The following is a 71200-nucleotide window of genomic DNA, read 5'->3' on the forward strand; positions in this document are numbered from 1 at the left end:
TCGATCAGCTCCAACTCCATTAAGATGCGATCAGCTTCCATTGTCGTTTTGCAAACACTAGCATACACACACACAAAACATCGGCGAAGAAGAGCAAACCCATGAAAACACAAAGAGCCAACTAGCGTTTCGGCGGTGTAATTGCAGTATGACGCATACTCTCAACGAAGAACCATAAATGTTCACGACGGCGTCGTCTACGTACGTAGGCTACGCCGTATGTTACGGCGTAGGTCCTACGCAGAACCATAAACTGACCTTTACCCGTAACCCGCGAATTACGTCTTTGGGGGCGGGGGCACTGATAGATAAGCGAATGGTTGAAGGAGGGGAGACGAAAATGAGTGACTGAATGCGCAGCTTGCGCAATATAACATTTCTGCACATTAAATTTATAATACGCAAAACTTATATTGATCAGTTTGACAGTCGCACCGGTGCAACCATTAAGAAAAACTTTTCGCACTGGCAGGAAGATTTGTAGCAAAATGAGACCATTTAGTCGCAGTCTAGCGTGTCAGAGAATTGGTTATGATTTTCGGATGGATCAGGCCTTATCTTAACATTCTTAACGAAAAAGTTGTCAATCGTTCTTTTCATCTTCTCTCATCAACCGCGGCTACATCCACTCTGTTCATATTAGGGTTGCACGGTGTACCGGTGCTACGGTAGCATCACGATGCTAAAGCTTCAAAATACCCGCGATGCCTCTCTATTTTTGAAACGGTAGTACCGTAGTTAATGTTGCATATGCGCATTAATATTTATTTGCCTTTTTACATCTATATCTGCCTTTTTGCGGTGTTTATCTCCAAAATGAATGTGTGTTTTGAAAGTCTCTGACGAGTTAATGATTCAAATTGGCGATTTGAACGAGTTGGTTAATTGATTCACTAACTCAGTGGAAAATTGACGCCACCTACTGGCCGTTTTAGTTCTGCATTTAAAGTAAGCCTAATATTTCCCTTTATAAAGACTGTTGTATCAATTACATTTGTCCAACATTTGAATTAGTTCCTACGTGAAAAATGATCTAGTGTACTTTAGTATTTACTACAGTAAACTACTAAAACTCATAGATACTAGTGTTTTTGAGTCTTACCATAGTAAATATTTAAGTATACTACAGTATTTCTAGTATTTACAAATGACTAAATGTAAATGTATTTGCTACAATTTATCCAATTACTACAGTTAATACAACAACATATTCTAGTGCAAAGTATAATACAGTTTACTATAGTAAATACAAAATGTTTAATATAAATATGTGTTTTTTGTATAGATTTGAATTATATGGCACAGCATCGTGATACTACTTGGTATCGAGATACTTCAGCTGGTATAGTATCGTAAGACATGTTTATGGTACCGTGACAACCCTAGTTCATATGTCTATAGGCGACTCACCTCTCTGTCCGACTGCAGCACAGCATTTTCAAACGTACACACACGTACAGGAATATCTGGACCACGGCCAATCACTATCCGCCCTTCACTATCTCTGATTGGTTTAGACCACGATATGGGCCTAATGTGTCTGTTGTTGAACCACAGGGAGACTTTCGCAGAGACTTTTTTCCCTCGAACGGCTGGTCACACCGGTGCGACCTCAGATTTTTTTTAGTCGCACCATTGAGAAATTAGGTCGCATGTGCGACCAAATTGGTCGCACTCTAGAGCCCTGGTCTGCCAAATGAATAAATGTAAATGTATGTTTTGCAAGTTCCCTTTCCCTTTAATTATAATAAAGTGCAAACCTTTAGTTAAAGGTTCACACCCCTTTCGAAAATGAACCATGGTAAATTTTGGTAAGGGACTGTTCATTAACAAGGTTTAAAGTGATAAACTCAGTTTACTGTTTGAAACATGACTCCCCATAAAACCACACGGTAACACTTTACAATAAGGTGCTATTTGTTAACAATTAGTTAAGGCATTAGCTAACATGAACTAACAATGAACAATACTTCTACAGCATTTATTAATATTAATTCATGTTAATTTCAGCATTTACTTATACATTATTAAAAACAAACGTTGTCATTGTTTACATTAGTTAATGCACCATGAACTAACATGAATAACTGTATTGACGTGAACTAACATTGACAAGGATTAATAAATGCTGAAAAACGAAATTGTTCATTGTTGGCTAATGTTCGCTAATGCATTTACTAATGTTAACTAGCACCTTATTGTAAAGTGTTACCAACCACACAAATGAAAGTAACCAGAGTTCACAGAACTTAGTTGGCAAATAATAAATAGCTCATTGTCTCCCAGTTTAATTATTTTTCATGAAACATATCTCAAAAGCCACTGTGGCTTATGCAAACACTGAAGGTGTGCCAGGTTGGGGGGGCTTTACGTATATAAGTACATGTGCAACTAGTGTTGTCACGGTACCAAAATTTCAGTAGTCGGTACCAATACCAGTAAAATTCCACGGTTCTCGGTACCAATTTCGGTACCAAAGCAAAACACAAGTAAATGCTAATTGAAACACAATTTTATTAATAAAGCTCATTGTTAATATAAATGTATAGAAAGCAATGCCATTTTGTATACATGAAGTATAAGTTAATTGTTGCTGAAACTGTTGTGTGCTCTCTGGGGTCTTTCATGCTGATGCACATCCTCCTCAGTCTGCTGCTGTATAAGACAAGAATAAACTTCAGTAAGTCAACTGACTGAACAAACATGCATATGCAATATTAGAACAAACCTCAGTTTTTATACTGCATTTACACAAGATTACTTGCATTAAGGTAACTGTATATTAAAATAATAAATGCAACAGATATATTTTTCTTTTGGCTTTTTAAACCTAATAGAGTTATCTATCCAAGACATACACATTGCTAGTCATGCAGTTAGTATGATAGTTTTCTAGCACATAGATTGCAGATAGGCCTAAATAAAATACTAGGTACTGTAAACCCCACCCTGTCCTCCCATTAATTTTACTCCATTACAGTAATAAAAGCATTAAATGGTTAATAAAGACACTTGACTGGATTAGCATTGGCGCTAACAAATTAACACGCAAACAGGGATGTTTATTTTGACGTAACCTTTAACTTAACATATGCTACAACATTCATAATGCAAACGCGAACAGAATTTGAAATTTACCGCTTGAACTTGTTAACTTAAATCCGGATGCTTCCTCGTTTCACCACAAAACTCTGTTCGTTTTCTTCGTGATATGACTTTAATCTGAAGTATTTCTGTGCGCATCTCTTGTGGATCGGAGCCACGCTTATCCGCTCATCACGTCTTATTGCGTCTATAAAAAGTTTCTGACTAACAACCTGTCAGACAGAGCATCAGTACCCGGTTGACCCGGTACGTCGGTACTACCGGGTCTTGTGAAAATTAGGTACCGACAACGTTTTCATTTTTAGGTACCGACTTGGACCCGAAGTACCGGTACTTTTGACAACACTATGTGCAACAACATAGAACATCAGACTACAAGCTCCAGCTAGAAGTGAAGAAGACTCATCATTTTGCTTAAGTTGGTCTGTTTAATGTTAAGTTAATTGTTAGTAGCACACAGAAACTAGAGCGCAACTCCAACATGTGATTAGAGAGGAAAATGTGGTGTTGGTTTGACATGTTGTTGGATGTTTTCCCTCAGGTTGAAGATATGGCATCAAATCAAATGACGGTGGCTGCACTGGGTCGACCTTTCACCCTTGGGATGCTGTATGATGCTCGCAAAGATGAACTGCACACAGGTAAAATGTGACAACAGCTATGGCACTTATGCATTTAGTCATTCATTAAAACTTGTTTTTAAACTTGGAGAGAATACTTAAACAAACAAGAAATCGTTTTTTATACTTTTGCCTAGATGACATCATGAAATAACTCAAACAAAATGTTATTAATAACAGATAACACAATATTACCTCTGTACAAGAAGTCCAAAATCATCACATTGAACCTTTAGTGATTCTTCATTTAACAAGCAGAATGCACATTTCACTTTACTGATATAAAACTGTGGATCCAAATGCTGCAGCGCAGTCAGGGGTAGATTAAGGCGGTCAGGGGCGCCTAGGCTGCTCTTTAGGTGAGGCCCCCCCTTAGGTGGCTTTCAGGTGCCTTTCACGCTTGCAGTTTAGTTCAGAATGGAGAACGGTTTGCATGAAAAATCGCTAATGTAAAAGCTGTCAAGCAAACTCAGGTGGGCACCAGGGTACCGAACCCTGTGCATGCGCTTTAGCCGATTACAACGTATTTACTTCAATAAAAGAGATGAAAGCGTTGGTGATTTGCCTTGGATTTGAGCAAGAGTGAGCCTGCATTTTTTACGCTTTGCGAGTGGAATCAGAGTGGCAATTTTTTTTGCAATTTCTGGCTCAGACTACAGGAGTTTTAAAATCCTGACAGATTTCAAATTCTGGCTGCAGCACACACATAAGGAGAATCTTAACAGATTCTCTTATTTAAAATCTTAAGCCTGGCTCAGACTACAGGAGTTTTAAAATCCGGAAAGATTAAAAATATTGGTTGCAGCACACACATAAGGAGAATCTTGACAGATTCTCTTATTTAAAATCTCAAACAAGCTCACACTCATCAGTGTACAACTAAATTACACATATTTTACATATCCATAGGATATGCAGTTTTGTAAAAGGAGCTAATAGTAACCGTTTTAATGGGTTTACTATTTTTAGATGTTGACATCACATCTACATTTGAATCTCTTTTTCAAGCACTACAAAAATAGGTTTGCCCGTTGTAAACTTGCATTTATGAATGTGAAATGTCCAGATAAGAAAACGTTGGGGCGTAAAGTTGTGTTTATAAATAAGCCTAAAGGTAGCAAGTGCAAAAATAAAAATTTTGAAAGTTTGATTGGAAGTTTTTTTATTTCATAATTGCACATCAAAAGACATCCTAAAACACCCAAACTACAGGATAATATTAAGATTATCATACCAGAGGACGCCTCTTACGTAATCTCACCGGGAAACAGAAGTAAACAAAGGGACATCGCAAAGTTAATTTCACGTGATCTCACCTGGCAACGGTTGTGTAACGTCTTTGTCTCTCTCTGAATGATTCTCTGTCTGTCTGTCCAAAGCTGCGGGAATGTATTTTGAGCAGGGGGTGCTATAATGCTTTTTGCTAGGGCTGAAGTTATGACTGTGCTTTGGGCGAGCCGCTTAAGTTTAATGTTAATAAATAACGGAAGAAAAAAAATAGTTGCTGCCGAGAATAAAGATGAATGCAATGTGATTATAAGATACAGCATAAAAACAAACACATAAACGCATGTTATCTGTATGCCTATAGCCAAATAACAATCTGTTGAACGAAACTACAAGCTGCGCGTTAGCAGTTAACTTATCCGGTACATTTAAAACCGACGCGACTTCTCCCCAGCTCTTTTCCTTATCTGTGCGGTTGTGGTTTGTTTTGGAGGATACATTATATAGACAATCATGCTGTTGCCACAAGTAGTTCTTCCATCTCCGCTGTCCAACGTACCCTTGCAGGAGCTTTCGCGGTCGACATTTTTAAAGGTCTGTCAGTCACCTTGCAGATGTGCCTCTCATTGGCTGTTGCGAAAGTACCAACGTCATCACCCCGATTTAAAATCCTTAAATCGGACAATAAGCGAACAGACAGTAAGACCAAGTGTTGCTTACTCTGGTTGCGCACTCTGGTTGCAGTGACGTTAATGAAAATTATTGACATGATTTCACCAGCAGCTGATTGGACAGATGTCACAGATGACCCAAATGTCACATCTGTCCAAATCACTGGCTCATTTTTTGTTTTATTTCTTATGGGCCAATGAGGGTCTATTTTTTGTTCACGCTGAAGTAAAATTAAAATAAAATAGATCTTGACAATCAGAGGCCTTAAACATGTGGGGCCCCTAGGCTGCAGCCTAGGCAAGCGTGTGCGTTAATCCGCGCCTGAGCGCAGTGTATTGTGTGTGTGTATTTTACTTTAGAACTATTACAGGACATAGAGAACAGACTCATGGCATGTAAAAGATCTTTGTCCCCTGCATATTAAAAAAAATCAATGTCCTCCTCAACATCTGTTGCATTACCAGACACGGTTGCATTTCCTACTCATTCATTTATCACATAATATAGTAACATATGGCTTTCTAAACTTTTGCTCGTACAATATCAGAATTGTCAGTCTATGCAGCCTCCCTAGTCTCGCCACATAACATCAAAAAGCAAAACATTAACAGATTCGAGCAATAGTTGTGAGTATTATCATGTTCCAGTGCTGGGTCTAACAATTTGTATTTTCTTGGTGGAACTTTGAAAGCCATAAATCACTGGTTGTGTCCGTCCTGTCCTCTTAAAGGCTGCATGGGTGTTGCTATTTTCATAAGAAATTTGCTTTCATTGTTATCCCAAATTGCTGGGTAATTCATCTGATTATTTACAAGTGGTATGGTTTGTGTTCAGGGGTGATTCAAGGATTTTTTTCACTGGGGGGAAAAAGTGGGGCCGCAATTAAAACAGAAGGGCCAATCATGTTGTGTATTTAAATGTACATATTTGAATCGTTAAGGCTCTGTAAAATAAGCAATAAACAGTGAAACCTTTTAACTTTTAAACTGTTTAACTTATTCACTGTTGTAAATAGGAACAGTCAAATACAATTTGTATTAACTTTAATGCTATAAGAAAATAATTTTGCATCCGGGCAATTCACAAAAAAAGGACACAGATCGTCAATTTATATAAACTTTACAGAAATCAAGTCTTCACAACTACTGCCAATGCCAAAACATAAGACCAGTCTTACGGAACTAAAAATCCTGATATGTATGTATGGCTGAGTTGTCCCATGCAGACGCGGAGTTGCGTTTCTCAGGCAGTGTGTGACCGATACACCACATCGCTGTTTGTAGCACAGTGATGGGAATGTTCAAGTCATGCCCAGATGCTGTGCCAATAATAATTTACATGTGTTGAGTATTTGCGCTAAATAAAATCTACGCAGATTACTTAAGCATAGACCTCATTTATAAAACATATTTGATCGTAGAGTGTGCATATTACCACAACGTTCAAAATTTAAAAAACTTAGTGCCACATCATAGTCTTAGCAGAAGTTTTGTTTACCTGAATGCAGCAGGTTTTAGAAAATATGTCTAACCACTCGTAGATGTCTAATGCTGCCTTCACGTGCTCTCGGAAATTGGATAATTTCCACTTCTGGAGTCTTTCAGAAGCAGTATATTAAATCGCCATCTGGTAATGGGTTTACGGAGCATACTTCTATTCCCTTTAAAAGGTACCAGAGCATGATCACCAGGGCCGGATTATCCAATGGGCATTATGGGCACAGGCCCAGGGGCCCATGCGCGCTTGGGGCCCAGGCAAGAGAAAACATTTTCACATAACAGCGTTTACGCTATATTCATTCTGCCGTGCGCTTCTCTCTCCCGCGCACATGGAGGTGCACACACAAAACAGTGTTTCTAAATTAGGAAGTCTGTCTTCTGATTTAATCACTTTTACGAGCCCTCCAGCGGCTTTTGTTTAGAAGAAGCGCATAGCGACAAATCTAGCGACTTCTTGGATAAACCTTAGCTTTCATTCAGTGGGAAAATATCGCCAGTGCTGCCCCGCGAGCGCGAGGTCTCTCTTTCCCGGCAGGAAGAAGCAGCACCATACGACAGGTAACTCGCGAATAAAATGAGTACAAAACAGCGTTTCCAACAACCTGTCACTAGCCGGGTTTCCATCCAAAGTTGCCAATTTAGCTTATGCGCAAAATTGGAATATCGCATAAAACATTTGCGAATAAGCACCGTTTCCATCCAACTAGTCAACCGTCACTTCCTAATAAACTGGCACTAAATATCAGTAAGAAAAGTAAGAGAAGCCACTGAATATAATAGTTTTCATATATAATAATACTTGCGCAAACAGACGATTATGAAACACAATAAATGCGGTGCTTTGTGGATGCCTGCTGTTCGGGAAACACAGTCGTGACAGTTCTAAGAGGCAATTACAGAAATACTTGACGACTTTGCTCAGGCGTTTAAGAATGACCATCACAACATTTCTGATGCTGTGTCACAAGATCATTACTCTGGTTAGTCAGCTTACACCGGCCGTCTCATAGTGCAGTTAGGTGAGTTTTTGGAGGAATTTATTCGGCAAATGTGTTTCCATCTCCTATTATTCGCATTAACCCTTTTTCGCAAAAATGAAAAACCACCTCAAGCGATCTTAAAAACTTTTTTGCGAATTAAGTTTTTAATTAGAAATTTGGCGTTTCCATCACTCGTGTCTGATGCGAAACTTCAAAATAAGAATAAAACCAGAGTGATGGAAACCCGCTTACTGTTATCGACTGTTTGGATATATAAATATGAACAAAGTTCGTCGGTAAATATGCACATGGTTACCATGAGGCTGTGTGAAAGAACAAATAGTCGAAATCACCGCTTTTTATTCTAAGTTGTTAGATGATGTCACGTCATGAACTGACAACAGAAACTGAAAATATGTCAATGAGAACGATTTTATTGTTGTAAATATAATGAGTTGATATACCCTCGTGGCTGTCTTAAATCTTAAAAGATTAGAGGTTTTTTTACATTTGGTGGTGTTTCCTTGCCAATTGTGAATTATTTTATATTGATATAATGTTGATCAGTAACTGCCTTTATCTAATAATGAAGGCTAAATATTGGTAATCCACAGTGCTTTTACATACATTGCAAAATGTTTTAAAAAAAAAGATGTCATAATATATATGCTAAATAATACTTATAATACTTGTTAATGTCGTTTACTGTAACACATTACAAGCTTACATAATAACGTGAGTCCAGAGGTGCTTGTTACACAAATAAAGTTTAACAAATGGACAAATTACTCTTGTAGTATAATCATTGACAAAGACTGCCCTGCCCTGCCCGTTTAGTCTTTGAAAAAATGAAGATGGAAATATTTTAGAATTGCATTTAAGAATATTTTTAAAAACTTTCTGTAATTTATCTGAAGAAAGTTCTTATATTTTCTCTTAAGAACAGTTTTGTGAATCTGGCATGTTTGTGTTGAATTATGGAAGAATCTGATAGAACTGAATTAAAAGGTTGAGGTGTGGTAGTGTGTGCTTGAATATGCCAGTGAGTTACAGTATGCAGGGAAAGGTCTTAATATTGTTGTTGCTGGTCCAGGAAGGCCTTGTTGCAATCTTGTTGTAAATCCTGTATGATGGAGGATGTGTACAGGTGTTGATATTGTCCTTCAGGTTGTGATCATAGTTTGTAACTTGTCAGTGTAATCCTGTAATCCTGAAACATAGAGGTGTTTCATACACATAGTACACTAGGCTAATTTAAAACTTTATTGTGCGCATGTGTGTGTATGGGGGGGTCCATAAGACACTTGTGCCCAGGGGCCTCTGAGTTCTTAATCCGGGCCTGATGATCACTAATAATTATTGGTTGTATCTCTGATTCTGAAATGTTTGATATAATGGAATTTCTAATGAGAAAAAAATCAATACGGAATATGAGTTTTCTTTAGCGTTGGGCTGCTGTACACGCCAACCATTGCCAGGAACAAAATCACTCATGAACTGTTTTATAGTTTCAGCAGCCTGCTAAGTGCAAGTCACCTGCAATTATGACTGGGCAAAGAGTCTACTATCTGCTTTCACAGATAGTGAAGGTCACAGAGAGCAGTCTACTATCATAAAACCCTTCTGCTCTCTGTGACCTGAAAATGATTTTGTTGATCATCTAGATATATTTCTGTTTATTTTGTCACACAATGGAGCAGTAAGCTAATACATATTACCTGCTAACCAGAGGTCATTGTAAACTGCTGAGTTTTAAATTAAATTAAATTAAAAGATAAGATAAAATTAAACATGGCAAACTTAAATTGGCCATTTTATGCTTAATTTAAAGTTAATATTTTATTCTGGACTCTGGATTTTCTAGTTAAAGAGCAAATACATGTTACAATTCCTCTTTATCAGGGGCGGCACCAGGACTTTTTCCTTGGGGTGCCAAGGGCGGGCTTAACAGCTTAGAGGGTGGGCTAATAAAATTATTAAATTAATAAATGCCTTCGCTAGAAAACATGCAATTTTGTGGTTTACAGTACAGAACAGCTTCTTACAAATATTGTTTTAGTGCATCAGCCTACACTTCTCCCATTGGGTGCACTTAGTTATAGTTATTGTTAATTATTTAAGATTTTGTGACCATTTTAGAACAAGCTTACATTATATCATGTGATTTTTTTGGTGAAAAAAAGTGATGTTTTATTAAATTCGCTGCTATCCAAGTCGCATTTTTTTACACTGAAGTACTGGATAAGTTTGACTGGGCAGCCAATCACAAACTCAGGCTGAGTCTTAATAACAGATGCCAATCAAACATTATCCAAAAATGCATTTTATTTCGGATGTTATCAGCTTTTTTGTAGTTATATTAAATTCAATAAAGTAATAATATTTTAAGAAATAAAATATTTATGTAAAATATAAGTGGGACTGTATTCATCATTGGTGGGAGGGACAATATTGGACTGTACAGATTATATATATATAAAACCTTGTGCTTGTGGATATGCTATTTGGACTAACAACACCGTAACACTGGCCAAGAAAGCAGAGCAGCGTCTTTACATCCTCCACAAACTGAGAAGAGCCAGAGCCCCAGCCCTCATCATGTTCCAATAGTTTTTCATTTTATTAAGAATAAATGGCTTTATGATCTGATATGTGATGGGGAAAAAGGTCGGTAGGAGGCAGATTCGAACCTGCGACGATATGAAGTAGTCAACGGGCTTTATTCTCTAGGCCATTGGAGATGCTAGTTGGCTTGCCCCAGATAGCTTAGCAACAGAGGAAACCCCAGGAAAAACATGCAAACACATAGTAAGGCCCCAGGCAGTGGGAAGGTTCAAACCCAGGACCTTCTTACTGTGAGGTGACAGTGTGAACACTTCACCACTATGCTAGCAAACTCTATATAATGTCGAATCTTTGATATTTCTTCATTTTACAGATCATAATGTGAAGAGTTTGGTTCCAAAATTAGATGTTTTTTTCGTGTTTTTTTTTACTTTTGTTATTTAGTTATGTTAGTTAGTTTATAATATTATCATGTTTTTCCTGTGTAAGTTAGCTGTATTTTTTTAGTTACTATGGCTCTCATTATGGAACCAAACTCTTCATGTTTTGTGTGTCTAAATCCTAAATCCCAAATCTTCCTGAGGTTCATCTAAAGTTATCATATTTGTGGTCTCAGACTTTTGGACTTAAAACTTTATGAAGTTAGCTACGTTGTTAGCTTTTTAACATGCTTTTGTTTGCGTTTCACTCAAATCAAAGTTAAGTATTTTATCAAAACTATGTTTTTTCTTGACTTACAGGTTGATATTACTTGTTTCTTCACAGGCTTCACTCTGTGGGATAAAAAAACACTCCAAGAAAGCAGGTCTGTGCACGCTCAGCGCAGCAGTGCATTTGAAATTACTACATCTGATTCCATTGAATCCAAGTCAACTTTGCTTGATGTTGATGCGTCTCTGAAGGCCAGTTTCCTCTCTGGATTGATTCAAGTGGAAGGTTCTGCCAAGTATCTGAATGATCAGAAAAAGTTCAAGAATCAGAGCAGAGTGACACTTCAGTACAAAGCTACCACCACCTTCGGACAGTTGTCAATGACTCATCAAGAGGCCAAGAACATGCTAAATACTGCCATTATGGATAAGGAATCTGCAACACATGTTGTCACTGGCATCCTTTATGGGGCCCATGCTTTCTTTGTGTTTGACAGTCAGAAATTAGATTCTAGCAGCGTTCAGGACTTCCATGGCAGCATGCAAGCTGTGATAAAGAAGATTCCTTCATTAGATGTCGAGGGAAAAGTTAGCATCAAGTTGACTGATGAGGAAAAAGCCCTGACTAACCAATTCTCCTGCAAATTCTATGGGGACTTCATTCTTCAAAGCAACCCTGCAACATTTGAAGATGCAGTAAAGACCTACACACAACTTCCAAACCTCCTGGAGCAAAAGCAAGATACTGCTGTTCCACTAAAAGTCTGGCTAACGCCACTCAAGAAATTTGATTCCACAGTTGTTGAGCTCAAGGGCGAGATCTGCATTGGACTAGTGAGGAAAGCTGAGAATGCTCTAGAAGATGTAAGGAAAGCAGAAATGAGATGCAATGATTCTCTGGAAGAAAAAGTGGTGGGGAATGTGCCTCAGATTAACAAAAAATTGAGGAATTTTCAAAAAATATGTCAAGATTACAAATCTAAACTCCAACTGACCATGGAGAAGAAATTTCCTTTGATTCGTGCAGGTGAAGAAGATGATGTTTCACTGGAAAAGCTCTTTGACGACAGGGAGCAGTCACCATTCAGTTATGACAACTTAAACAACTGGATGAATGACAGAGAAAGAGAAATCACTGCCATCAGATCCTGTGTAGAGATAATGGCAGGAACAAAGCTAAAAATGGTCCCAAATCAGTCTGAGTTGGACAGAGAGATTCTCGCTCCAGGTGTAGATCATGCTCTGTGCTTTGTTTTTACCTCTGTTGAACGTGATGACCCCTACCTCAACAATATGACCAAGTATTTATATTCACATGGATCACACAGTGATCAAAATGTCACTCTACCAAAAGAAGACCAATGGTACATCTCAGAGAGACTTTATATCAGAGAAAAAGCCAAAGCCTTCCGGGATTTCACCAGCACTCTGAGAAACAACAGCAGTTTCACCTTCCTTATAGCAGTTATACCAAATAAGAAATACAAAGGTGCCACTATCTACCATTACAAGGATGGCATTCTGATCACTGATGATTTCTCACAGCCTCACATCCCTGATGTGATAACAGACCGAAGACATTTGATCTTGTGTAAGTAATTACCTTCCACGGACAGCTGAACTAAATCAAACTTGTTTATCTATTAAATGTGTTTATACTGCATGTTCATGTAGATGCCTAGTAACCCTGTTTTGGTCTCCCCTTCAGATGCCACTGATCTCAACCTGGATCCCAGAACTGCAAGCAACTGGCTCACTCTATCTGAAGGTAACAAGAAGGCAACATGTGGACCGCTGCAGACATATCCTGATCTCCCAGAGAGGTTTGATCCAAGTCCACAGGTCCTGTGCCGAGAGGGCCTGACTGGGCGTCATTACTGGGAGGTAGAGTGGAGTAAAGGTTATCAGAATAATGTTGGTGTGGGAATTGCATACATAAGAATTGAGAGGAAAAACGATGGCATGGAGTGTCGGCTTGGACCCAGTGACGTATCCTGGTATTTTGAAGAAAATCACGAGTATCTCTATGCGTGGCATATTAGTGAGGTGTGGAGGGGACCAGTTCCTCCTGGATGCAACAAAGTTGGGGTGTACCTGGACTGGCCTGCTGGCACTTTGGCCTTCTACAGTGTCACCTCTAACAAACTAACACACCTCTACACCTTCACTAATGCCAACTTCACTGAGGCCGTTTACCCAGGTTTCAATATGCGTAACAATTCCTACGCTTCACTGTGTCAAATGTAGTAAAAGCATTTTGCAGAGTTTGTATTTGCATTGTTCTTAGATTTGGTCGCACAATTTACATTCTCTGCTTCAAATATTTGTTTTCCGTGGTTATGGCCTGCAAAAACTATCTATTGCTTTTTCAGGGTGGCATACGTACACACAATAGTTTTAACCCCGAACTGTGTGGAAGTAGATAACATGGACTTATTTTACTGGTGTGAATAATTGCCTTTAATAAAATGGGATGTAGATTAGATTAAGTAGTGCTTTAGTTAATATTAGATTTTTTTGTTTAGATGTTCATGACGTTTCATTTGTTCTTTAAAGTTAAGCCAAAAAACAGAAATGGGAGTGGGTCTTTATGTTTAAACACAGGACTTTGTGTATTGTTGATTGCATCATGTTGAGTTAAGAATAGGTTTTTATGTAGAGTTTCAGAATGCTTGTAAAATTTTAACATCGCTTCTTCATTAAAAGCATTAGCAGTACGCTAATAATGATGTGTTCAGTTCAGTTTGTTACTTTCCCATCTTTGAATTGATGTTAAATGGCTACAGCTGATCAGTGAAGCAGAAACAAACTCTGTAAGCCATCATGAAATTCTTGTGAAGGTGAATTTAGCCTTTTGTTGGTTTTAAACTTCAAAACCACGAGAAAGGTTTGTCATGTTCAAAAAATGTGTTATGCATTTAAAAGATTCATGTTACCAAAATGTCAACAATTATTGATAAAGTGATGATTGGTCCGAGCTCTGGTTGGTGATATTTTTTCTTTTTAAACAAATATAATATCCCACTCTGGCAACTGTGGCGTAATGAGGAGGGTATGAATATTGTAATTTTATGGAGCTGTACCACTGATTTGACATGTATGCTGTTTTGATTAAGAGAATATTTCATAAAGTGGAGTCCTGAGTTGATCCTGTGCAGCTTGGTTATTTTCTTTCCACAAGGAGTTTAACTTTATAACTAAGATTTATTTTGTAATAGCGTTAATTGTAACAACAGCAGAAATGAGAAAATTTGAGAATATTTTATATTTTAAATATGTAATTATAAAATTTCAGACATCGACAATATTTTCAATTAGAAGAAGATTTTAGATGAAGCTTCCATTTCCTAAAGTTTTGCCTGCTTCCAATTCACTAGCATCAATATTGGCCTGATTTACATAATATTAGAAACTCACTTTAGTATAGCTCCCACCTAGGTAACAGTAAAGTACTGAAAATAGGCTCCAGCGTAAAACCTAAACCAACCAGTAGATGCTCGTGGCTTTAAATTTAGGTGGGGCAGATTCTGGATCATATGGTAGGATAAATAAAATTAACTGCTAGTAGTCTAAATTTAACATTCAAACGACTGAAAACATACAGAACGCTTTTGTCAGAGGTCTAGTGTCTTTGCGTAATTCAGCCTGAAGGGGGAGCTCGAATGTTGATTGGCAGGCTCGAAAATCACATGTTGAATGAATCTTAAAATAGGCCTACACATAACAGTGTTTTATTATTGTGTTTGATAAAAAACACGTTTTTAAAAATTCTGGTAAACAAAGTTCTCTGAACAATTCACTGTACCTGACTGCATTGGGGACTGGGTTAATAAAACAAACGAGCCATTTACAGGTTTTTACAAAAATATTTAATACACTATTTTTGGTTTTGTAATATTTTTAATGACCTTTTATTGTTTGACCAATTTATTTATATAAGCATTTCTGCTTCATTGTGCTACAGAAAGCATAGTTTAAAAATGGTACATGTAGATAAATTGTGTATAAATGGCAATCAGTCTGCCAAATACAGGGTTAATGCACTTTTACAATAATAAAACCACGGTTAATTTCCTTAAGGGAGAAACTTGATTTATTATTACCTTCAAGAAGATTTGCATCAGTCGCTGTGTTGCTCTGATTAATTTGCTGAACTCCCATACAGACTGACGGTGCGTTCCAAAAGGGATATATCGCCCTCCGAAAGGGCCCTTCAGAGTGAAAACAATCATGGCCGCCATATTGAAGGGTCGTTCCAAACCGGAGTGCTCATAACTGGCCACATCAAAGGGCCCTTCGGAATGAAGGATTTCGGAGGGTACAACTGATGGACACTTCGGGCTCCCATGATTCTTTGTGCAGATTCTCTGTGTGGCGACAGCGCTTCCGTATGGGCGCGGGATGATGACGCAGAAGGGCATTTTAAGAAACAGTTGTTTGGTCACTTACACCCTTCAACCCTTTGGAGCTCTCACTCCGGATAGTAAACCCTTTGAAGCGCTTAGGGCATAGGGATGAGCACTTCGAAATGGAACGCAGGGTTTCCATACACTTCACTAACACGGATTGATATAGCTTTGTCTGGAACTACATTCACGTAACGTAAAAACCAGAGGGGCAGTCTCAGTTCTGCCCATATGGCTGTGTATCAGACCAGGCTGCATTTCTATTTCTCTCCATAGATTTACATTGGAAAAACATGCCGCGCTGTTGAGCTCGGGAGGGCTGAGGGTGTTTCTGCCCTGCCTACAGTTCATTACATTGCTGACCCATCTGCGGAAGCCAAAGCTAAATTTCTGCGTATATTCGTCTCATTTTACCACTTAAAATAACAAAGAATTTGTTGAATAATTCACATTTATGATTTAACAATTCAAATTATTCTGTGGATGAATATTTTGGAGGGGCACTTTCTCACCTGCCCATACAGATGAGCCGCGACTGCAACAAACTGATATTTTAACTATGGTAGGGGAGGCCCCTTTGACTGCCTTTATACACCCAAAGCGTTGCCTGGAAGTCTAGACTTAGGAGCGGACACTTGGGCTTGACTAGACTCAGGAACGTCTCTTGGGTTTGACTTGACTCGGGAACGGATTCTTGGGCTTGACTAGACACAGGAATGGACTTTTGGACTTGACTTGGCACAGGAATGAACTCCTGGACTTGACCAGCCTCAGGAATGAACTCGTGCACTGGACTCAGCTCAGGATCAGATTCGTGGACTGGACTTACCTCAGGAACGGGCTCTTGGATTTGAATAGACTCAGGAACGGACTCTTGGACTTCACTTGGCTCAGGAGCAGACTCTTGATCTTGACTTGGCTCAGGGACGGATTTGTGGACTGAACTTGGCTCAGGTTCGTGGGCTGCAACAACCTCCTGTGAGACTGAGGAACAGAGTGTAGACCACACACAACAAGGCTGTAGCCACTACAGGAAGGACAGGGGACATACCTCAGACACCTGTGGGACTACCGGGTTTGATATCTTTGGGACACCGGCCACCCGCACAGACACCAGTGGAGTATCTGCCAGATTTGAGACCAGGCATCTGTGCCTCGAATCCGTCATCTTGTCAGCTGAGTCTGGAGAGGTGGCCATCTTGGATGAGGCAGTGAACTCAGAGGCGGCCATCTTGAACACTGGCCATGGCATGGCGGCCATCGCTCTGTTGGTTGATCGTTCTGTTATGTGCACGCAAGGGAAAACAGAGAGCGGATCCAAATGCAGTATAGACGCCTTTTACTGTTAGTAAACATTGTGATGCGTTTTTGTGGGCGTAGGCAGAAAGATCCCCCTGATGACATTCCTAATGCTAGGTAGCACGTTTTGTTTGCTTGCTTTTTGACAATGACTAGAAAAAATCGGATTAAATTTTAACATGTTAGGTCACTCACTGCCAAGGGCCGCGATTGTTTTTGAAAACGTTAACTTTAATGCAAGGAATCTGGCCGACATGTACGTGCTCACTCAATGGATCCAGGGACAAACTGACAGGATTACCTCCAGTTAAGTGGCCTGACATCTACACCTACAGAGAAACCAAGCATGTATAGTAAAGATAAACTGAGAGCGTATTCATCTATAGATGCCTGCGTTTACTAACAGTGGCAAACGTTAGCAAATGCATTTACTTGAACACAAACCTGACACATAACATGAGCCTTCTCACTGTTCCTTCTCCCTTTATATCAATGCACTTGTGACAACTAAAGAAAAAGAGATGACAAACAGTTTCCTTTTATGGTTAGTTTCTGGCTGATAGTTAACTGTTATATAGATAGTTATATGTTTGCTTCCTGTTATAGAGATTGTCATGTCCATACATTTTGTGTTATGTATTGCACAATAATATTTTTTTTATTTGGCAGATTACTGTCTTTGTTCTGTCAAATATTATTTTCTGTCACAGAATAACCTGATCGTATAAGCTGCTGGTAAATGAGGGATAAGCCATGTGTAGCATATTACACTGCATGAGAGATTTGTTAAAAATAGCCTTTAGAAATTGCCCTGTTTTATGGAGCTCTTTGTTCTGCACTTTACATAATAATATCAGGCCATTACCTTTTGCTCTGTGCTGTTTCTCCAGGATCAGTACATGTAATAATGCTTTCGTACCAAGAAATCGATCACAAACACATCCATAGGCAGTGGCAAATATTCTTTGCTCTCCATGATTCAGGTGCAGTTTTTCTCATTTTGTAAATTTTGTAAATTTAAATGTTAATTCCTGGTGGTAGTTGTGAGATGTACAGTAGAGAAAAGGTTGCATACAGTGGATTCTGTGCTCACGTGCCGAGCTGGCGTGGCCCGGAGCCAAAGGTGCAGGTGACAGATGCATTGGATGGCCTCGTGGGTGCTGGAGAAATCGAGTTAGATGACAAGCTTACAACACACATGCAAACTGCGTTCAGTGTAAATAAAACTTAAGTCTCTGCTGCTTAAAGGAACATTGAACATTTTACGCAACATTGAGGGGAAATTGGGGGGAGTTGAAAAAAACATTCACAAAAAGGTCACAAAAGGTCAGTGCATGTTCAAGTGTATTCAGCAATATGTGGTACGTTTTTACAAAGGAACCACAGCTTCTACTATTCATCAGAATGTAAACAATAAAACAATCAAGAAACACAAGGAGGAAACAATAAAGGGCACTTCCTGTAATTCAGTCCATTAGCATCACCAAGGTCATGGGTTCAAATCTCAGGCTATGCAGATAATTCAGTATAATATCAATTTACTGTACTTATAAGTATACAAGTTTGTGTAATGTACCACAGAACAGATTTTACATTAATAATATCGGGATAACCTGAAGTTGGGAGGGTTTCTCCAAATATAATCACTGTGATATTGACACACAATCTGTCTTCATTGCTGAAGAAACCATTTATTTTCTTGCACCACAAATAGGCTAACCAAATAACAGATGACCGTCCAGTATGTGTACGGCCGGTGAGAAGGGTTACCATGGAAACCATGTTGTATAAGCAGCAGTGGGTGTTGGTGGGAGTGGGTGTGGCCAGAAACCTTCATCAAGGTCGAGTCTGAACAATAGAAGGAAATGGACACACACACACACACACACACACACACACCTTTAACCGAAGACACTGAAGTGAGAAAGAAAACAATAACAGGATGAAATTCCTCCAGCCACAATAACAGATTTAGCACTATAAATGACAGAATGCAATGCACAGAAATGTATAATAGTTATTATTATGACCCTTTAAATGTTCACCATTAAATCCATTTCAGTGTGTATGATGGTTTATATTGTTTTTTATGATGGAAATGTTATTCTTAGATTTGGATACGTGTGAACAAATAGATAACCTATTAAATAATATATATTTTATAAATACTATAAACGATTTGTATTTGGAAACTAAAATATTGTATAAATGCTTTGTTGAGGTCGGTGTAAAATCAACCACAAACGCAATCGAGCAGGCGCGTTCCCGCACGTGGCCGTGACGTCACACAATGGCAGGCTCAGGAGCAGCACTATCCGTGTGTCGCGCGGGAGCTGCTTCTGCTCTTGTGTCTCCGCCGCTTCAACATCATTAAAGAAGCGCGTCGATCGCGGAGGCGTAGCGTCGAGGCTCCTCTCACAGGTGAGATCTACACTGTCGTCAAATTTATCGAGGCAAATAAAGCCGATCGTTTTCGCTTATATTTCAATCGTTATCTGCGGGATTGTTACTGAGGTATTGTGTGGCTGTGTTGTGCAGCGTTGCCGGTTGTTATGCGCGGGAGACATGTTGCTATGGGCGCGTTTGTGCCGCGGGAGCGCGCGCTCTCTTTGTCCTGCAGCCGCAGACAATAGAAGGCAAATATCTGCATTCTGCACGAATGCATGTGTGCTTTACTGCGCGGGTCTGTTAAATGAGATTATATTGAGAATATATCTACGGGGCTCATTGCACAAATTGTGTTTGTTGAATAGAGACCACAATATAAATTCTAATGGTTATTTCTATATCTATTACAAATGCTAATATGACCCATCAGCTGTTTGCCATTGAAACCATTTCAAAATCCCTGTCTAGTGAGTTTTGGGTATTGTTACAGTGGGATGCAATGGTGTTTTCTTTGGTTCCCAGATAACATCCCACAAATAGAACGTAATACATTACCAATGCAATTTCAATTATAACCATTAAATCCATTTGAATTTATGTCATATTTTCTGTTGTTTTTTCCTGCAAGGACATAAATAAAGGGACAGACTGTTCAAATTTAGCATGAGTGATTTGAATGGCATAACTCAGATCTTTTGCTTATGGAAACATTTTTTGTAAGAGATACATTGAGATGAGCTGACATTTGATTCCGAGTACAATTTCATGTTAGACTTAAAACTCTGTTAGGGGTGTGTTGAGCATGTGTGTGTTGTCTGTGTATTTGACCTACCGCCCCACTGAATAGCGTGGGATGTAGCACATTTGTGGTACATAATGCTCATGTGGGCAGTACAGAGTTCTGAACATGATTACACAATCAGATTTGATTTCTACTCTTTTAAGAACACTTCAACAGAATGTCTTGTCCTGTACAGAAATGACAAGGCAATTGAAGATCGTTTCATTGCTCATCTAAAAATTGCTCATGTGTCTTAGTTTGTGCACATTCTAAGTACATAGAAATGATTGAAGCACAACGTATCAATTATTGAACGTACTTTGTATCTTGCAGGGAAACAAAATGTTCTTTATCGTTTGGTTTCTCTTGAGGAACAGCAAATGAAAACCTTTCATTTAATTTGTATTCAAAAAGTCTCAAACTGTGCCCAGATCTGCAAGGATAACAAAGTATGCGGCCAAATGTCAAATATCTCATTTCAAAGTCCAACGTCATTTCAAGACTAAATGATCTGACCACATTTGTTAGATTAAGAGCTCATTCTCCTAATGAAATCAGTTGCTGTATTGAATGTTGTGTTTATACTGTGAGAGTCCAGATGTCGTGGGATTAGCCAGTATTATCCCACCGGTTAAAACACAGCAACAGGTGTTGTTGCGTGTTTGTTTTGATGTTGTGAGCGAGTGATGTGCGTCAGTAAATCGTGCATGTGATGATCTACAGGACGAGACCAGCGATCATCTGCTGTGAACTCGGTGATAGAGACAAAAACAGATGAAGCTTCAGATGAAACAACAGACGTCCATTATGCTCAACATTTAGATATCAAAAATACTGTGTTTTCTAATCTTTAAGAATTCTGTAAAAAAACTCACTGTACTGCTGAAAATGAGGTTCACACAATTCAGAGAGTGTACGACACAAATAATCACACATTATGAGCTGAATCACTTCTGCTAATATTTCCCCAAAACATTTTTTTGTATTTTTGGGCTTATTTGATCATGTTTCCGGCAAATTCCTCCAATGCAGAAACAGAACGCAGGTACCATCGGGGTCTGTTTATGAGTCATTAACTAGCTCCATCAAAGTCATTTCGTCTGTTGTGTGCCATCTGTGAGCTGCTTGTTTGTTCTTTTCTTCATCACTGGCAAACAGACCAGGCATCAGTCCACAGTCTCTTCCACATGAGAGAGAGATCTGAACTTCAGCAGCTGTGATGAAACCTGCCAAACCATATCATCACCGTCTAAAAACCATGAGCAGGTGCTTTCACGCTCTTTCTCTCTTACGTGCGGGCCGGCGGTGACTATCGGTCGTATTTTCTCTTCTGGCAGATCCGATCTGTCTGTCGTGAGCCGTGAGGTGAATCGGATTGATGAGCTTTTCACACAAAGAAAACCAGAAGGGATAAAGTTCTGTGGAGTGAAATCTGTTATCCTGCTCACTTACACTTTTTACATGTCTCAGAGAGAGCAGATAAAGTCCTAATATATTAAAGACAAGAACTAAATGAACCAAAAAACTTTAAAAACTCCTTTCTATTGTCGTGACAGCAGCTGCTGATTTTGATGTCTTTGCAAATCTAAGCACAGTTTGAGACACCTATCAGATCACCCTAGATGAGATGTGAGAAATGACTAATTAATATACATTTATGCATTTGGGAGAGACTTATCCAAAGTCATTTCGTATTGAACCCACAAACTTTGAACCACTAATGCAATACTTTACAAACTGAGATACATTTACACTTTTTCTCTGTAGTAATATCTCCATTTAATCTCTCTGCTGTCTCGGAGAAGAAGTGTTGGGATGTCCTTTCATTGTTTTGTCTACACTCTTCAAAAAAAGGTGCTTCAAAAGGTTCTCCGATGCCATAGACGAACCTTTTGGTTCCATAAAGAACCTTTAACATCTGAAGAACTTTTCTGTTTCACAAAAGGTTCTTTGTGGCAAAAAAAAGGTTCTTCAGATTATAAAAAAGTAAGAAAGAGATGGTTCTTTAAAGAACTTTTGACCGAATGGTTCTTTGTGGAACCAAAAATGATTCTTCTATGGCGTTTCTGTGAAGAACCTTTCAAGCACTTTTATTTTTAAGAGTGTATCGGAGGAGAAAACTCCTGCGTGGTCCGTCTGATCAGGTGACATAAATGTGTGTCACAAGTTGATTAATCCTCAAACTATTCCAGGCTTTGAACAAATTTACAAAACGGGCAAATCCTGGCGATGAGGATTATGACACTGAGTGTTTCATTTACTGTATTTGAGCTGTTGTGAGTCTACAGAACAGCACCGTAGTCAAAGAAGGATTTGATTTTGAATTCTTAGTTATATATTTTAAACAGGAGGCTTCATAGTCAGTTTAAGATGTAGTTATACTGTAGTTCACTAGATGACGGTCATCTCAGGTGCCGGCGAATCTGGATATAATGGAGTATCCCCGCAGCGTTCGCCCCCCGCCGCTTCCTTTGTTGTTTGTCAGTGGTGGCAGCTGCCCAGCCGTGCTGCCCTCCTCCGGCCCATCTTCCTGCGGCAGGATGCTGGGCTGCGCTGACGTTCCTGTGCCGAGCGTTCTGGCTCTCATGTGTCTACATGCCGACGAGATTACAGGCACGCCGCTAGCTCGAAACGGCCAGCTGCCGCTTCCTGTCCTCTGCGCTCAGAGGAACCAGAGCAGGATGCCGTGGGGACGACCGCTCGGCTCGGGTAAAGCCGCTGGACGTGCCTTGGCCAGGTAGGACCTTTTGGGCCACTGGACTGCTATCTCATTTTAAGAGCTAAGGATTTGGGTAACATCCGGACAGCTTGAAGTAAGAGTTTTGGTGTATTTAACAGTTCAGTGAGGTCTGGAGAGCTTTAGAAACTAAAGTTTAAGTGGGATTGTTTTCTTGTACGGTAGTTGAACTTGGTTATCTGGTTGGCGGTTCACATCACTTAGTTGTTGAACTCTGCAAGAAGCTTTTAAAATGTAATCTGGATTAAGACTGAAATCACAACTCGGATTACACACTCTCGGTCTCAGCCTGAGATAACACTGTATGCATTCTCTCCGAATATGACATCTGATTGAGAATTATACTTTATTCATCTATACACTACACGACAGATTTTGCCCAGAATTTCAGTCTGGACTTGTTACAGAAAGTCTGCGCTAGTCTGCAGATTTTACCGCGTAGTGTGTGATGCCCTGTTTTTCTCTGTGTGTAATGTCTAGCTTTTCAAAAATATGTTCAGATTTTAAAAGTCTTCCAGCCTTTACATGTGTCTCCTTTTGAAATGTAGACCGTTTTAGCAATAAACCTTTTTTTTGGGCCAGCTTTAACTGTAAAAACAATGTAATGTGACATTTTAGTTTGTTATAGTAGATAAAAAAAGTACAAGCTACATTTCCGTTGTATTTGTGTATATATAATAGTGACCTGCATGTGAAATGATAACACTGAAAATATTGATGTTATATAGTGTATATGTAAATATATATACACAGTATATATGGTGTAAGTGTTTCTTTTTTCTTTTTATGTAAACGCATTGCACAACGCATTGTGATATATAACAACAATGAATGTCATGTGGAGATCGTGGGGGGGGGGGGTCGGGGGGGCTATCAGGTTTAAAAATACTCTTGACAGCTCTTCTGTCTTGAGGGATAAAAACAAGCTTGAATTTCTTCATTCCATCATGTGCTAGAAAAGAGCCGCAGGATACGACTGTAAACACATGAGCTGGATTTCATTTCCCTATGGTTTACATTGGAGTTTTTGCGATTGTAACACTTTATATAATGAAAGTAGGCCTACAGCAAGATTGAACAGAACAATGAAACGTGTTTCTGCGTCACACAACTTCCTGTTCGCGTTTGCCAGGAGATTCTTCATCTGTGACAGATTTAATGAGATGACAGATGTGTGTCTGCACGGCCCGCCTCTGTGTTCATTACTGGGAGGAAGACATATCTGCGTAAACATGACGACAGCGAAAGCTATGATCATGATTAGATCTCTATGTTTCCATTTGAAGTACAGAGAGTACTACAAAAGGTAAAATGGATTGGGAGGTCCATGTGAAACATGCACGGATAATGTACAAGATCAAGCACAAATGTTCCATCAATATTCAATTTTCATGAATATGAATTCATTAAGGCTGCATGCATAATAATACAAAAAGCATTTTTAAATGCTGTTGACTTTCAAGAGTAAAATGTGTGTTTGTTCCATTATAGCTCAGGAGATTTGGTGCATTTCCCAGTTGTGATGTTTTTCCAATTGCTTGGGAAAATAAAAATAGCAACAAATGAGACAATTGTTAAAATACATGAAGAGTATGTATGTGTAAACTTAGTTTGTAGAGGAAAGATTTGGATTTGGGTAAATTTGATGAGGAATGTTTGAGTTCATACATTGACTTTTTGATTGATTGTAGACAAATCTGAGCTCAGTTTGTTGACATCTCTTCTGAAACTCTAGAGGACACATTTGTGACATTTCTGGCACTTTTTCTCACGAGAAATATCGGATACACACAGGAGACTTAAATAGACAAGAGTTGTACTGAGAAACAAACATGTCAGTCATTTTCTTAGAGAATTTTCCATGTCGAAATTCGATATCTAGTCCCCAAGTCCAGAAACCAGAAGATCTCTGTGCTGATGATAAATTCATTATAATTATTGTGTCGAATAATAAAGTCTGGTCAGAAGTCGCGGCAAGCTTATTTTTAACACGTCTATTGTGTTTATTTGTTTTTGTTGTGTGTTAAGTAATGAATGGCATCTATTGTTTGTGGGTGTGCACCAGATGGGCGGGTTTGGATGTTAATGTGGTAGTGCTGGTTTTATGCCCCCAGCACACACACAGAGCGATCGAAGAGACACCAGTGAGCAGCAGATGAGAAGAAAACTGAGACAGTGTTGGATTTTCTGTAATTATGAGATATATTTGACCTTTGTGGGGATTCACAGGATAAAACCGTCTAGAGCTGGAGACCATGGACATGCAGGAGCGATAAGTGACCACATGTGTGTTTGAGGAACAGTGTAAATAATCAAAGAGAAGAATGTGAAATCGATGCACTTTATTCATCCGAAGCGTCAGCCGCACGCTGTGAGAATGTATTTTATGAATATGGCGCCCAGAGAGGAGGCTGTGCGTTTGGTGCGTTCTAAACCCGTCCTGCGCAGAAAACAATGTCCACAGAGAATGTGTGTCTTTCACCACCATCTTGACCCGTGCTCGACCCGTGGTCATCCCATCACCAGGTACAGATTTTTGCCTGAAAACCAGATTGATGAGTCTTTCAGTTATAAAGTAATGTCTGTGTGCGGGTTAAAATATGAAACGCATTATTCTTGAGGGTATAGATGTGTGTGAAGAGGTGTAAAATTAGCAGCATTTAAGATGTTTCCCAGTATGTTTTTTAGATGTTTTCTAGACGTTTGTGCGTTGTAGTTTAACAGATGGACATGCAGGATATCATGGAGGTTTTTCTCCAGGTGGCTTCATAGAAACTTGATTTTCCTGATGGTTTTTCCCAGTGAAACTCATCGGTTCGTGAAAGGGTCATTTGGTCTGTAAACTCCAGGTGTTAACAGGAGGTCTTTCATCATAATCTAATGTTGCTTCATCATGACTTTATTATTAATAGACCTACATACCTGAATGCAAGTAAAACAGCTCTTTAAAATGATCGTTGATCATTAGAACACACGTCTAAAAGTCCCCACGCGATCAGATTTAGCAGCAAAAAGTAATTTTATTGCAACAGTCGACTAGCTTTCGGTTGTGAGCTGATGGTCCATGATATATAGAATGATACTGCATTCAAATCAACAAAGTCTGATTTTTTTTAAGTGCAATAAACTGCTACTTTACATTTACATTTAGTCATTCAGCAGACACTTTTATCCAAAGCGACTCACTTGAAGTCAGACGTCCAACTTAGAAAGTCAAAATTCGCAACTCTGATTTTGCCCGAATGCATATGTGATGGCAGGTGATTCTGCGAGCAACCATTGAGGTTAAGGCCTGTTCACACCGACGATAACTACAATGTTTTTAAAAGTCGTTCCAAAATTAACAAAATAGCATATAAAAACGAATAAAAAAAAACAATACGGTTGGGATCACTTTCATGTTTTCATTTTTTTACAGCTGATAGAAAACAAAACATTGACAGCCAATCAAAAGCCTTTTTAGATTTGAAGGACTCACATTTAAAATGTGAAACATAACATTATAATCTGTTGGTGTGGACGCGTATCGTAATATAATCTTTATAGTTGTTAGACCCGGCTTTGTCGATAAACATTAACCAATAAAATGATTAAAACGAATATCAGCAATGACATCATATGATAATTAAACCTGTTTGTGAAAGGCAGGTGTGTAAATCATAAATGATATCATGTGATGATCACACCTGCATTAACAACATTGTTTATGCTCGGTTTGGTTACCAGGAGACACAAACAACCACAATGCTAACACTAATGTATCCATTTCGCTCGTAAACACATCATCTTCATAGCGTCGGGTAGTGGAATGTCTTCACGAAATCAGCCAGAAATGTTTCGAATGCGGCCTCATACCACAGAATTCATGCATACTGAACTCACGACCCGGGGGGGTTGATTCATTTTTCTCTAGGTGCTGTGAAGCACTTCCTCATATCTTCATGCTTCATCTCAGGAATGTCTTCCGTGTGTTTGTTCCAGGGACTCCAGCCTCACCGCGATGAATGTTGAGTCCTGGGCGGAGCCTCGGGACCCGCAGCCGGACTCAGCAGACGCGCAGACAGCGCAGCCCGACAAAATATGTCTGGAGTCTTTCTGGAGTGAGGTGGAGAACGTACAGCAACACATCAGCGACTCGGGGACGGAAAGCAGCAGACGAGACTCGCGACAGTCTGAGGGTGAGACGCAACAGCCATTTCATTGCTCAGTTGTAGCTCAATTGAGAACTCCGTTAAATCTCCCGAGTTCTGAAAGTGCAAAACCTGAACAGTAAAAATGTCCATCTGGGCTATTACAAAAATGTGAGGATGTATGTGTGTGTCAGAGGGGGAACAGGAGGAGCTGTGGCTGCAGGATGCTGGTCTGTCTCCGCTGGAAACAGGTGAAGGAGAAGAAGTGGATAAAGTGGTGTTGATGTCCACGCTGACCAGGACACAAGCCGCAGCGGTTCAGAGACGCATCGATTCATACACCTGCTCACTGCGCAAGAGAAACAAGACGCCACCTCGACACGTCAAAGACATCTTCGATTCACCTTTGACTCAGGTAATATCACCTGCGTTTCTGCACACAGAATGTTCTGCTCAATCATTTAGCCAACCGACGCGCTTGTCTCCCATGTCTAGGCAGTTTAAGATCACTGTTCAGATTTGCAGATAAACTACAGAACGAGTGGATAGATGTCACAGTATTTGTGTTACGAGCTGAAAAAGTCACTCGTGTCATTTTGGAAAGCGGAGATTACAGCACACACAAGACAGATGATATCAGTGATGTGAAGCTTTAAATAACAGCGTGTGTGTTCGTGTGTGTTTCTACTCAGTCAGCAGTGCCTGAAACAAACAACAGCGACACAAACATGGAGAGCGTCACAAAGACCCAGAGATCAGGTACACACACACACACACACACACACACACATGTACAAACTGTATATTCTATTCCCTAAACGCTTTTTTTGACATTTTCAAGCATCATTTAGTATGCTTAATAATCAGTTCACATTGGGGATGTGACATTTGGTCCCCACACTGAAAAACACTCTCTCTGTCTCAAACACAAACTCTCTTTTTTTATTTACTGTATGCAAAAAAAATAGAGAAATGCCCAGTCTAGAGTTATCAAATAAATCTGGGGGTTTTGACTAAGGACAGAAAACCGCCACCAGCATCAGCCTAGCAACCACTCAGCATCTCCATAGCAACACAACATCCACAACACTTTTCAGCATCACAACGCGTTTCACACAGAAAGCATCTCACTTTAGAAAATCCTTAAAATAATGAACGTATGTGCTTAAATATTCATATAGATTCATATGGATTATTACGTTAGAAATAACGTCTGTGATCGTAATGATATGCTTGTGTATTTTGGAAACAGAATCCTGTGTAATATAAGCTGCATATCCTGACCTTTCATAATAAATAATAATAATATAAGAACATGTGTGTTTAATAACATCAAAGAGCCTCAAATTCAGAGAAATCTTCTCAAGATCTGTAGGAGATCTTAATTATCAGTGAACTCCATTATGATGCTGAGAAATAAATGCAGTGTGTCCCTTTGAACACAAGATGCAATTTCCTGCCTTTTCATATGGAAATGACATTCAAACGGATCAGAGCCTCGACTGCCTCCCGCTGTCTGTAGAGACATTAACACTGCATGTGTGTGTGTGTGTGTGTGTGTGTGTGTGTGTGTGTGTGTGTGTGTGTGTGTGTGTGTGTTGTAGCTGTCAGTGTTCAGGAGTGTTCAGCCCAACAGAAGGACGAGATATTTATCACCGATGTGGCGTATTGTGAGCAGGCGGCCATCTTACTGAAACAAGCCAAACTACCACAACGCAACAGCATCCAATGGAAGAGAGATGATGGAATTCTGCCGGTAACTGACTCACTCTCTCTGTCTCTTTACATGTTCGGTTTAAAGCTTCTTTATTGGCATGAATGTGTGCAGTTACAATATTGCCAAAGTGTTTTACGTGTACATTTTCAACAAGTAATGAAAAGAAAGATACAATATCACAATGACAACAGCAATACGTTGCTAGGTAAAGGAAAGAAAAATAATCAAATATAAAAAGGACTTTTAACATCACATTTTGAACAGCAAGAGAAAATAAATAATACTGTATGTGTAGATGGATTCTCTCTCTCGCCCGCTCGCTCTCTGTCGCACTTTCTCTCAGTCTTTCTCACACCCCCCTCACATCACATCACGTCTCTCTCTCTTTCTCTCTCTCTGTACATTTTTTATTTAATAAAATTACATTACACTTTATTTGCACGATTGTGTGTACTTCAAATATTGCCATAACCAGTGTTGGGTGTAACTAAGTAATTAGTTACTGTAATTTAATTACTTTTCCCTTGAAAAGGTAAAGTAAGGCATTACTCTTATTTTTTCTGTAATTTAATTATAGTTACTTCTGATGTAATTAAACTAAATACTGTGTGTAATATGTGTGTGCAATAGTGGAATTGACATCAAAATTCAAAGTCTAACTTTAAAATCTGTGCTTTAATGTATATTTCTCACATTTGTAATACTTTGGTCAGTTTATAAGAGAACTTTATGTAGTTTAATATTATTTATTTGAATGAATTAAATAAGCCGTTTCATGTCTATCCTTGAATTTTAACTTTTAACTTTAACTAATGGAGGTGGATATAGGATATAGAAAGTAATTAGTAATAAGTAACTAAATACTTTTTGGTGCGTGTAATTTGTACAGTAATCTAATTACACTATTGAATATGTAATTAGTAACTAGTAATTAATTACTTTTTCAGAGTAACTTACCCAACACTGGCCATAACATTATCTAAAACTAGAGACACAACAATAAAAGAACATCAAAAAATAAAGTGGAATTTCAAAATAAAGTGCTAGCTGTGTGACCAAAAATGTAATAAAAATGTAAATATTGCTGCTGTCCTTCTGAATCCTCGTATATCTTCAACTTGGTGATTTTATTTTTGTTGCCATAAATCATTATTTTATGTTCATCGCTGGGTTTTGGAAATGTCTAACCAATAAAAAGTATTAACAAGTGCTTGACAACTTTGACAACACAGTATTGAATCATTATGTCATTAAAAAAATGTTTTCATTTCCTGGGAAACAGCAAATTTGGACCTCCAAGGTTTTGGAAGGACAGCGACGATATAAAAAATGACTTTAAAACATAAACGATGTTAAAATATCGAATATTCAATACATGAATAAAATATATTCATGCGTGTGAAATGTCTCTCTCTCTTTTAGAGGGTGATCTGTCCACAGTGTCGTTTGGGCGTGACGCGGGTCGTGGATTTGTCCCAGCAGGACTTGAAGAAGGTCCGTCAGTTGGCTCTGATTGACATGACGGCTCTGTGTGACCTGCTGGAACTCGAGGTCAAACGACACAAAACGTGTAAAAGGAAAATCGCCGGTGAGTTGCGTGTGTTTGCATCGTCGATGTGTTTCCGGTCACCGGCAGTAAACAGTGCTCACACAGTTCTTCTTTCGCTCAGAGAGCTGTTTGTTCGGTGTCCCTCTCGCCGCATTGGTGGAGAACGATCAGAAGATCAAACCCAACACTCAGATCCCTCTGTTCCTCCAAACGGTGAGGACTTTTATTTTATTTTTATATAGCAGTATAGGCAGCATGTGGTGCATAATGTAAACAGTTTGTTAGTTTGCTTATATTTCATTTGTAAAATCACAGTCTTTATTGGTCACTTACGCTCATGTGTCTGATGTGTGTTGTTGTTTTTTCATCTGTTGTAGCTTCTGTCTTTTCTGGAGAAGAACGGTCTTGATTCGGAGGGGATTCTGAGGGTTCCAGGATCTCAGGCCCGGATCAAAGTCAGTTGAACCTCATCATCACTTCAGCTTTGTGTTTGTTTTCTGATGTGATGTGTGTAAAGCTTGTGTTGTGGATAAAGCTCATGGGGTTGGTGGTGTGTTTGCTCTAGGTGCTTCAGCAGAAGTTGGAGAAGTCGTTTTACGGAGGTTCGTTCTGTTGGGATGAGGTCAGTCCGAATGACGCCGCGGCTCTGCTGAAGAAATTCATCCGCGAGCTGCCGGCTCCACTGCTGACCCCCGAACATCTGAACACCTTCAGCGCTGTCAGGGGTGTGTGGGCGCATGTGTGTTTTTGCATGGAGCATCTTTAAAAGAATCTTTTTTTGTTGAAGCTGTTTGATTTTTGCTGTGTCTTTTTTTTCAGATATTGCAGAACTGAAGCAGAAGTTGCATGTGTTGAATCTGCTTGTGCTGCTGCTGCCAGAACCCAACAGAAACACACTCAAGGTACAAAATACACAGAACATGCACATAACATATGAAAAATAATTTGTGGCATTGATATTAAGATGGAGCGAGTTTTTACATTTTGAGAAAGAATAAGACTAGACAGTTTATATAAACGCACAACAATAATCTGATTAATGGTTGTGATGTGTTTGTCGTCAGGCGCTGCTGGAGTTTCTCAGTAAGGTGGTTTCTCATGAACGCAGAAACCGGATGAATCTGTGGGCCGTCTCCACCATCATGGCTCCAAACCTCTTCCTTCATAAAGCAGTGCCCAGTAAACTGCCAGTAGATGGTCAGGAGAAAGGTCAGGCCGAGCGGGCAGCGGACATCATGAGACTGCTCACACGATACCAGGACCTGCTGTGGACGGTAAGAACTCAAACTATTCATGTTCTCCTCCACCTCAAACATCTCTCAACAGGTTCTTTCCCACTAGCGAATGAGATCTCTCGAACCCAGATAGCACAAGTACATCTGTAAGATGTCAGCTAAAGATCTGGAGGTCTGGAAAACTATACTGTATACTCCTACTATACTGTACTGTACTCTACTTTATAGTCTATACTCTTGGTGTACTCTGTAGTGTTATTATAATCTATAGTCTTACTATAGATTGTACTATTTAGTGTTCCATAGTTTCACTTGCTGTAATCTGTACTCTGTACTGTACTGTATAGTATTACTGTACTCTGCTTTTTAGTCTATATTCGATTACCCTGCTATACTCTATACTCGCACCGTACGCTGTAGTATTAGTGTACAGTATAGTATAACTGTAATCTGTAGTCTATATTCTTACTGTACTTTATAGTCTGTACACTTATTGTACCCTACTCTTACTGTGTTCTATTCTCTTCATGTATGTCAGCAGCAGTCAGCATATGCATGCTTTTAGTTACTCTTCAGGAGACATGTCAGACAAATTTAGAAACGTAATCGTTAAACTCCGTCAGGTCTCCCGAGCTATAAATGAGCAACCTCTGAGCAATGAAAGTTTCCTGTGGGTTTGTTCGGGAGTGTTTGGATCTGAAGTATCTCGTCTTCTGTAGGTGCCAAACTTCCTGATGAGTCAGGTGAGAAAGCTGAACGAGAACAGCAGTCGACGCTATCAGTTCTACGACAAACGCATCAAGAACCTGCTCAAGAAGATCCACACGGACAGCAAAGACAAACCCGACAAAAACTCAGCCGAGGTGAGTGAGACAGAAAGAGACGGAGGGAATTAGAAACTCTCGTCTCGTGCTGACAGATTGTGAGCGTGAGAGGATTAAGAGATAGAACCGATCCCTTTCTTGGGTTTATCTCAGAGCTTCACCTCACCTGAGAAAGTCACGATCGCGCTGAACTCCTGCGTTAACGTTAGTGTCCTCGGCTGTTTCTGTCCACATACTGATTTCGATAAAAGACAGAAGCGTACAATCAATGTACAGAATGTGGACAGGATGTTTTTTTGCTAATAAGTGAATCTATTAAAGATATTAAAAGACAAAGTAAGACATTATGTTGTGCTTACAGAAAATATTTATTTTGCATATTTTGCATTGGGTCATTTTTTCATAGAAATTGGCTTCAAATATAATTTCTTCTTCATCATCTTGTCTTGATTTTCAGTGAAATGTGATCTGGATATTTTTGACATTTTTGTGAGATTTGTCCTCATAGATACAGTATGGCTAATGGTTATTAATGTGTGCGTGTGTGTAGCCTCGTCGTACAGTAAAGGTCCAGCTGGGAGATGTGAGTTTCTCAATGGAGTTTCATCTCACCATACATTCTCGCGCCTCAGACCTGATGTCACAGTTTTATAAAGAACTGAACACCTCTGAAAATGGCAAGGGTTTGTTAAAAAGGTACGAACACACACACAAATAAAAATTCTCATACCATAGTCAATTAATCATACTTTAGCTAAACAAATTATTTTTTACCTATTTGTCTCATAGAAATGGTTCAACAACTCCAGATTGTGCCATCTATGAAGTGGGTGGAAATATTGGTAAGTTGGTGGAGATATAGAATCCGTAATTGGTCAATATTCAAATATATATCATTATATTTGTAAAAAAAAAAGTGCTATTATGTGTATCAGAGACAATAAAGTATATTTAATTTTAAAAATTACGTATGTGTTGTTTGTACATTTTTAACACAACAACACATGTAATTTTTAAAATAAAATGAAATATACTTTATTTTCTCTGATAGGGGCATTTATAGTGGACTCAATAACCCAAACATTTTTCGATGTAGCCTGATGCACAAAAAATGTTTCTTAAAAATGGCGTAGCTGATATTATTCAGTTTACAGCTCTGGGAAAAATATAAAAGACCACTCCAAATTTACCTTTATTGATTTCCAACAAAAGCTGAAAATTCAGAAGTCACGTACCTGACAGCAATGTGAAAGATTTAGGTTAAAAACTAGGGGTAATCCACCAAATAAATTTTTTTATATATTCTTATACACACGTAAAACGTGTTAAAAATAAATATGAAATCGTTTTCTTTGCAGCATTTGAGGGCATCTGTCTTTTTTGGTATTTTAACCAGTTTGTCCAGTTTTTCTTTTCTTTTTTTAATCAAGAATTTTGGAAGAAATGTCTATTTCATAGATGAAGCAAAAAATATTATTTTACTTAAATTCCTTATAAATAGTAAATTGGTCTATAATTTTTTTCAAGAGCTGGAAACAACTGGAATATAGTATTGACCAATCAGCATCCAGAACCAAAATTACATTTGATCATTTTTATATTCTAAATGTCTAAATGTTTTTTTATGGTCCAGGTGAACTCTGTGTGGATCCAGAGACGCATTTATTTGACCTGTACAATAACAACCCCAGTGGAGAATGGATTATTAAAGTGAGATCTGCCAGCAGAGGGCAGTAGAGACACAGAGGAGATGAAGATGAGACACAAACTCCTTCCTCTAAATCCTTCCTTTCTTCTGGGCTACAATGTGAAAAAGACATTTTGACAGGTGAAGAGTCAAACAGGCCTTGATTGTGAGATCGAACTTTTGACCAAGCTGTGAGATTTTGAGAAGTATGAATCGGACGCACAGGAAGTGATGTCATAAGCTCTACACCATTAATGATGTAATGAAGCTGGACTTCTGCATTTTAATAGGACTTTTTTTCTGTGTTTTGATGCCGACCTCGGATTGTATGGCACTATTAATGTTGTTTATTTATTATCCGCTAGCGCACAGTTGTGTTTGTTGTGCGATGAATGTATTGCTGAGGTGTTTTTTTGTACAGATTTGGTGCCTGACAGTATTAAATATTTCAATGGATAGAATGTGACTGTAGAGTTTTCTGGCTACGAGACGTCTTTTGTCATGTAAAGCTAAACAGACATATGGCATTTAAATGACTGTTATTGTACAATTTTGATGTGTGTTTTTGTGTTCTTTTTGATACACTAATCTCAACACACACACATTGATAGACAGTATTGTGTTTCTCACAAATGAACGTGTGAATGTTAGTGTAATGATGTATAACATCAGTCACACGCTGTCATGATTCTTCCTGCTCGACCAACTCACTGATACACACACTTTTAGACAACACAACGCACATTTATTGTCTGATTTGTAAACCTACTGGTTTACATTTTGTCATAATGAAACATCACATCTCAGCAAGTCACATAATCTGAGTGTTGACATTACCGACCCGAGCAAGCACTTCATGACTTCGGACAAACCCCAACAGAAACGGCACTCGAGCAGCATGTGTCCTGTCCGCGACGTGTTTGACATTTCTACACAATACACGGGCTGTGTCGTTCTGCCATGTCTGCATGTCACAGCTGGTTGGTCAGGGACAAAGACGCTGGAAAAATCTTCTGTCTGCAGGAATAATCAGATGTAGGTCACCTCTGCGGCCCGCAGAGCCCGGGGTCCGCCCGGGGCGAGAACATGGACCCCTTTATACCCGCTCACATACTGTATGTGTTATAAACACATTCATGTGCAGTCATTTTACGCTGGAATATTTCCTGCCAACCTTTTGTACAAACATGACTGTATTTGTGCTTTTCAGCCACATGAACTCAAAGTGTTACTCTTCTTGAAACGTTCAGTGTTTGATCCTTTATCTATTTCTTCAGCAGAATGTGTTTGGTTTATAAATGAAAGCTCTTTTGGTGTGAGCTATTAGGCTTGTATGTGATCTTTGTGGCTTTCGTGAAGGCATTTGTGGATGTGATGTAATAAATGTGACTTTGATTTGATATGAGTTTGTAGGGGATTGAGATCTTTGGTGTGTGTGTTTGTGTGGGGGGCAGATGGACAGCCGGGCTGTGTGCATTATCTCTGTCAAATGTGCTGTAAAATGACAACAGCACCACATCAATACTATCAGTGTCACCCAGACAGGGACAAAGCAACATGTTCACACGGTGATTCCTCTCAACGGGACCATTCTGCTGTAGCTGTGTATTGATGGATGATGCTGGTGGAGCAGAAGAGCTTTTCTCACTCTCTCTCCATCCAGCTCACAATCAACTTCTGCTCATCTAGTAAAGACACAATAAGAGTTGCATCTGAATTACGGTGTTTCAGAATGTTTTAACTAAGGACATTTTTTGTATGTTCTTTATAAATTTGTTTTACTTTAAACCTTTCTCTTATGTTTATATAGCCTAATTAAAATTGGCATGAGACCATATCAACAGAATCTATATATTTAAAATATTTATATATATTTATTAAATATATATATATTTATTTTTTAAAAAAATGACTTGATATTTTGGCACATATTATATTTTTGTCTACGGAAGTCATTTAAGTTGACACCTTTAGATACTTTAGGTACTGTATATAATTCAAAATTGTATTTGTTTTATTTTTTATTTAATATTTACCATATTTGCTTTAACCCCCCCTCCCCTCAGGTTCAATTAAACCACAAAATGGAGAAAACGTTTTGAAAAGAAATTGGTAAAAAGGCAAACTACAGCATATGAGGGAATATGGGCTGCACGATAATTTATCGCGATACCACTAAATCCTATCCTAAATCGCTGGCTGCGATATGCAATGTGTCGATATTTTTTTAATGCGTAGCTTGTCCTTGAAGCACGTCTCTGGGATCAGTAGGAAATGCTGCTCGATCTAAAAGCAGTGCAAGTTTGAGTCGCTTATAATGCGCATTTGAAAAAGGAACACCCGTCAAACATGATCATTATAAATATACTTTATTATCATAAAAATACCTGATGAGGTTTGAGTAACAGTGATAAAAAGATGTCCATAGGCATTTCCTAGATTCTAGAACGTGTTATGGTCTTCTTCTGCAGTGCGTATTTGGAGTTTCCGAGAGCGCCCTCTGGCTTTCGGATGCAGCAGCATTTTCCCGTACTTCACTCAAAAGCTGTGCATAAATCACGTGATATTTATCGCCGGTTTAACGTGACAGCCTCTAATATACATATCTGAGCTTCCGTTTACACTCCAAGCATAACTATGCAAAATTCATGGGCAACTCCGTGAAAATGTCAACTTTACCATGAAAATATTTTTTTACCAAAGGTTTTTACCAAAACAACAGCAGATATTAACATTTGGTGGTTCAAATGTGAGGTCTCTCTTCAATTTTTTAAGCATTTGTTTTATTTTTAGTGGATGATTTTTCATAGTCAGGTAATTGCCATTTTCAGGATCCATAACGGTACAATTCCTCAAAAATGGGCACATGGAAATGAAAATAAACAAACTATTTTATGTTCTGTGAAGAGGCATCCCTTCTGCATTTGTTGGGTAGCCTAGTATTGCGCAGGTTTGTGCGTTATAATTCACAGAGATCCTACAAAGTTTGTCGTCTCTCAAAACCTTGTCCATTTTGTGTCACATCCATAACGCATGTTTATAAGCCTTTTTTTCATAGAAAACTTGTGCATAGACTGATATTTGTCTGATGTTTAAACTCTATCAATATGGTTCAGTAAAATATAAAGACATGGTTCAGCATATTGGTAACAAATACAGTACATTCCCTGAATGTTTTTATGTCACATCCATAACGCAAAATGTCACATCCATAACGCTGGAATTGCCCTCAATAAAAAATCTTTATACATCTGTAATAAAATATTTTAATAAGACAATATGTTACAGTAATTTTCTAAGTCTGACATCACATTTGGGCACTACAGAAAATGTCAATAGTATGACATCACAAATGCAAAATACAAATGCATAATTGTTTTAATGATCCTTCATATTTAAAAAACGTCATTAGTGAACGTCATTAGTGTGTGTGTGTGTGTGTGTGCGTGCGTGCGTGCGTGCGTGCGTGCGTGCGCGTATGTGCGTGCGTGCGTGTGTAATGGTGTGTGGAGAACTCTCACTGCATGTGTCTCACTGCAGCTGTGAGGAGACATAATGGAGAAAGACCGGGCGACAGGAGGCAGTGAGACATGAATGGACAGGCGAGTATATTTCTGGCCTGATTCTCGTGTCATTTGTGAATACATGTAATTGCCGGTGATTAGCAATCAGTGGCTTTGTGCGACAGCCAATCGTCGCAGAGTCTGCACGAGCCCGTCATGTGACCTGCACTTGCGTTTTATCCATTCTGGCATAATTTTACTACAGTTGTGCATTTGAAATAAGCTTCTGTTGCCATATCTGCCAGACGACCGTCTAACAGACACACAAAAATACACACAAAAATGAACTGAGAATTTTGTGGAGAATTAATATGCGCACGTTTGTGTGTGTTGATATGTAGGCCTACACCATCACAGCAATGAGTGTGGGGGGGTTGGATTGACAGGCAAGTGTGTCTGAACTGTTGTAGTATTGCTTGAGAAGGTGGAAGAGAGAGAGAGAGAGAGAGAGAGAGAGAGAGAGAGAGAGAGAGAGAGAGAGCTGTGAGACATAAAGAGGACACTGAGGAAAATGTTCATCCATCAGTCCTGCAGCTGCCAGCAAGAGTCAAACTCTTACGTTTATCAGCAAAAAACAGACCTTGGGTTGCTTAGCAACATGCCAGGGTTCATTTGGTCATGAGCTTTATCTGCTGTGTGTGACATATCAGTAGGATGTTGTTTTGTATCTGTATAGTTTAAAAAGCCAAAATATGAAAAACACATGTCCATGTCATATTTCATTTCAAAATACAGAATTATATTTTAGTTTCTTATAATAATAGGGAATTTGGGGGGAAATCTGCTTAAATAATATCCCCATGGTTTTAAATTAAGAATAATTTTCACAAGAAGAATTGTATATTTACTTACCAAAAACAAAAACATACCCTGTGTAGTAGTGAAAATCATATTTTCTCTTTTTTACACACGCACGCGCGCACACACGCACACAGTAAACACAGCCAGGTGAAAGGCCCAATAGAGAATCAATTAGCATTTAAATGAATGATGCCAATAAGGTCCAGAACGCTATCTGACATGCAGCAGGAGCAGAAATGTGCCGTTCCCGTGAAAGACCTTCAAAGATATTCAAATCACAGTTTAATCCAACAGAGGAAATGAGCTAAAATAAAGACCCTCCGCTTCCCTTCCACATGCAAATAGAAAACATCACATTGGAACCATTTACAACAAAATCCACTTACAAAATCCCTGAGTTAAATAAAACTAAATCAAAGATTTAGAGATGAAAAACAAACCGCGTAAGCGTGTAAGTGTATACATGTTTGAAAATATGAGAAGGATTTGCAGAGAAAGAGCAAAGGCCAAGCTGTTATTGAGGCTATTGTCAAGCGGCCATTGAAAAGCAACATGAAACAAGCAGACGCTTTGATTCTCTGCTGCCCAATCACAATCACTTAGAGATGTTTGCCCAACTCAAGTACACCTGCCTGATGAATGCATTAGCCATCAGAGCGCGCGCGCGCGTGTGTGTGTGTGTGTGTGTGTGTGTGTGTGTGTGCCCTGCTCATGTTTGATAAAAGACATTTGTGTTTTAAACCGTCGGAGACATCAGGTGAAAGGGAAACTTGTTTCAATGCAGAGTTAAGCTATTACATTTGTTTCACAGAATACAAAGACATTTATTTACAGTTGAATTCTGGGTAAATCTAAGTGTTCCTGAAGGACATCCCAGAATTCCTCTCAGACATTTCTGCAAATCGGAGAAGTTGTGCTGTCAGGACACTCAAACGATCAACGTCACCGCAGGCGAACATGTAGGCGGCACGGGACTCTTTTGTTCTCAAACACACACACACACACACACACACACACACACACACACACACACACACACACACACAGCTTTGGTTGACTATCCCCATGGGGACAGTCCATAGGCGTAATGTTTTTTATACTGTACAAACTGTATATTCTATCCCCTATCCCTAACCCTATCCCTAAACCTAAAGATCATAGAACACTTTTTGCATTTTTAGATTTGTAAAAAATATTGTTCTGTACAATTTATTAGCTTTTTTGCCCCTGGGGACCTCAATTTTGGTCCCCACGGTGACACGAGTCCCCATGTGTTGGTGTGTATTCAGGTTTAGGTCCCCACCGGGATATACAAACATGAACACGCACACACACACACACACCACACACACACACACACACACAGGCTTTGGTTGACTATCCCCGTGGGGACAGTCCATAGGCGTAATGTTTTTATACTGTACAAACTGTATATTCCTATCCCTAAACCTAAAGATCATAGAACACTTTTTGCATTTTTAGATTTGTAAAAAATATTGTTCTGTACAATTTATTAGCTTTTTTGCCCCTGGGGACCTCAATTTTGGTCCCCACGGTGACACGAGTCCCCATGTGTTGGTGTGTATTCAGGTTTAGGTCCCCACCGGGATATACAAACATGAACACACACACACACACACACACACTGCCAAAATGTTTGCAGCAGTAAGTATGAAGTGCAGGCATGTTTCTCTCTCTCTCTCTCTCTCTCTCTCTCTCTCTCTCTCTCTCTCTCTCTCTCTCTCTCTCTCTCTCTCTCTCTCTCTCTCTCTCTCTCTCTCTCTCTCTCTCTCTCTCTCTCTCTCTCTCTCTCTCTCTCTCTCTCTCTCTCTCTCTCTCTCTCTCTCTCTCTCTCTCTCTCTCTCTCTCTCTCTCTCTCTCTCTCTCTCCTCTCTCTCTCTCTCTCTGTCTCTCTCTCTCTCTCTCTCTCTCTCTCTCTCTCTCTCTCTCTCTCTCTCTCTCTCTCTCTCTCTCTCTCTCTCTCTCTCTCTCTCTCTCTCTCTCTCTCTCTCTCTCTCTCTCTCTCTCTCTCTCTCTCTCCCTCTCACACTCTCTCTCACTCTCTGGACAATAAAAACTGTTCCAGCTTCTTATATTTCTCCTCTCTATTAATATTTGGTATTATATTATCTTAATATAAAATATATGACAATAAACAATACATTTTGTTAAATTGTATTTTTTGTGTTAAATATAAAATTAGATTTCTCTACATTATTGTAAACAAACAATCTCATTTAACATTAAACAAAACACATTTATTATTTCTGAACCATATTTTTCATTTCATGTCCATTGATCTATTAGTTCATTTAGTCATTCCAGTATTGATGACAATGACACAAACTGTTAAAGGTGCAGGTGTTATTATAAGAGTATATTTCCACTTTATCCAAAATCTATAATAAAATTATAAATAAAATGATATATAAAATATTTTTATGGCCATTTGAATAAAAACAGTCAAGTGATGCTGGCTGATGTTGTATATAAAAAAACAGAACCTTTTAATGTTTTATTTTTGCGACCCAAAACATTACCATTAAATTCCTGTGACACACGTGCCATATGAGGAATGGCTTTCTCTCTCTCTCTGAATCTGTGTCGATCTCTCAGTCTGTCTTCTGCCCTTATTTCTGCCACCCAATTACCGTGTCCATGGCAACTATCTTGGAATATGGCCCACAGACGCTTTGAACATTACCAGTTTACGGGTCTAAAATCACCACTGTCTCCCTCTCCCGCTCACTCCCTCTCTCTCTTTCACAAAAGTCATTCTCCATTGAGGTTCAAAGCTAAATAGATAACCATGGCAACCAATTTGCAGTAATAGCATGTATTAGAAGCCACTGAAATTATCTGTGTTTTGCCTTTTCATGCTCCGACAGATGCAGCGGACACTCTCAGCTGCTGAAACGTGCGTGCTTGTGTTCATCTTTCTGTCTGTCTGCGTGAGAGTGAGACAGCTGCGTGACTAAACAGTGAGACACGCAGATTAAACATTCTTACATTTTACTCACGCTACCCCAAAGTCATTCAAAGAGGTTTTAGGATGTAATGCAAAAAGAGAAACGGTGTGTGTGTGGTTTTATACACTGCTGTGTTTATTCATTTTGGCTAAAAGAAGGAGGTGGGAGTAATATAATAGAACAGAGATGCCTTTTATGTGTGTGTGAGCACAAAGATCCAACAAAAGATAATAAACAAGCCAAACCAATCATGACCAGATAATTTATCACACCAAATAACAAGAAAAGGGAAATAAAAAACGTAAAAAAAAGAAAATATTTTAAGAGGGATTCTGCAATCATGCACTGTAATTCTATTTTTTGTGATGTAAAAAACAGAATATGTTGTTTCGAATATATCTATACATTATAGCAGTATTTGTTGTATCTGTTGATTTCAAAAAAATATATCACAGTATTATGTACTGTTATACAGTAATATTTGCATTTACATTAAAAAAGATAAAAAAAATATGTGACCCAGTCTGTGAAAACCAGGCTAAGGCTCAAAATCTAATTCTGAGATAACGAGCATCAAAGTTTTTTTCAACCATTCATTTCAATATGATTTCAGTCGTACTCGGTCAATATTAAAGACATCCAGATTATATTTTCACAGAGTGTTATTTATAATATTAGGATGATTTTAGGTAGAAAAAAGAAAAAAATTACTTTAGCTGGGTTTTCTTTTAAAAAAAAATATTTTAGATGTTTGGGTTATATATGACAGACGTGTTTTGTGAGATTCTTTCATGTAGTGAAATCAGTGATTCTCTCTCTCTCTCTCTCTCTCTCTCTCTCTCACTGTCTCACTCGCTCTCACTGCCTGTCTCTCTCGTACACAGTTTCTGCTGTTGATTTGGTCTCACACTGAGCTGTTACACTTCAGCTGGGTGACAGAATTCTAGCAAAAGTCTCTCTCTATAGGGGGTGACATCTGAACCAGAAGAACATTCCTTCACATGATTTTGATATGCAAAACACACACACACACACACACACACACACACACACACACAGAGTGTGATGCAGCTACCGTCACAAAATATAACTGTGTTCTTTAGAGACAACGTTTATTTCATATTTCTACAGAAGTCCTGTTTATTTTGATTATTGGATGTTATAATGTTTACACATGAAATACAATAAGGGTTCATTTGATGTAAAAATAATAAGGGTCTTATAGTCCTTAGAATCAGACTTATTCAAAGAGGACTAGATGTAGGTCACTTCTGTGGACACTGACGTCACTAAGGTATCTAAGCAAACCCACCACGCACACTCCTCGCACGGCAAATACCATTGCCTGTTGTCACTGGCTCATCCCAGATCCTCCTGGAGGATCATTTTTCTGATGTCAGCTTTGTTTAACCTGTCTGGCATTTACCTGCATTTAACTAGAACCCCGAACCATCACACATTCACACACTGTTCATGCGTCTATAGACTCAGAGATGGAGGTCATTATAAAATCAAAATTTCTTCCTGCAGCAAACAGAAAATACACCAATGAAACGCAACTAAAGCCCAACACAAATGTGGTTAATCATAAATCATACGGACCGAAAGTGTGTTATTTGAGTTTTTAAATGTTGGCCAGCAGGTCACGAGTGCTTGTGAATCACAAGCGTTTGTAAAGCAAGAGGAGCTCTCACCTCACCACAACATTATGTCTGTGAGAGAGACAGAGAGACAAAACACTATTAGTGTTGCTTCTTTCTTTGACCGAATCACAGCTGCAGAGAAAAGAGAGAAAATGATCAGGTGTGTGTGTGTGTGTGTGCGTGTGTGAGGTAAGAGAGAGAGAGAGAGAGAGAGAGAGAGAGAAATTGCTCAGGCGAAATAAAAATAGAATCAAATGGGACTGTAACTGTTGAAATCCATAAAGAATATGGAGGTGTTAATTGAATGTAGATTGTAGAGGTAAAATAATCTGGATTTGGGTCAATTTGACGAGAAATGTTTGAGTTCATATTGAGATCTTCAATAATATTGACTTTTGATTACAGACTTGACATATCTGTGCTCAGTTAGAGACCTTCTGAAACTCTAATGACAGAGACATTTGTAAGATTTATGACTCATTTTCTCAAGAGAAATATCCGAGACGCAGGAGACTGAAGCAAAAGTGTCCGTTTTCTCTCCATTGAGGACATTAAGGAGATGTCATCACATCTTCTTTCTTATGGGAGGTAAACACATTCTGTTTCCAACACAAACAAATTCAAATTACAAATACAAAAAAGGCAAAACTGTAAACCCGTCTAAAACCATTTCGATTTACCTCACAATAAAGCATCTCATTTACAATACAGCGCATTCTCCGCTCAAGCTCTTTCCGTCCACAGATGATTTTCTCTTCTCATGTGATTGAGAGACCTGTCCACGCTGTCAGATAATGTCCAAAGACAAATGGTCCACACCAAACAAAACAAAACAAATCGTCCGTGATTTTATTCTCTCGCTGTGAGGAAGCCACGTAATGGAAGATACTGAACAAACCGAGAGACGACGCTGAATGAAACGTGAATCTGTGTGTGCAGTTACAGGCGCGTGGCATTGTGTTACCCTGTATGCTTTGTTATGCAGAAAGCATGTGTTTCAAAGAGGGACTGTTTGGCTTTTCAAACATCTATTGTTTCGGAGGAAGGTATAGGGAGGGATATTACAGACGACGTGATGACATTCAGCACAACGATGCCCTCGTGACATCATCACTCCAGGTCAAACACGGCTGGCAGGAACGTCGAACCTGTGTCGTACCCTCCACACTTCCTGCTGGACGTTCAGGAAACACACTTGACCTCAGAGCGAGACGTGTGAGAGAAAGCGTGTGTTTTAAAGAGCACGGCGATGAACCGCTGTCAGAAGCGCTGAAAGATGCACCTCCTGCTGAGAGCCGCTGATGTCTGCGTGATCTACACGCTTCTCCGTTCTCTCAGTCATGGATGAAAGCCTGGTATCATGAGAAATCAAACGTTGCTCGAGAGCTTAAAAGATCGAGAAGAACATTTATTCTTAAACATGTCTGACATCATCACACACAAACTCAAAGAACAGTAAGAGTAAAACATGGTCAAATTCTGTAAGAAGGAAAAATCACATGTGAAGTAATATCTTGATTATATCTCTTAGATGTCAATGAGATTCAATAACGAGCCAATAGAAAGTTTGGCTTTCTATGTCTTCTGCGTCTCAGATAGTTCTCCTAATAAAAGAGGCAGAAATCTTTCAAATGTCTCCATTGGAGTTTCAGTAGAGGTGTCAACAATGTCACAAACCGAGCTCAGATTTGTCAAGTCTGTGATCAAAAGTCAATATTGCTGAATATTGCTCATTTCTGATCAAATTTACCCACATCTACATTGTATACATCTAAACCCTCTCTGTTGTGTTGAAAAACTGCTGTTAATGCTCCAGACGGTTTAGTGCTTCAGTTTTTCTTGGGTTGTGTTTTGCTCAAGGCTGGAATGTGTCATTCAGTCAATACGAAACAAAAGCAATCGTTGTGAGATCTCTGTTGCCTCTGGGTTCACACACACACGCTGAGTGGAACACATGTGTGCTGTTTATGGATGGCTTTGGTTTACTGGTGCCCTGTATCGCCTCTCGGTGGGTACGGCAGCAGTTATAGAAAAGGGCCCCTGAGACAAGCACAAGAGTCTCACATTGACCCCAGACTATGCATTTCATCACACAAGCTTCTAACATTATAAGTCATTCATGTGATGGATCTGCATAATAGAAACATGTGTATTAAAATAAATACTGTTTACTTGAGGTTTGAATCTGTAAAGATTGTGTAGATGTCAAAGAAATGTATATTAATATTGTTGATTTACTAAAAAGATTTAATTTTGTGTACATCTGTTAAAGATTGAGAGAAATATGTTAATAATAAAATATTGAGAAATGCATGAGGCAATTTTTGGATCGTTTTTTCCGGGTGTCAGTAGTGAACAGGAAAATCAGGAACGCGCTTTTACTGCAGCTGGGGACACGCCCCATGACGTCACCACGCGGACTCCGAATAGGTATTCTTTTTTTATATATTTAATCTTTTTTATATTGCAGTTACTTTTTTTGGTGTTTTAATACCGTGCTACTTTGGCTACTGTGCCTTAAATAAAAAAATCATTAAAAAAAATCACACATGTATACATTTTAAGAGATTTCTTTCATCTAAAACTTCGTCGTCGTGCCAATGTATTTATCATTATATAGCACACCAGTTAGTGATATGATGAAAACCCATTTCCATGGCATTGGAGAAAGAGCTGTGAGCTGTTATTAAAGACAGGTGCTGATCATCTTGTAATGACTGTAATTATTGCTGTTTCAATAAGACCTGAACAACGAACTGTGCAGCATTAAATAAAATGTAAAAGAAAAAGAAAATGAACAAAACTAAAGCAATTGCTAAACAAGAGTGAATAGAAGTCCATGTGGATTATGGCTACATCCCCAGACAGGCAGAACTGTGTAGCATTGATTTGTAAAACTATATCATTCTGTTAAACAGGACTCAAAACTGTCCCATGTGAGAACTGTTTCGTTTTTCTTTATTTATTCATGAACTCAAGAAGCGAGGAATGTGCGCGTGCTAAAAGCCAGTGAAAGCGCACGAGAGCTCGTTTCATTCATCACAAACTGACAGTCTATTAAAATTCACATTTTATGTAAAAAAAACACACGCAACCCAAACTATTAATAAAATATATTGTATATAGCAACATCATGAGGACACACACACAGTATATGTACGAGTCTATAAAGGCTGCCTATAAAGCGCATATAATGGAAACAGATTGCCGTGTTGATTGTGTAGGCCCCGGGCTCTCAGTCCCAGATGACCACGGCCAGTTTACAGTGTGTTCAAAGGAGAGGGCTAAAAGGCAATTACAATGTTAATGTGTCCTGGCGGGGGAGAAAAACCTCAAGGTGATGAAGTCAGCAAACAATGTTGTGCCAAAAGAAAAGCAACATGCCAAATGGACAACCAAAGACACAGGTATGATCTAGGTCAGAACAGAACAGAAAGGGGACAAGATGCTGCTCTTTTTTGACACTAGAACAGCAAAAGACAGAGAGAGATCGACATTGAGTTGGCTGTGTGGCACTAGCAGGGTTAATATAACCCGCATCTCTCCCGGGAGCTCATAATAGGCCATTAAACAGGCGCATTAGGATAAATGAAAAGCCTTTTAAGTGGTTACCACAGGACCACCTGGACTTCACTCATGAATCTGTCTGCGTTATTGTGTGTGTGTGTGTAGAAAGGCGTATGGCTAAAAGGGACGATTTTATTCGAGAGCATTTGAGTAGTGGGATGTGATTTTTTTTCAATTTTGCATGGTGTGGTCTGTGCATCACATTTATTATCATGCAGGTTGTATTTAACATATTTCAAATCATCCGGGAAACCTAAACATATTGCAAATGTAAATATTCATTACGTTTTCAGATCAGTCGGATGCAATAAAGATTCATTTGCAAATGTAATTTAAACCAGAATCACCAGGAAACGCACTGCCACATAAAGGCGATAAGAAACAATGGCGAGCTGATTTTGGGAAACTCGGCATCCACTCAGCTCATAAAAAGGCAGTAGATATCTGTTTCGATAGACTCTAATCAGCGCAATAATGTACTTGGGATTGTGATGCTAATCGTAATGGATTCGGAGAGGGGCCAGTGTGCGCTATTGGCTAATTCCAGTGCGCCGCGGTCCCCGGGGGGCCCCCGCGTCATTTCACTTCTGCGCTTTAATTGAAGTGTGTTATGTGTTATTTTCCGCCTCGCTGAGCAGCAGAAGAGGTCGGCCGATGCTTATACGGGAGGGAGGATATGCGTGTCTGAAAGAGAAAGAAAACGACGGAAAGTTGCATTTAGAAACATATTCAAAATATAATTGTCTCTTATTTTAAATGCCACGCAAAGCATGTCCTTTATAATTCGACTAAATATGGACCGAAGACACAAGAGTATTTATGCACATTTAAATACAAAGGGACAGTATATTTGAAATGGGCCTATACAGAATGTGATAAATACAAATATGGACACATTACATTTGATACAATGAAAATTGTGGGAAAATATAGATTGTATGCATCGCACTTAGATCTGTTTCTGCGCAGCATCGTGGTTTTGTATTTAGCTAATTTATGATCTGTCTAGAAGAGAGAGAATTTCTCTGCAAGACTAGTTCAGAGCAGAGCCGCGCAGTGAAGTGTGTAATGGGAAAAAGGACAAAGCAAGAGAGAGGCAGAGAGAGAGAGAGACTGGGCTATAGATGTTTGATCATTTGGTTTGACGAAATCCTCGTTTTGATTCTGGAAACCACTATGACAAGACAAGAAAATTATACGTCACATACACACACTCACGCACCACACACGCGCACGCACGCACACACACGGTCAGACAGAGCGCAGAATAAATCACGAGAGCGCTGCTTCTCGAACAATACGTTGATATCAACCTGTGAGAAAAGATAACATTGAATCCCACATGGGGGACTGAACACAGCAGTGTGACAAAGACAGTAGCGTAATACACCTGATCAGAGAGAGACTGATCCCAGACCAGTGTCCCTGGGGAGAGATGTAGTGTTATGCGCTTATAGAGGACTCCTAGGGGAAGGATTCTGACCTCCTATTGCCCTCTATGATTTTTCTGAAGGGTAATAAAACGAATGAGAAGAGAGGACATCCGTTCTACCCCAGTGAACTGTCCGATCTGAGAGTCACATCCACACACACGAGCGTCATTCACTACAACTATCCATTCATTGACAAAACTAAAGATGGTTTTGAAAACGCTCAAATGAATGTTTGACCAGTTAATCCGTGAAAAATAACACTAGATCCAGTCATAATGATGGCAAGTTAATGAGGATAATTTATACGAAAAAAATGCGTAAATCCATAACAATTAAATTCCTCCATAATACCCAGAAGTGCACGTGGATGTGTGTGAGGACTTAAAGTATAAATATTAGAAAATGTTTCATATACAGAAAAAATAGTGGTTCTAAAATATTTCCATTAGAATAGAATGCGAAAGAATAAACATCATTACATTATTATAAGGAATCTATATAAATCACTCCTAATATTATTGCTGTAATGTTTTTTGTTCTTCATTTCATTGCGTTCTTGCAACGTGCAGATGCAGACACCCTCAAAGAAAGCGTTGAAAAAAAGGAGGTGGCGTCTCATGATTGTATTTTTACAGTCCTGTGAATCGGTCAGATATCACACGAGGTCTGTGCGCGACAGATAACGTCGGTGCGATTAACCCGTTCCGCTCCCACCGGGGACCGCCGACAGCCCGAGGGATGAACAAAATCAATCTCCGGGGGAAAGACAATCACAGATGTACACGATTAGATATTAAGTGTACAGCAGCAAAACACAAACCATAGAAAGTAAAAAGTGAATTTAAAATGACTGAATGTTTTTTAATGTTCAATGAAAGAACCTCACCAAAGCTCGTAAAATCCCTATATAAATATGCTTAAATCACACATATTCGGCTTTAAGTGAAATATTCGGTGACAAATACAGCATGTACAACATTGAAATTGTATCTTTTAATGACAAACATAATGCCGGATTGAGGAAGATTTAGAGTCAGAGTTCATGTGGTCGCTGTCCGTTCCCTCGGTGCTGAAATGAAGTTCAACAAAACCTCTCACAGAAAACGCCCTTAAAATTAAAATAAATTTCCTGTTGACTTTTTTTTATCAAATATTGTCACTGTTCTACAATCGCCTTTGACTGCAGTATAAGAAATTAAATTATAATTGCAGCAATTTGCATTTTTCCTGGGTTTGTGTAAGAGGGAACAGAATAAAGAGGAAAAATGTAATTTTGACTATTTATTTATGCCTTCGCGTGTTAGACTTTTACAATATCGCACAGGTCACGATATAAATAACATGTTTGTAATCATGGCCTCTTTACTAAACAATATTTAGTAAGCAGACTCACATAATTCTATGACATCAAAAAGCACGCATATTTTATTTTAAATAAATTTAGGCTATTTAATGGAATGCGTATATGTTAGCATTGGAAGAACCTGTGTTAAAATGATGAAAGATTTGAATATCAGACAAAATCAATTTGATCCAAACGTGCACGAATGAAACGAGCTCTGAGGCCTATGATGATTTTATGACGTGTCCCCTTCAGGGTTTATAGGAATCCACAGGGAAGCTCGTGTACAAAACGCATTCATTCAACTACAATATCAAAAAATTAAAGATGTGCTACATGGCGGGTGCAAATAAATGAAATCTCTCTTAGACTGAAGAAACTATTTCTATTGCTTTGTAATTTGTCCATCCCCCCAAAAAAACAACATAATGCAGATTAACTAAAACACAGCCAAGATTTCTGCATCATCCATGATAAACATTTTGCTAATTGTATGAATAGCAAACTGTACAAATACACTTGAGATCATTTAGCTCTTAAACCATGACTATTAAAAGGCAGATTCATAACTGCGACGTTTTTCATTGCTTGTTCATTCCAGTGACGACCGAAAAAAGCTTTAAATCCAATATAACGCTTATTCCAAAACGAGCTCTATGCAGTGAGGTTGCCATGTCTCTTCTTGTTGAAAATGAGCCAAAATTATTTCATGTCCTTTAAACCTTCAGCTGAAGTTATTAAAAACCTGGCAGTCTGAAAAAAAGAAAGGGAAAAGTCAAGAATATTTCGAAACAACTTTTAGTGTGTCCATGTGAGACCTTGTCCGATGTGTGGAGATGGTTTATATATACGTAAAGTTATGCAACACGCCGAGACCCCTGATGCCATTGGGTGCTCATACCAAGTATCGGGCATAATGAGAGTGGAGGATGGGGCACTGCAAGCACCTCCCCTAGAAATGCAGCAAATCTTTACCCCGTTTTTTTTTCGTCGGTGAGGAGTAGCGCGCATTGGGAGCCGGAGACGCGCGGTGCGCGCGAGACTCTTGGCATTGGCAGGCTGACGGTGACACGTGCCTCTCTCTCAACACCCCCGAGCTCCAGTGTACCGCATTGGCACCAACGACTGCCACTGAAACACAGGAGTCGAGCTGTCCCACGGATACAGAGAGCCGACAGCTCGATCAAAACGAAACGCGAGCATTCTCCTTTACGCACCGGACATTAAATCGGCTCTCTCACATTGGAAGCGCGTCTCAGCGTTCGGACAGAAAAAAAGAGAGGAGGGGGCGAACAGGATGCGGGCGCCAGGTATAATCTACGCCTGAAAGTGACATGATCCACGGGAATACCAAAAACACCAGGCGTGATTTCAGTCAGAACTGGAGATAACGAATACGCGTCACAACGAGAGGCCGTTCTCTTTGCACACTAAAACTAGTTTAATCTAAACGTAAATTGCAGTCGTATTTTAATTGGTCCGCGTGAAGAAAAGTAATCATGGCCACGTTAATTAGAAGCAAGATCTCGAACAAGCTGACCAACGCGGCCCACACGGTCACCAATAAGTCGCAGGCAAAGGTGAGTGGGATGTTCGCCAGAATGGGCTTCCAGGCCGCCACCGATGAAGAGGGTTTGGGTTTCGCCGCCTGTGATGATCTGGACTATGACCACAGGCAGGGACTTCAGATGGACATACTTAAAAACGATGAAATGGGTGGAGAGGGCGTTGGGGAAATTGGGGGAGAAGGGATGGCTGAAGGGGACAGCCATTACCAGAGGGATGGAACGGGTCCACCGACCTCAGCGTCCAAAGACGGCGGATTTAGCTCCGAATTAGCCAGTACGGACAAGCCAAAAATAACTGCTTGGGAGGCTGGATGGAACGTGACCAATGCGATTCAGGTAAAAAGGCATTGCGCGTAAAGTGTCCAACTGTGAATGCGCATTGCCTGAACGCAGTCAGCTGTTTTTAAATAAATATATATTATTAAATGCCAGTATGTTACGAAATGTGCAGATAAAAAATAATTGATCAAGTCTTATGCACCATTGTAATGAAGCGAAACGCTTTGGTGGCGCGGGTTTATCGTAATGTCGTGTCTTTAGAGATTTGGAGGAGGAAGCATGTTGTTCGCTCCAGGTAGGTTTAGCAAAGAGCTGAGCTTTAAAATACAACATTTTTACTGAATTTCGACACTGCCTTACCTTTTGTTTTTACAGTCAAAGAATAGTGGGATTCGCGTGAGTTGTTAGTTCTCTTTTCGACGTGCGTAAATTGGAGACCATAATGTCCCCTTTGCGTTGAGGTCAAATGAAAAGGATTAAAACTATTTTAAATTAAATTGATTAGTTCTTTCGGGTTTATCGTCAGGGATGAAAATATCACGTTATTTCTTTAACACGTTGTTGTAGTGACCAAAATTTGCAAATAACCAATAAAATCCCGCACATATTCAATCATGCGCAGTTAAAGCTCTTAACATCAAACTGACACCCGTGACGTGACTCCCTGCCTATTCAATTCATGCTGATGACGACACTATGAGGAGAGCGTGACTTTGCTCAGAGCAAATGGAATGTCCTCGCTGAATTCAGCTGCATTTCTAAAGCTCTACTGCAACATCTGCAGGGAATACCGAAACTGATGGCGCACTAAACCTGCCTAAGCTAGACCTGAAACAACTGACATTTTAATAATGAAATAAAACGCTCGTTGTTTGTCGTGACACCAAAATATTATAGTTTAAAAACTCTTAAAAATATAGGTGCTAAAAAGGTTGTTTGCACCAATGCCAATGAATAACAATTTTAATTCCCCAAAGAACCCCATAAAAATGTAATGAAAAAGAAAATTGTATATTTCTTAGCTTTTTTTTGTTTGTGGAGCCTTTTTTCACCACAAATTACCGTTTGTGCAGCAGAAAGATTCTGTGGATCTTAAAGGTTCTATATGGAACCGTGCAGCCCAACAAAGAGCCTTTTGGATATCTATATTTTAAGGAATCCATATTAGCCCCTGTGACACGAAAAATATGACAATATATGTACAATGTGTATGAATAGAATGGAATGCATTACATTATGAATGATTTAGACATGCGAAAGACCTCCGCGTTCTATTGTGTGACGGCGCACCTGTGCTTGTTTTTTTTTTCAGGGCATGTTCGTTCTGGGGTTGCCGTACGCCATCCTCCACGGCGGATATCTCGGACTGTTCCTCATTATATTTGCTGCTGTCGTGTGCTGCTACACGGGAAAGATCCTCATCGCTTGCCTCTACGAAGAAAACGAAGACGGGCAGCTGGTACGAGTGAGAGAATCGTATGTGGATATCGCCAACGCGTGTTGCGCGCCGCGGTTCCCCTCGCTGGGCGGCCACGTCGTCAATGTAGCTCAAATAATTGAGCTCGTGATGACCTGCATTTTGTACGTGGTGGTGAGCGGCAATCTGATGTACAACAGCTTTCCGAACTTCCCGGTGTCTCAGAGGTCGTGGGCCATCATCGCTACCGCCGCACTTCTGCCTTGCGCCTTCCTCAAGAACCTCAAGGCCGTGTCCAAGTTCAGCTTGCTCTGCACCATCGCGCACTTTATCATCAACATCCTAGTGATTGCCTACTGCCTATCCAGGGCACGTGATTGGGCGTGGGACAAGGTGAAGTTTTACATTGACGTCAAGAAGTTCCCCATCTCCATCGGCATCATCGTGTTCAGCTACACCTCGCAGATATTCCTGCCCTCCATGGAAGGGAACATGCAGAAACCCAGCGAGTTCCACTGCATGATGAATTGGACTCACATCGCTGCCTGCATCCTCAAAGGCCTCTTCGCCCTGGTGGCCTACCTGACGTGGGCCGACGACACCAAGGAAGTCATCACGGACAACCTGCCGTCGAGCATCAGGGCCGTCGTGAACCTCTTCTTGGTGGCCAAGGCGCTGCTCTCCTACCCGCTGCCGTTTTTCGCTGCCGTAGAGGTCCTGGAAAAGTCTTTCTTCCAAGACGGAAGCCGGGCGCTCTTCCCGGATTGCTACGGGGGCGATGGGCGTCTCAAGTCCTGGGGCCTCTCTCTCCGCTGTGCCCTAGTTGTGTTCACGATGTTCATGGCGATCTACGTGCCGCATTTCGCGCTTCTCATGGGTCTGACGGGCAGCCTGACGGGCGCGGGCCTGTGCTTTCTCCTCCCCAGCCTGTTTCATCTCAAGTTGCTGTGGAGAAAGCTCTTGTGGCATCAGGTGTTCTTCGACGTCGCTATATTTGTCATCGGGGGTATATGCAGTATTTCGGGCTTCATTCATTCCGTCGAGGGTCTCATCGAAGCGTACAAATACAACATTCCGGATTAGTTTGGTGATCATTTGATGATAAGTGTTAAACGCATCCTACATAACAATAACCAGACCGATACGTTCCCGTCCCCCTAAAATACACCAGACCTCGGCTTTAACCTCGAAAGTGTCTGCAAATCTGACTTCACTACACGATAGATAGGCTATAAATAAATGAACGAACTCGCAATCCGAAAACGCATCTTTACGTTTGCGCATTGGTCAAAAGGGCGTGTTGTAAATATACATCAGCACAAAACACGGTTCTTTTTAAGAGAGTTTACTGGTTATTTTTTCCAAGAAGAAAAGACAAGATTTGGCTCGATTACAAGGGCGTTCAACTGCTGAAAGAAACAAAATGACATTAGAAAACGCGTCTTTATGACCTGCAATAAATATTGTTAAAATAAAAAGCTCATTATTTACAGGGGACCAACACCGTGGCAATAAAACGAACAAGGGTATGTAGAGAAATATAGAACAATTTTTGGGATAATGAACAATTAGATCCGAATACGCATTTGTTTTACATCTCTGTAGCCAAAATTAAACAGAGAGGGCAAAGTAGATTTTACAGGTGATTAATTTCTTAAACTATGCATTCTGAATGACCATGCAGCGTTGAAGATATTCTGGTGAATAAGAAAACAAAGGGATTTACACACAGAAAAAAATACGTTGCATTTCAGTTCAGATCTCAACACGCTAAGGAAATCATATTTTTATGACCATTTGATAATAACGAAAATACGACGAGGATAAAGACGAGGGCCATAGGAAAGAAAATACGTCTGATGGATGGAAAATCTAAATTGACAACATTTAACTCGAATCACTCAATTTGAATTGTGTTAATCGTATATCAAATAACGAATTATAATAAAGCACAAAAGAAGCTTCATGTCCCCCTGCGTACGTTTTGTTTCTATCGAAATCAAGCTGTCTGATGCATTAGCCTACTCCAAATCGAGGGACTTGCATAAGACATTTTTCATTTTGTGCAATCCAATGGGTGCTGTGGAAATGTTATAAAACCGTATGTGTTGTGTTATTGTGGTTTAAAAGATGGAATGTATATCACAAAACCGTTATCATATATCGTGAAAATGAATATATTGCAGAATAAAGAAACGCGTGAAATTATATTGTACAATTGTTTTTGGTTTTATGTGTTATAAAAACCCCACTGAACACGTGCATTTTCCCTCCAAAACACAATAAATCTGCAAAACCATCCACAAACACGCTCTCGCATTCATTCCGAATGATCAAAGAGACCATATTCAAATAACATTCAATCGTATATGATTTTTTTTCTTTTGGGGGTTGGCAAAGTATATATTTTAAACGCAATTACATTTTCTGAGTATTTATGTGTTTGTCGAGTTAAATGGCCTATAAGGCGAATTTAACATTTATTATGCATGAAACGCTACAAATGACTGCGCAAATATGAACTTTGAGAAAAAATTAGACGTTCATTAAAATCTTTTGAAGTAGGCCTATAGTATTGCCTATTTAAAATAAATTAATTCAACCTGTCACTCATATGTGGAGGGAGCAACAGCGCGTGAGCGCGTGGACAGATGTTTGCCTCAGAGTCTGCGGGTCAAACCGGTAAACAAACATCTGGACGAACTGTTTGAGTCATTGCTGTTAAAATAAAAAGAATAAAACACGACTCGTGTCTGCCTGAAAGAAAGATCAAGTGGAAAATAATAAAACGAGACACACGCACAGACACGAAAAGGAAGGCAGAGAGAAATATTTCAAGATTTTAAAACTCTTTCCATTATTTAACATTTACACATGAAAATAGCTTCAGTTAATAGATGAATAAAATGAAACTAAATTCATATTTGCAGGACAAGTGCATTACAGAGAACAAATCAAGGCGAATAAATCAGTTTTTATTTATACATTTTTTATTTTATTTTATTAAACTAATTTGCATAGACACGATCATTCTCATAACTGAAACGTTTGATGGCAAGTTAATTCTTTTCCATAATGTTTCTACAGTCTACAGTTTCTACAGTTAGGCTCGCGTTGAATTGTGGGAATTTGAGTTCAGATGGAGGAGCCATTTTCTCAGTATCACGCGCCGCCTGGGGTTGACTTAAGACACTCGCAAACATTAGACAACAGCGCCGTCTTGAGATCAGACACGCTATTCTGCGCTGTACAATTAATTTAAATCCAAATACCCACCTGAAGAAATACTGCAGCATACTTTACAGTATTTAGAAATTTTCCTACAGTACAAACGTGTGTTTTAACCTTATAGTAAATATTCAAGTAGCACACTCCATCTGGCTTACGTCTATTTGACGTCTGCAATATAGTTTGCTCATCTGCAATACATCTCGGAGACGTCTGCTAAAGATATGGAAAACATCTGCTGTGTAAAAACATCTGCCGAACATCTTACAAATGTCTATATGACGTCTGAGACCGAGACGTTTTGCCAAAGTAAATGCAGACGTCAAACAGATGCAAGCCAGATGTATGTGTGCTATCAAGATTTACATTAAAACCAAAGAAGGTGGTAAAATCACAACAGAATACAATTTATTGTTTTCAAACTTTACAATGCATGTCTCAAACAATTAAATATTTACAAATGACATGTTCACATGCTACAATTTACACTTAAAAAAACATACAAGATAGTTTTTCCAAAAGGTGACAGAAAAGAAAGAAATCATTCTGGCCAAGTGTTTCATATCACGACTGCAGCATTGCTCACTTGTCGGCTGTGTGGGTGATCGGCTTTTTGACGGAGTTCTCCACAACCCAGGGATGAACCAGGACTTGCTGGATGGGAAGTCTGTGCATTGGGTTGTGCTTTAGTAGTCTATTGATCAGATCTCTGCTGCCTTCGCTCACATGAGCTGGATATGTAAATTCCACCTGTAGGTATAAGGAGAGCAAATACAGAAGTCAAATGAATATAATGTCAAAGACAGCAGACAAATGGAGCACAAAGTTGTTCCAAGTTAATCCAGACTGTACCAAACCTTTACAGCTAAAACAAAATCCTAAATTGATGATTACGCATCATGTATGTGGACAGAAAAGGCTGACATTTGAAAGCGAACAGCCAATAGTGTTTAACATGGAAAAAAGGTGTTGCATAGTCTACATTTTTTATTTGATTTTCCTTGTTTCCTCTTAAAGAAATAAACCTGATCCTTACATATCAACGCATTAAATGTCAGGAAGGAGTCACACAGACTGAGCTCAAACTCAGGAGCGCATGACAGAATCTGTGCAGATCAGGTACTTCACTTACCCTGGAAATCTTGCGGTACGTCTCTTCGTGGGTCTTAGTTTCAAAAGGTGGCCGACCAACCAGAAACTCATAGCAAAGAACACCCAGACTCCACAGATCCACTTTTTCATCGTGAGTTTTGCCTTCGATCATCTCTGGAGGAAGATAATCCAGCGTCCCACAGAGTGTCGACCTCCTGTTAAACCATTTACAACATGCATGCAGTTAAACACGAGAGAACATAATGCACTAAAAACACCACGAGACAATTTGCCAGTCACCTTGAGGACGGAGTGTGGACAGACCAACCAAAGTCTGCAATCTTCAGCTCCCCATTGGCTCCCAGCAGCAGGTTCTCAGGTTTAATGTCTCTGTGGATGACGTTCTTTGAGTGGCAGTAGTTCAGAGCATCAGCGAGCTCCATTATATACTGCCAACAGACAACAGATAGACACACACTGAAAAACTGCTGTCAGCTGGGGTTGAATGCACATAACGCACATCAAACAGAAACAGTTACCGTGGCACTGCGCTGATCATCAAAGGTGCCGCAGCGCTGGAGCTCACCATACAGCTCTCCTTTTGGGGCAAACTCCAAGATGAGATAGACACGAGCAGCGTCGTGAAAGTAACCATAGAGACGCAGGATGTTGGGATGTCTGAAAACAAAACGAATCGCAACAATCAGATCGGATTTCAAATTCTGAACACATTACACGTGTAGAACACAAAATGTTCCTCAGTCAGCATTATAAAGCACATTTTGTTACGAGGGGGAAAAATGGAACTCTGAAACTTTAAAGTATTAAAAAGCATCATACCTGAGATGAGACTGGATCTCCACCTCCCTCCGGAGCTGATGCTCTACGCCTGCTTTCTCCAGCTGCTTTTTGAACAGAACCTTCAGAGCCAGAATAAACTTGGTCTGACGTTCCCTGGCCAGATACACGCTCCCAAACTTGCCTTTGCCGAGAGCTCGTCCGATATCAAAGTTCTCTAAACTCCAGGCTTTTCTGAAGAACCGACAGAGCAAACACGTGCACCGTTACACACCTCTTACAATAAGACTACATGAATTTAAAATGGCCATTTCCCCATTTTCAAAACAAACAATTCTCCCATCGTACAAATTTCTATCCTAACATGTCATCTAAATATTGAGATAAACAAATGAATAACGTTCACTGCAAAGTTGAAAAGAAATCTTACTTTGCACTACTGGATAGTCCATGGATAGGCGTTTCTGAAAAAAAGGAACCAGTAACATGGATTGTAGTGAAAAACATTACGACTGATTTTTTCAGGCCAAGTAAATATTCCTTCAACCCAGGTGTGTCCAATGTCGGTCCTGGAGGGTCAACGTTCTGCAGACTTTAGCTTCAACTTGGCTCAACACACCTGTTTGGAAGTTATAGTCTGCTTTGTGAGACCTTGATTAGCTGTTCAGGTGTGTTTGATTAGGGTTGAAGCTAAACTTTGCAGGACACCGGCCCTCCAGGACTGACCAATAGCGTTTTAAAGGGAGATGTTTTGAACCACTTTACATAGTATTGTCAGTTTGCATATTTTAAAAGCTATTTTTAATCTATGAAAAAATTATACTTACCTAGACAAATAATCAACCATCTATAACTTTTCAGTGCATTTTTTAATTTATAGTATAAGACCAAACAATATTTTCTGAAACTCTTAATAATTAACAGAAAAAAAGAACAAAATGAAAGAACCACTAAAGACCAAAAATGTTGTTTGTATTTGAGTGCTTTTCTCTTTTTCTGCCTTTTGGCTGTGAAACCATATTCCTGAAGCTTGGCTACACCTGACACCCGTTTCAGTGTTTGAATAGCCACATGACTTGTTTCAGTGTTTGACTAGCTACATGACTAGTTTCAGTGTTTGACTAGCTACAGTGACTAGTTTCAGTGTTTGACTAGCTTTTCCAAGGCGACCGTTAAGAAGGCAGCCTATCACTTTAACATTTCCATAGCGACGCGGCACTGCTTATCACGTGACACACCGCAGAGCCACAGCAGCTGTATGACTGATGCATTGCTTTTACATGCATTTATTGCTTTTTTACTCAAAAAAATGCACAAACTGTTAACTATGTCATGAAATATCTGACATTCCGATTGTCAGATATGTGAATGTGTTTTGTGGTTTAAACACTTTTATAATGATCGCGTTAGTTGAGCTATAAGCGGGCGCCGCCATGTTTGTTTCTGCCGTGGTCTGAGATCTGTCGGATTTACATCACGTGAATTCATCCACTTCTCTTAAAAACACAAACGTAAGTGCCTGGTGAACTGGTAGAAGAATTGAGTGATCTTAACAATTGATTAAATTGCAGATACTGTGTCTGATCTGAATAAAACATCCGTCAAATTACATTTGAGGAGATTATTATTGCCGCTTTTATAGACATCAGTGTGTATTATACAATCTCTAAATGTATTTTGTGCTTGTAGGCACGTGTATATGTCTGAAGGCTAAATGAAACATTATGTGGTTGAAAGCACTGCACAGTTGTGATATGTGATATACATTATCATAGTAAATATCAAGTAAACTAAAGAATTTTAGTAGCCCAATTTAGGTTCACTCAAAATAAAACTGCTTGATTTTTAACTGCTTACCAGAGAAAACTAAAGTGAGAGGGTTCACCATCATGTAGCATCGGACACAGTGAAAGAAAGTCAATCTTCAATTTATAAAAGTAAATAAAGTTTCTCACAACGCAAGCTTCATATTTGACAAAAAAAACATGAAGCCATTTGATTTTGCAACACCTGATGCATCATTTACATATTCTGCTAAAAAAAGGGATGCTTTAATCAAGAAGAGGCAACGATTGAAGAGCACTACAGAGGCTACTGAGATTGCACAGCAAAAACTGTCCTGAAAACTTCAGGGACATAGAAAGAGAAGTGTAAGAATGTTTGAAGTTCTTTATTCCCACACCAACAAAGTAGCACACTCCATCTGGCTTACGTCTATTTGACGTTTGCTCATCTGCAATACACCTCGGAGACGTCTGCTAAAGATCTGGAAAACATCTGCTGTGTAAAAACATCTGAGAGACATTTTACATCCATTCTAAATAAAACATCTTACTGACTTCTTATAGATGTCTATGACTTCTCAGACCGAGACGTTTTGCCAAAGTAAATGTAGACGTCAAATAGACGCAAGCCAGATGTATGTGTGCTATCAAGATTTACATTAAAACCAAAGAAGGTGATCAAGTCACGATAGAATAATACAATTTATTGTTTCAAGTAACTTAAAATTTTACAATGCACGTCTCAAACAATTAAATATTTACAAATGACATGTAAATTGCAGCATGTGAGCACAACACGTAAAAAACACAAGAAAAAGTTTTTCCAAAGGATGACAGAAAAGAAAGAAATCATTCTGGCCAAGGGTTTCATATCACGACTGCAGCATTGCTCACTTGTCGGCTGTGTGGGTGATCGGCTTTTTGACGGAGTTCTCCACAACCCAGGGATGAACCAGGACTTGCTGGATGGGAAGTCTGTGCATTGGGTTGTGCTTTAGTAGTCTATTGATCAGATCTCTGCTGCCTTCGCTCACATGAGCTGGATATGTAAATTCCACCTGTAGGTATAAGGAGAGCAAATACAGAAGTCAAATGAATATAATGTCAAAGACAGCAGACAAATGGAGCACAAAGTTGTTCCAAGTTAATCCAGACTGTACCAAACCTTTACAGCTAAAACAAAATCCTAAATTGATGATTACGCATCATGTATGTGGACAGAAAAGGCTGACATTTGAAAGCGAACAGCCAATAGTGTTTAACATGGAAAAAAGGTGTTGCATAGTCTACATTTTTTATTTGATTTTCCTTGTTTCCTCTTAAAGAAATAAACCTGATCCTTACATATCAACGCATTAAATGTCAGGAAGGAGTCACACAGACTGAGCTCAAACTCAGGAGCGCATGACAGAATCTGTGCAGATCAGGTACTTCACTTACCCTGGAAATCTTGCGGTACGTCTCTTCGTGGGTCTTAGTTTCAAAAGGTGGCCGACCAACCAGAAACTCATAGCAAAGAACACCCAGACTCCACAGATCCACTTTTTCATCGTGAGTTTTGCCTTCGATCATCTCTGGAGGAAGATAATCCAGCGTCCCACAGAGTGTCGACCTCCTGTTAAACCATTTACAACATGCATGCAGTTAAACACGAGAGAACATAATGCACTAAAAACACCACGAGACAATTTGCCAGTCACCTTGAGGACGGAGTGTGGACAGACCAACCAAAGTCTGCAATCTTCAGCTCCCCATTGGCTCCCAGCAGCAGGTTCTCAGGTTTAATGTCTCTGTGGATGACGTTCTTTGAGTGGCAGTAGTTCAGAGCATCAGCGAGCTCCATTATATACTGCCAACAGACAACAGATAGACACACACTGAAAAACTGCTGTCAGCTGGGGTTGAATGCACATAATGCACATCAAACAGAAACAGTTACCGTGGCACTGCGCTGATCATCAAAGGTGCCGCAGCGCTGGAGCTCACCATACAGCTCTCCTTTTGGGGCAAACTCCAAGATGAGATAGACACGAGCAGCGTCGTGAAAGTAACCATAGAGACGCAGGATGTTGGGATGTCTGAAAACAAAACGAATCGCAACAATCAGATCGGATTTCAAATTCTGAACACATTACACGTGTAGAACACAAAATGTTCCTCAGTCAGCATTATAAAGCACATTTTGTTACGAGGGGGAAAAATGGAACTCTGAAACTTTAAAGTATTAAAAAGCATCATACCTGAGATGAGACTGGATCTCCACCTCCCTCCGGAGCTGATGCTCTACGCCTGCTTTCTCCAGCTGCTTTTTGAACAGAACCTTCAGAGCCAGAATAAACTTGGTCTGACGTTCCCTGGCCAGATACACGCTCCCAAACTTGCCTTTGCCGAGAGCTCGTCCGATATCAAAGTTCTCTAAACTCCAGGCTTTTCTGAAGAACCGACAGAGCAAACACGTGCACCGTTACACACCTCTTACAATAAGACTACATGAATTTAAAATGGCCATTTCCCCATTTTCAAAACAAACAATTCTCCCATCGTACAAATTTCTATCCTAACATGTCATCTAAATATTGAGATAAACAAATGAATAACGTTCACTGCAAAGTTGAAAAAAAAAAAATCTTACTTTGCACTACTGGATGGTCCATGGGTAGGCGTTTCTGAAAAAAAAGGAACCAGTAAGATCTTTAATTCTTTTTCACAATCAAGAACATTCTAGATATTCAAGGAACATGGTTGGGTTCGGTTACGTTGAGGATTCTCCTGTTTTCTGGGTTCGGCTGCAGGAACACTGTTGGTGGAGTTTGGCTTGGGTTGGCTCTGTATTGATTTATGTTGCGTCTGTGTTTTAAGATGGTCAGGGTTGATGTTCTGGTCTCCGGGGCACGGAGTTTTCACAGGGACCGATGGCCCAGCAGGTTTCTGCTGACTTGCAGGTTGCTGAACCCCCTGCGTACCCAAAACACGCGCGTGAGGAGTGGGCACGGGCTTCCGGCTGCTGTGAGTCACTGGAACTCTTTTGGGCCCGCTGGCACAAATCTGCACAACATGAATAGAAATATTTCTAATGAAAGCAATGCTCTTTGCTCAATGATAATCTTCACAACTACATACAGCTTGTGTGACAGGTGGTCCTGGTAAAAGTTGTGGGTTCAAAACCCAAGAAAACACAACAGTACAATTTGTATATTTTGAATGCACTGCAATTTAATTTGGATATGCACAAATGTAAAAACATTACTTAGATCTTTACGTTGTACTACTTCTATCTTTACAGTTTAACATGAGTGAAAGCAACAATATAAAACGTATTTCAGATGCCAAATTATGACAGATTTAGCATACAAAGACAACAAATATATATGAATAAAAGTCTTTATGGTTGTGGATTAGTCAAGATTAGTCAAACCCTTACAACATACAACAATAATTGTCAAGAAACTTACCTTTTCATTTTCAGGTCGCTGAACCTTTAACGTTACATCTCTGCTTGAATTAGTTCTTGGAGTAGAGTCCATATCCTGAAATAAAACGACAAAACGTATAAGATAGATAGAAGACAATACATAACAATATCAGTATACAGTAGTTTGCATTTGTGTCCGGCCAACTGTTCAAAAGGAGACCGACGGCCAATACCTCCAGTTAGCCGCTAACGTTACCGCCGACAAAACCTCCTCAAAACTCGATATTGCACGATAATCTCTCTTCCTTCGTGTTGTAAATCCGTTACTATAAACTAAACTTGACGTATTTTACATTTAATAACGAGAAGATACATAAATACGTATATTTATTATCAAAAGGACGAAAGCGGTTCTCGTCTGCGTCCGTGCTTCTGGCCTGTTTAATTTCAAACGTCCCACTTTTAAATACCTTTAAAAAATAATCGGACCTGTGATTGGCTAGAAGGGACTTCCCGCTGGATCCTATTGGCTGCAGGGAATCCGTCTTGTGACGTACTGTCGCGCAAGTGAAGCTGGGAAAAATGCCGAGCTGTCATTCTTCTTTTTAACAGGAGATGGCGTATTTGATCGTAAACAGGCATCAATCTGCCGTCTTTTAAAAGTATTATTTTAAAAATAATGTCAAACACGTTATGTACCATGTAGTACAGCAATAAGACAAAAAGAAGTTATTATAGACAATGCACTCAAAATTAAACAAAACATTAGAATTTATTCACAAGACATCAAATACGAATTATTTTGTAGTATGCCTACTTTACAATAGATGGATGGTCTACCTAAAGATGCACTTGCATAAAAATTGTAAATATATATATATATCGGATGCTTTTCTTGTTGAAATCGTGTATATGCCAAAGTAACATGGACAAAATCTCAAACATCATCTTGCTCTAATTTAGTTCTTCTGCTTATATTTTCCAACTACTTCAATGTTAAAATGAATTAGGTTACTTTTGTCTTTCAGAATTAGTATCATAATTCAGTAAGGGGATCCACAGCATGGTGTGGTGTATGCACAAAAGACAAAACAGACACACGCTGTATGAATGTTAGTTTATTTCAATATATGCAAACGGCTGAGGCTGCATTATATCATCATATCTGTTTCGTTGACCTTTAGTTAAATCCAGTACCATACATCTCTGGACTACGTTGATTTAAATAATTACCAAATTACTTTAGCCTTTTCACCAAGGTGTTTTCGCAATGCATTCTGATTAAAACTTAAATTAACATGTGACACATTCAATTTGTTTTAAATACAATCATGACGTTTTATTATTTTAATAATCCATATCAACTCAGAAGTAAACAACAGCCAGTGGCTCTTTAATACAACCGAGAAGAAAATAAATGCACAAGTTTCAGTGCTGCAGAAAAACATCCATACTGTAACATCTTTCTGTTTTTCATACAGTTTAGACAGTCATTATCACATTTCCTAAATACATCCCATAAACGTAAGCACATCCACAGTTCTAAAGATGTTCTGCATTTATTTTAATTTGCATATTGGCTACTTCCCATCACAGACATTAAAGATGCTGAAGTTGAAATTTGTGGCTGCATGTCACCAAGGCAAAGACAACATGAACCCACAAAAATAAATAAATGGACTTTATTTATCAAACCAAATAAAATACGTCTGCAATAAGTGCCTGCACATGTTTAAATGTTTCCCACAGTCACCCTGTACATATTTGGCCTATAAGAGTAAAGAATGCCCTGGGTTGAAACCCAGTATGCCACCTGGTCTCTTCCAATCTATTGATCACTCTTGAAATATATGGAACGTTCCTGTAGAAATTCTTAACCAGTGACGAAACCCTTACGAATCTCTTGAAACGTGCGTCGCAACAAGAGCTTGACATAGTTCTGTATGTTAGCTACCCTATTGTATTCAGTACTTTATTTGTGGATAATTTATTTTCTAAGGAAGCACAGCTATCCATCCCATGTTTTTGAAGGTTCCAACAGAGATCTACTAAGCAGCCTCACTATCAGCCGTTACATTTCAACCTTCTCTGAACTCAATAGCACAAACACATCTCACACAGATAAACACACACTTCAGATCTGAGATACTGCTGAAATGGTCCTCCAAAATCTTTCAGATTAAAACTACTAGTCAGGATTAGTTTGTTCCCTTCCTGCTGTTTAAGTGTTACTAGTATAATAATAATAACAACAACCATAAAAATAAATATTATAATAATATTCATAACCATTTCAAGTGTACAAGTGCTGATGAAGCAGTGTTACTCAGTTGCTCTGCCTTCTGATGGTAATAGTTGCATGTAACAGCTACACTTGGTGGTTTTTGGCAAACAGGTCCGATCAGTCACACGGCATCCCTTACAGCCTGTGCAAATCTTTTTAACACTTCTAACCAGGTCTTCTCTTCCATTCACTCATTATATGCAGTTCATCAAACCACACTGATATAACCCTGATGGTGTCGAGCCGTGAAACTGTTCCGGAGAAGTAATTTATTAAAACTAAACATTTGAGAGTTTATCATCACACCTAATGAACGTTCTGCGGTTCTCCTTCATGTTCTTCTTGTTGTGCGCGGACAGCACAATAAGTGCAGAGTCTATAGGGGTCGATGTGATAACCTCAGTCCCTCTTTCTTTTTTGCTTATTTTCCCCCATTAGCCTCTAATATAGACGCTTGAATGTGAGGGGGCAGATAGCTTGAACTTCCGTAATCGGAAAAAAGACATTAAGACAGAGGGAGCTGCGTGGTGACACACGAACGTTCATTTCTCTGCGACCGCGGCGGCCATAGGTGTGCGAATGGTTCCTCTCGCCGTGATGGCAAACTCCTCGATTTCTGTGTTCAACCGTCTGATCACCCATTCCATTGCCTCCCTACCCTAGGGACAGAAAACAGTCAACAATAAGACTAATGCAAACATTTTACATTTAGCCGTTATGCAAAACTAAGGGACATGAACAACACTGCAAACACAGTTTTTCTATCTGCAAGTTTCAATTGTCATTTAAGGCTAAACAGAAGCTGTTCTATAAGGATTACGGAGCATTTCAAAGTAGATAAATTGTAAAGTTGGCCCACCTTTCCTGCATTGGTTGAGATAGTGGATGCCATGAGTCCCTCCAGATAGCTGCTGAGACTGACACCTTTAACAGATATGATGGCCTCCTGCGTAAGCATCGTCCTGCAAGCAGTCAAGAGAAACATCATTCATTAATGATGAAACTTAGCATTCGGACACATTCAAAATGACTTTGCGAGAATAATAGCAAATTCATTCTACTGTACTGTGGTTGCATTATTGTCTGTGTCCGTGTATGTGATGTATTCAGAAAAATTGTTTGAAAGACATGAGCGAAATCTTACTTTTCTGGGTCCTCTGGGTGCGGTCTGTATATGAGCCTTTCATCCACAGACACCATGTTAGTGAAGGTGATCTATAATGAGAAAAGATAGCAGAGAATTATGGGTATGACACATCAAGAGAACATGTTTTATAACTCAAGACAACACCCATCACACCTGTTGCCACAAACTGGCAAGGCCTCATTCCGAATACATTCACGCAAACTCAACACTTTTATTTTTTAGTTTAGCTTATAATAGCTCTTCATAAAGACAGAGAATGTATAAAACAAAGACTCAAAAATGTGCTCAAGAAAAGATGCTGTAATTACTGTTCTGTAATTGCTCTTCAAAACGTCTCAGGTTAAATTATGAATCAAATCTTTCATGTTTTGAAAACAACAATCGTGTTTTAAAACAAGTGTGTCAACATTAATAAAGTGCAAGTGTGAAAACTGTTCAGTGTTGGTCTGCTTACATTGGTTGACTGAAGTTCAAAGGTTTTCTCTTTGGGGTCGACTACGGAGTGCTCTTGGATGTATGTACATGTTCGTGCATTACCAATTATCTGTGGGAAAGAAAAAATGGGTTGATCTGCAAATCATTCATTGATAACAGCAGACAGACGGCATATACATATCAACTTTATACATAGACAGATACAAAATACAGGAAATAAAATTTTACTTCACTATTTACTTCACGACTTAATGTAAGGGTCAACAAGTGAAAATTGGCTTAAATCAATCACTCCACATCCCAGATATATAACTCAATCTGTTATTAACCCACAAACTTAGCTTGGCATTAGGTTATTCTTGACTGCAAGTCTGTAGTTTCACACTAACCACCCTACTGCTACCATTACACGTTTCCACAACAAACTAAACAAAAGTCATGGACTCATGGTTCAATTTTCAATAATCCATAATAGCGGGATGGAAATGTGATCTTTTCCAAGAGCAAGAATATTCCATATAATGAGTGAGTCTGTAGTTTATATAGCCTTACATTTCCAAACTCCATTAAACACAATTCATTTCTGTTTTAGAACTGCCTGATTTTAAAAAAAGCCCAGTTTTAGACTGTATGGAAAGTTTGAGTTAAAGATTTAGACCAACAAAAGCAAACAAACATATTGAACAGAATGACATTTGTCCTTCAGCTGATGTGCAAACAATGTACTACAAATATGGACTTAACGTGTCAAAGGATGAATGCCAGAGGTCACATTCTGACCCCTGTATTAAATTACCTGGTAACGTAGTTAAGTCTCACCTGTACAGTTCACTGGCTTAAGTCACTAAAGTCATGCAATGACACATGCTAAGAACAGAGGTCAATTCTGGGAATAGAATCGCTGCCCCACTCCACTCAAATACTGTTTAAAGGGATAGTTCATCCAAAACTAAAAATTCTATCATCATTTACTCACGCTCATGTAATTTCATACCTGTAGAAATTACTTTTTTCTGATGAACACAAAGAAAGTTATTTGGAAGAATGTTAGTCATTTTCAGTTCCGGGACATCGTTGACTACCATAGTAGTCTCTAATCTCACAAAACACATTCAGAGCATAAATGCTCTCTTGAATATGACTGATATAAAGTCTTCTGCCTTATACGACACATTGAAAAGAACAAGGAGAGAATCGTACCGATCTAACTAAAGAGGGCAGGCCCCATTCTGTGCTGAGCAGTCTCTTGCTGTGCAGGCGTCCTTGCTGGTCAACGTTACGGTCCAACACATCCACTCCAAACACACTAGGGTTCATGGGGTTTGGGTACTTCTGCATAGCAGCTTTGGTCACGGTCTCCCATGGATGACTATAAGTGAGAGAGAGATACAGAGAGAGAGAGATGTGAGATATGAGACTATACATCACACAAAACTCATTCTTTTTAATGACCCTTTTTCACATTTTAAAATATCTTGTCTGTTTCACTGTATATTCAGTACACAGACTTTAAATTAATTTGAGGTGTTTTCTTTCAGCCACTAAAGCAGCAATAAATCTTAGTATTATATAATGAGCGTGAGAGAAGCACGCCAACGCGGCGCAACATAACCACAGAAGTGTGACTTCAATTACAGCCGTCAGGACTTCCCAAATTACATCTTCGCGTGACCCACCAAGGACACTGTGAGTGGACTATTTGTGGACCCCTTCATCAACTTCCAAATCATTTAAAGCCAAAACGCGGTTTTTATTAGGTGTTCCTGTAGCGCAATGGCATTGGCACACATTCTTATGAAATTAATAACTTGAACGCGCTATAAATCACCTTGGATTAAACCTTCTGGAAAAAGCATAGATTAAAAAGTAAAAACAAATGTACACCTCTAACTATAATATAATTCAATGCATATTAAAACAATATAAACTGTAACGCCTTATATAACTGAGCAGGAACAATCTAAAAGCTTCCTCTGCTACAGTCCGTCATCTGAATGGTTGCCGGGAGACGGTAAGCAGTCACATGACGGGTGACGTCGGGTGGAAGGCCATGTAGGGGAAAGGTCGCCTGTGCGCGCTGCCAAGGAGAGTTGCGCAACATGGCTGCACAAGACTGCAACCTAATACACATTACACACACGAGGGTGCAGAGGTTAAAATCCAACCGGCACACTGTCCTCATGCCATTCATACAGTTACTCTTATCTAATCTGAACCCTTTAGATGGAGCAAGCATCTGTAATTCACCTATTTTACAAGCCCGTGTTTCAATGTCTACAGCTCACGAGATGCAGCATTAAAATGACAGAATGATGCATTAATGTATCATTAATAGTCTACCAACAATACAAATTAATCCTAAAATTAGTTTCATGCCCTGCAGACCCAAAAGAAGAGAACAATGTTGATGTAAAATTGAAACAATGTTCAAGTTCATCTACCCCATCATTCACTCGCCGGTCTTTTTTTAGAGTGATAGTCAAGGGCAAGCCGGTAAAATTGTGTAACAAACAGACGAGTGTGGCAAATATGCAAGCATTGGAGCTCTCACGTATGTATTTAAAGAACAGCTATTCAGTTTAGTTATTCTCTAGTTAAGTTAACTGTGTTACTGGTGTAACGTTACAAGTCACCTCATTACTGCATGACCACTGCAGGACTGACAACCGAGAAGCTAATCATAAACTCACATAACTAAGCTAATTAAAATTTGTAAACGAAACATATTTTGTGTAATATGAGTTAAAGACGAATTCCGATTTTAATTAAGTGGAGATTATAAAAACGGAACTTTTGACAGAAGCGACTCGACTTTAGCTCGTACAGATGAGCTAACGTTAACTTACCCGGCTAACAGCAGCGGCTGACGACGACGGGACGGTGTAAAAATGACACCAGCTCTCAAATAATCACCTTATCGCATTCAAAGTAGAAATAAATCATTCACTCACTTGAAAACGTGTTCTGACGTCCAGATTTTCATGGTTCTTGTTCTGTTAGAACTGTTTAATGAGTGAAGGCTGTTCTGTAACGCCGCGCCGCTTCCGCCGTTTGTTCGAGAAAACTGACATGGGTGGCTCCGCCCATCTCTGATGCAAGTACTGGCGTAACAGTGCACTCCGCCAATCAGACGGCGGGGTTTCTGAACGGAAAATCCTCCCGCCCCGAGAATGTGCGCATGTATGGAGCAGTTATTAAGGTTTACTATGGGAACATTGCGTGTGTGTACTGTTAGGAAAGGTTAGGGCATAATGTTCTTTAACTGGAGAGGTCACAAAATAACTTTGCCAAGAAGAACCATAAAGCTTCCGGTTTTTAATGTTTAATGTACTCTGGTACATAAATACAGTGATCATTCAGAACTATGGTCTACATCAAAGCACAGTTAATTGCAGTAAATTAATGGACAGTTAACTAGGAGTGAAAAGTTTATACACGCCTTCTATATTCATGTTTTTCAGATTAATTGTTGAGGTATGGAAATCATATTTTTACAAATTAAAACTATATTTGAGTCTCTTTAAAGCAGCCACATTTCGCTGGATTACATGAGTTTTATGTGAAACCTGTGAGGCATGTGAACAGCACTAAAAGAGTTTCCATGTATTGGCTTCATGTATCTATCTTCACTACGCTGAAACTCTGCTCAAAGTTTTTTAATTCTAATAAATAATATTGTTTTGTAAACAACATTCATATACTGTACACATAAATTTGTTAACAGAATGTTAAGCATTTAAACAGACTCCAGATCAAGAGGTCCTTAAGATCAAACATGCAGTACATTGTGTCAAGGGTCTAAACCTTCCACTGGTAGTGGACAAAAATAAAGCAACAGCACATGGCATACACATGACATACTGCCAGGCCTGGACTGACCATCAGGAGCACTGAAAAAATTCCTAGTAATGAAGTTTTGTGTTCATCTCTCCTCTGTATTTAAAGCCACATTAGATAACTTTTGCTTATGGTTCCTCCATGTGGTTGATAAGCGCAACTGTTATTATCAGTGTCGTAAATACTGTCGTTGTATGGCATCCCTGTGGGCAATGTCACTTCATAAATATGTACTAAAGCACTCTTTTGGCTCCCGCGGGGTATACTACTGGTCTATACTAATAGCTTAGACTAGATTATGAGGTAGCAGCTGGTTGTTCATAGCAGCTAGCGTGCTAACGTTAGCTACATAGCACATTTGCAGTCACCCAAAACACAACACATGGATGTGAATGTGTTTAGTAACCAACAAAAATACTTTTCTGTAGTTATATTTTTGGAAAGACACTCGCGACCAGGCGTTGTGCTTTGTGTAATAGGTGCAATCACTAACTTACACTCAACTCGCTATGGGAATAGTGCCTAGCATA

General features: G+C 39.3%; 6 protein-coding genes across 8 annotated transcripts; 3 read left to right on the top strand and 3 right to left on the bottom strand.

Annotated features, from left to right (window-relative positions):
• Window positions 1-3626: 3626 nt before the first annotated feature.
• LOC130556945 (stonustoxin subunit beta-like) lies at window positions 3627-14407 on the top strand. The gene is made up of 3 exons (XM_057338302.1): window positions 3627-3746; window positions 11434-12909; window positions 13027-14407. The coding sequence occupies exons 1-3, from the start codon at window positions 3656-3658 to the stop codon at window positions 13563-13565; spliced, it is 2106 nt and encodes a 701-aa protein (XP_057194285.1). The 5' UTR covers window positions 3627-3655; the 3' UTR covers window positions 13566-14407.
• Window positions 14408-19302: 4895 nt separating this feature from the next.
• LOC130557093 (rho GTPase-activating protein 40) lies at window positions 19303-35476 on the top strand. Of its 3 annotated transcripts, none has more exons than XM_057338563.1 (15): window positions 19303-19444; window positions 26911-27107; window positions 27254-27474; window positions 27752-27818; window positions 28664-28815; window positions 30199-30364; window positions 30447-30538; window positions 30703-30780; window positions 30891-31050; window positions 31145-31227; window positions 31390-31599; window positions 32280-32423; window positions 32935-33080; window positions 33174-33226; window positions 34018-35476. In XM_057338563.1, the coding sequence occupies exons 2-15, from the start codon at window positions 26930-26932 to the stop codon at window positions 34119-34121; spliced, it is 1854 nt and encodes a 617-aa protein (XP_057194546.1). In that variant the 5' UTR covers window positions 19303-19444; window positions 26911-26929; the 3' UTR covers window positions 34122-35476. The 3 variants fall into 3 exon arrangements, with proteins under 3 accessions (XP_057194546.1, XP_057194544.1, XP_057194545.1); XM_057338561.1 differs by lacking the exon at window positions 19303-19444 and adding an exon at window positions 22610-22929; XM_057338562.1 differs by lacking the exon at window positions 19303-19444 and adding an exon at window positions 25049-25455.
• A 14885-nt stretch (window positions 35477-50361) lies between these two features.
• Window positions 50362-54861, top strand: slc32a1 (solute carrier family 32 member 1). Its single transcript, XM_057339025.1, has 2 exons — window positions 50362-51293; window positions 52549-54861. The coding sequence occupies exons 1-2, from the start codon at window positions 50889-50891 to the stop codon at window positions 53734-53736; spliced, it is 1593 nt and encodes a 530-aa protein (XP_057195008.1). The 5' UTR covers window positions 50362-50888; the 3' UTR covers window positions 53737-54861.
• An 840-nt stretch (window positions 54862-55701) lies between these two features.
• On the bottom strand, window positions 55702-58374 carry LOC130556974 (aurora kinase A-B-like). Its single transcript, XM_057338354.1, has 6 exons — window positions 58202-58374; window positions 57814-58005; window positions 57513-57651; window positions 57274-57422; window positions 57014-57188; window positions 55702-56631 (listed from the first exon to the last, which is right to left on the bottom strand). Exons 1-6 carry the CDS (start codon window positions 58276-58278, stop codon window positions 56464-56466), a joined length of 900 nt encoding a protein of 299 aa, XP_057194337.1. The 5' UTR covers window positions 58279-58374; the 3' UTR covers window positions 55702-56463.
• Window positions 58375-59972: 1598 nt separating this feature from the next.
• LOC130556873 (aurora kinase C-like) lies at window positions 59973-63410 on the bottom strand. Its single transcript, XM_057338205.1, has 9 exons — window positions 63201-63410; window positions 63008-63082; window positions 62312-62600; window positions 62188-62221; window positions 61796-61987; window positions 61495-61633; window positions 61256-61404; window positions 60996-61170; window positions 59973-60613 (listed from the first exon to the last, which is right to left on the bottom strand). Exons 2-9 carry the CDS (start codon window positions 63077-63079, stop codon window positions 60446-60448), a joined length of 1218 nt encoding a protein of 405 aa, XP_057194188.1. The 5' UTR covers window positions 63080-63082; window positions 63201-63410; the 3' UTR covers window positions 59973-60445.
• Window positions 63411-64049: 639 nt separating this feature from the next.
• On the bottom strand, window positions 64050-69911 carry prelid3b (PRELI domain containing 3). Its single transcript, XM_057338870.1, has 6 exons — window positions 69785-69911; window positions 68034-68202; window positions 66853-66942; window positions 66396-66466; window positions 66111-66213; window positions 64050-65910 (listed from the first exon to the last, which is right to left on the bottom strand). Exons 1-6 carry the CDS (start codon window positions 69814-69816, stop codon window positions 65794-65796), a joined length of 582 nt encoding a protein of 193 aa, XP_057194853.1. The 5' UTR covers window positions 69817-69911; the 3' UTR covers window positions 64050-65793.
• Between the last annotated feature and the right edge of the window lie 1289 nt (window positions 69912-71200).

The sequence above is a fragment of the Triplophysa rosa genome, linkage group LG7 (assembly GCF_024868665.1).
Source record: "Triplophysa rosa linkage group LG7, Trosa_1v2, whole genome shotgun sequence".
NCBI lineage: Eukaryota > Metazoa > Chordata > Actinopteri > Cypriniformes > Nemacheilidae > Triplophysa > Triplophysa rosa.

Coding starts and splice junctions, on each gene's coding strand:
- LOC130557093 (XM_057338561.1), top strand. CDS start 22,625: ATGGAGTATCCCCGCAGCGTTCGCCCCCCGCCGCTTCCTTTGTTGTTT. Junction 27,819..28,663: donor CACAAAGACCCAGAGATCAG/GTACACACACAC, acceptor TGTGTGTTGTAG/CTGTCAGTGTTCAGGAGTGT. Junction 32,424..32,934: donor CCGACAAAAACTCAGCCGAG/GTGAGTGAGACA, acceptor GCGTGTGTGTAG/CCTCGTCGTACAGTAAAGGT.
- LOC130556873 (XM_057338205.1), bottom strand. CDS start 63,079: ATGGACTCTACTCCAAGAACTAATTCAAGCAGAGATGTAACGTTAAAG. Junction 61,988..62,187: donor GGACCATCCAGTAGTGCAAA/GTAAGATTTTTT, acceptor TCGGTTCTTCAG/AAAAGCCTGGAGTTTAGAGA. Junction 61,405..61,494: donor ATGATCAGCGCAGTGCCACG/GTAACTGTTTCT, acceptor GTCTGTTGGCAG/TATATAATGGAGCTCGCTGA.
- prelid3b (XM_057338870.1), bottom strand. CDS start 69,816: ATGAAAATCTGGACGTCAGAACACGTTTTCAA. Junction 66,467..66,852: donor TTGAACTTCAGTCAACCAAT/GTAAGCAGACCA, acceptor TTCTCATTATAG/ATCACCTTCACTAACATGGT. Junction 66,214..66,395: donor CACCCAGAGGACCCAGAAAA/GTAAGATTTCGC, acceptor GACTGCTTGCAG/GACGATGCTTACGCAGGAGG.
- slc32a1 (XM_057339025.1), top strand. CDS start 50,889: ATGGCCACGTTAATTAGAAGCAAGATCTCGAACAAGCTGACCAACGCG. Junction 51,294..52,548: donor ACGTGACCAATGCGATTCAG/GTAAAAAGGCAT, acceptor TTTTTTTTTCAG/GGCATGTTCGTTCTGGGGTT.
- LOC130556945 (XM_057338302.1), top strand. CDS start 3,656: ATGGCATCAAATCAAATGACGGTGGCTGCACTGGGTCGACCTTTCACC. Junction 3,747..11,433: donor CAAAGATGAACTGCACACAG/GTAAAATGTGAC, acceptor GTTTCTTCACAG/GCTTCACTCTGTGGGATAAA. Junction 12,910..13,026: donor CCGAAGACATTTGATCTTGT/GTAAGTAATTAC, acceptor TCTCCCCTTCAG/ATGCCACTGATCTCAACCTG.
- LOC130556974 (XM_057338354.1), bottom strand. CDS start 58,278: ATGTTTTTCACTACAATCCATGTTACTGGTTCCTTTTTTTCAGAAACG. Junction 57,652..57,813: donor GAGATCCAGTCTCATCTCAG/GTATGATGCTTT, acceptor TTTTGTTTTCAG/ACATCCCAACATCCTGCGTC. Junction 57,423..57,512: donor ATGATCAGCGCAGTGCCACG/GTAACTGTTTCT, acceptor GTCTGTTGGCAG/TATATAATGGAGCTCGCTGA.